This window comes from Hyaena hyaena, unplaced genomic scaffold (assembly GCF_003009895.1).
Source record: "Hyaena hyaena isolate Hyena2069 unplaced genomic scaffold, ASM300989v1 scaffold_174, whole genome shotgun sequence".
NCBI classification, from domain to species: domain Eukaryota; kingdom Metazoa; phylum Chordata; class Mammalia; order Carnivora; family Hyaenidae; genus Hyaena; species Hyaena hyaena.
Window position 1 is genome coordinate 1,868,681 of NW_024080806.1, and position 71,293 is coordinate 1,939,973.

The following is a 71,293-nucleotide window of genomic DNA, read 5'->3' on the forward strand; positions in this document are numbered from 1 at the left end:
CGTATTTAAAAAAAAATTTTTTTAACATTTATTTTTGAGAGCAAGAGCATGAGCAGGGGAGGAGCAGAGAGAGAAAAAGGGTGACGCAGAATCAGAAGCAGCTCCAGGCTCTGAGCTGTCAGCACAGAGCCTGATGTGGGGCTCGAACTCATGAACTGTGAGACCATGACCTGAGACAAGGTGGGTTCCTAACTGACTGAGCCACCCAGGCGCCCCAAGAGAACACATTTGTTTCTAAAGTTAATTTATTTTGAGAGCGAGCGAGCAGGAGTGAGGGATACAGAAAAGGGGGAGAGAGAATCCCAAGCAGGCTTTGCACTGACAGTGTAGACACAGGGCTCAATCTCACAAACCTTGAGATCACGACCTGAGGCGAAATCAAGAGTTGGACACTCAACCCACTGAGCCTCCCAGATGCCCCCTCTTTGATTCAGGGAGTCTCCTTGCAGGCGAACACACCCTAAACGACCCTAAAAGCCTAAGCTTTCCCGTCCCCCCTTGGTCTGCTGCTCTATCCCCTCCCAGTAGGAGATGGTCCCGACCCCAGCAGTGGCCTTCCCCGTGTCCCCAGGGAGCACGCCATAAGCCCAGGGGAGCGCCCCGATTTCCTGAGGGGACCAGATGTCCCAGCTTGGGCCAGAGGGCCTCCTGAGGAAATAGGGCACAGCCCAGGACACGGTATGGCAAATTCCCCAAAGTGAGAGGCCCTCCCCGACCCGCCACGTACTTGGATGTGGCCGCTTGCCAATTTGGGCAGGTTTCCCATGAAGAGACCCTGTCTCAAGGTGGCCTTCTGGGGGCAGCGCTTCCCCGAGCTGTGTCTGTTCTCAGTGTTTCGGTGCAGAAAGATGGCAGCTGCATCAGGGCGGCTTTACAAAGGGCCTTGATTTGCTTGGAAATAGAAGAAATGCAAAAGAGGGGCACCTGGGTGGCTTAGTCGGTTGAGCGTCCGACTTTTGCTTAGGGCATGATCTCGCGGTTTGTGGGTTCGAGCCCCGCGTCGGGCTCTGTGCTGACAGCTCAGAGCCTGGAGCCTGTTTCAGAGTCTGTGACTCCCTCTCTCTCTGACCCTCCCCTGCTCACGCTGTCTCTCTCTCTCTCTCTCCTAGAAATAAAAATATTAAAAAAAAAAAAAAGAAGAAATGCAAAAGAACCCCCTTCGCGGTGGCAAGTGCTTATTCACTGGTGAGAAAGAGATTTATGTGATGTCCTGGGGTCTCTTCCGTCCATCAGTCATTTCCTTCAGCGGCCGGAGTGGCCTGAGGAAGATGGTTCACACCTGGTGTGAGGTAACGCGCCGCCCTCCGCCAGCACCTGGCTCGGCCAGCGTGTAAGCAGATGGTGACACAGAGGACGGCCCCACCGTGTTCCTTACAGTCACGACCTGCAAAGCACGTTTCCAGGGACTCGGCCTTAGAAACCTGGTCCCTGGGGGCGCCTCAGTGGCTCCGTAGGTTAAACATCTGACTTCAGCTCAGGTCATGATCTCACAGTTCATGAGTTCGAGCCCCACATTGGGCTCTGTGCTGACAGTTCAGAGGGAGCCTGCTTCAGATTCTGTGTCTCCCCCCTCCCTTTCTCTGCCCCCCCCCCTTTTTTTTTTTAATATTTCTTTATTTTTGAGAGAGAGGGAATGAGAACAAGCATGGGAGGGGCAGAGAGAGAGGGAGACAGAAAATCCGAAGCAGGCTCTGCATTGGCAGCACAGAGCCCGATGCAGGGCTCGAACTCACGAATCGTGAGATCATGACCTGAGTCAAAGTCGGACGCCTAACCAACTGAGTCACCCAGGCACCTCCCCACCAAAAAAAGAATATATCTTTGAAAGGGAAGGGAAGGATGGAGGGAGGGTGGGAGGAAGGAAGGAAGGAAGGAAGGAAGGAAGGAAGGAAGGAAGGAAGGAAGGAAGGAAGGAAGGAAACCGGTCCCAAGTGGTTCCTTCAGGAAGCATGGAGCAGGGTCCACGTGGGAAACAGCCTGGCTGGGCCCAGAGTCTCGAGACTCCATGTTTCCCTAAAATACGAGGCTTCAAGGACACTTCATCAGCCTGGGGCTAGAAAGTGAAATGAGAGTGTGGTGAAGAGCAGACTGCAGCGACCTCAGAGCGCAGTTTCTCTCAATACCCCCAGCAGCAGCAGCCATGGAACTTACTAGAAATGTACCCCAGGCCCCACCCCAGACCCACCGAGTCAGAGACTCTGGGAGTGGGGCTCAGCGATGTGTTCTGACAAGCCCTCCAGGTGCCTGATCCACACTGAAGGTTTGTGAGCATCTGGAATAGATCAGGAAGCTTTCAGGGCCACCCTGGCCGCCTCCTGGTAAGTCAGGGTGTGCGGGTTTGATACTTCAGCTCCTTCTGACCCTGAGCCCTGGAAATCCCAGCTAGCTGCTTCCCTACCTTACCCCCCTGACAAAAGCAATGCTTAGGAGGTAATAGACTATATCTTAATAAATGCCAAATTAAGCAATATTAGCGCGTGGCAAATGTTGGGTCCTAGGTTCACATTCAACAGGGATCACCGTGTTATGATGAGATTTGCATACTACTCAGCAGCTGTGGTAGCCAGGGTTCTCCAGGGAAACAGAACTAATGGGATATAGAGACATAAATAGGGGTTTATTAGAAGAGTCGGCGCACGTCATTATGGAGGCTGAGAAGTCCCACCATCTCCCATCTGTAGCCGGAAGCCACTGATGTGATTCAGTCCAAGCAGAAACGCCTGAGAAGCAAGGGAACCTGTCGTGTGAGTCCTGGTCTGCGAGGACAGACCGACGTCCTAGCTCAGGCAGAGAGCGCAGACTCTCCCTTCCCCCGCCTCCCGCCGTATGCAGGCCCTCAGTGGAGGGGGGCGATGCCTACCTTGGCCCGGGCCACCTGCCTCAGCCAGCCCCGCAAACCAAACACTCATCTCTCGTGAAAACACCCTCACGCATGTAGCTGGAAATAATAACAGGAAATAAGAGCTAGGAAATAACCTTCCAGCTACCTGGGCATCCCTTGGCCCAGTCAGGTTGACACATAAAATGAACCCCCACACACCTCATAGAATCCCTTTCTCTCCATCCCCCATCAAGTGTCCTGCCCCCAAGTATTATTCCAGGTAATAACTCGGCTATGCTGGGCCAGATTTCTGAGATCTCTAATCCATACCTTGTTGCTTTCTTTATATATTTTTTAATGTTTATTTATTTTGAAAGGGGGGGTGGACAGAGAGAGGGAGACAGATCCCAAGCAGCAGAGCCTGATGTGGGGCTTGAACTCACAAACCGTGAGATCATGACCTGAGCTGAAACCAAGAGTCAGACGTTCAACCAACTGAGCTACCCAGGTGCCCCAACATTGTTGTTTTCTCATCTGACTTTTACCCTGTAACTTGAGGAACATTTAAAAATTTTTTCAAATGTTTTATTTATTTCCGAGAGAGAGAGAGAGAGAGAGAGAGATTGAGCATGAGCGGGAGAGGGTCAGAGAGAAAGAGGAGACACAGAATCCGAAACAGGCTCCAGGCTCTAAGCTGTCAGCACAGAGCCTGACGTGGGGCTCGAACCTACGAACCGTGAGATCATGACCTGAGCCAAAGTCGGATGCTTAACCGACTGAGCCACCCAGGCGCCCCAAGAAACATTTTTTAAAAACGTCTCACTCTCTGCCTGCCGTTGTTGGCCCAGACCGGACTCTCTGGTGACGCACAGTAGTTCCGGAAGTGCAGCTGTGCTGAGAAGGAACCACCCGTGTTACCAGCCCTTCCAAGCCCTGCGGTGCCTTTAGCATCCCAGTGAAAGCTCCCCACCCCCACATCTTCTCATGTTCCGTACAAGTCGGAAGAAATCATCTTTTGTTTGGTTGAGGTGTGAGTAGACGCAGTCACGTTCCTTGACCGCCTGCCCTCGGACTCCATCAGACTTGCCTACGGGACATGGCCACTCATCCCCGACAGCCCCCAGCGGGGCCCTGTGTGTGCAGCAGGCCGGCTGCCTTACTCTGGGTTTTATTCCTCCGTGGCTGGGGCAGAAGCCCGCAGAATGTCCTAACCATCGCAGGCAACCAGTTAAATATTTCTAGAATGCGAAGGAATGTGTGCTTGGAGGCTGCTGGTTTGGGAACTCGTAATATTCGTTTCTGCGAAGGAATGTGTTCAGAATAAGAACCAAAGGCCCCCGTCGTGGGCCCCAGTTTCCATGTGACTAGAAATGTCACTTGGCTTCACTGAGTCTTAGTTATCACGCTGCCCTGTGGGAGGGCCGCACAGACGCGATCAGGGACGAGGCCAGACGGCCTGGGGAAGGGCCCCTAAGTCCTGCAGGTACGTCTCTCAGGTCTGGGAATTGCTAGCTGCTGGGAGAGTGGGGGCAGGGGGAGGCGGATGTGGAGACTGGGGCTTGAGGTCCTGCTGGCCGTCAGAGAACATGGCTCTGGTCAGGGCCATATGCACCCGAAGCCGCACCCTACTGTCAACCTGCTCTGCGTGCAAAGTTCCCATCCCTACACCACGCTGGCTGGTGTCCCCTCGGGTGACTCCACACAGGGCAGCCGATTTCCCTTGCCTGCCCTTCTTGTTCCATTTCCAATTCTCTAGTATATGGAATTGAAGCATATTTTTGCTATTTTCCTTAAATAGAATTTTATACTCTTTGGGTTTAATGTTTATTATTTTGAGACAGAGAGTGTGAGTGGGGGATGGGGGCAGAGAGAGAGGGAGACACAGAAGATGAAGCAGGCTCCAGGCTCTGAGTTGTCAGCCAAGAGCTAGACACGGGGCTCGAACCCACAAACTGCGAGATCATGACCTGAGTGGAAGTCGGATACTTAACTGGCTGAGCCACCCAGGCGTCCCTAGATTAACGGGATTAAGAGCACACATACCTTTTTGTTAAATTTTTTTAATGTTTTTTTATTTTTGAGAGAGACAGAGTATGAGTGGGGGAGGGGCAGAGAGAGAGGGAGACACAGAATCTGAAGCAGGCTCCAGGCTCTGAGCTGTCAGCACAGAGCCCCATGCTGGGCTCGAACCCACAAATTGTGAGATCATGACCTAAGGTGACATCAGATGCTTAACTGAGCCACCCAGGTGCCCCCCTCTTTGTTTTTTTAAAAAGAATCGAGGGACCCCTCCATTTCCCCCCCCCCACAAAAAAACTAACAACTAGACACTTTGAAAGTAGCTTGTGATGGATTTTGTTTTTATGGCTCCATTCATTTCCACTTTTTTTAATTACCCATAATGTGCTCTGCAAGGTATAGATTCCTACAGGCTCAAAGTCAAAATCCACCCCACCCCCACTCCCTGGGTGCCCAGTCTGGCCCTCTAGAAAACTCTCATCCATGTGTTGGAACCCATAAACACAAGAACGGATGACAGTAAACTCTATTCATGTAGAATTCCACGGGATTGAACTTCAGTCTCCGGTTTCTGTGTTCGGGAGAAAAAGCACAACACAAACGAGTCATTTACCCCAGAAATGTACCGCCAGCAACGGCCACTTTATACAGTTTTGTAAACTACACAGCACCGTAGATATAAAAATGAATGCAACTGCATTTATTAACCCAAGACCCAGGAACCGAATCCCTCTTCTCTCCTCTGCCAAGAGCAGAGTTAGCTCTTCATCCTGGGTGAGGCTCACGCCCCAACCGCCACGTTTCTGGACACAGCACTTGCTCCTGTGTCTCCTCCCTGAGAAATGGTCTCTGAAATACTTCAGGGCCAAGATTTGTTTTTACGGACTTTAATCCTCCGTGACCAGCAGAGAACCTAGTAAAAGAACAGTTTCAAAATAAAAAGAAAGGATAAAAGGATGAATGTATGGAGGGAGGGAGGGAAGGAGATGGATGGATGCATGGAGGGAGGAGGGCTGGCTGGCTGAATGGAGAGAGGGGGATGGGCTAGTAGGTGGGATGGATGGAGGGAAGGAGGGCGGGCTGGCGGGCTGGTTGGATGGAAGGACGGACGGACAGACGGAAGGTGGGTTAGTGGGCAGGCCGGCTGGCTGGCTGTCTGGATGGATGGATGGACGGACGGACGGACGGACAGACGGAAGGTGGGCTAGTGGGTAGGCCGGCTGGCTGGCTGGCAGGCTGGCTGGCTGGCTGGCTGGCTGGACGGACGGACGGACGGACGGAAGGTGGGCTAGTGGGCAGGCCGGCTGGCTGGCTGGATGGAGGGATGGATGGACGGACGGATGGAAGGTGGGCTAGTGGGCAGGTCGGCTGGCTGTCTGGATGGAGGGATGGATGGACGGACGGAAGGTGGGCTAGTGGGCAGGCCGGCTGGCTGTCTGGATAGATGGACGGACGGACGGACGGACGGAAGGTGGGCTAGTGGGCAGGCCGGCTGGCTGTCTGGATGGATGGACGGACGGACAGACGGAAGGTGGGCTAGTGGGCAGGCCGGCTGGCTGGCTGCTTGGGGAAAATGAACCAAGGTTTGGGTAAATGTTCCTGCCTTTTGTCCCATCTAGCACTCCGTCTCAGACCCGGCAGAATGAGTCTCGGGATTTGCATCAACAGCAAGAAGCAATGGGAATTTTGTTTATTGATCATGCAGAAAGCAGGGAGCTGAAGTAACTGCACCCCCTGGCTTCGAGTTCAGCTCCAACTTCTCTCTCCGCTCTGACATCCGGTCCAGCAGAACCACACACCTGGAGACCAGATGCTGGAAGAAAACTTTTCTAAAAAGAAGTGTGTGTTTGGGGGGATGTGGGGTGGGGGATACCTATCATGAATCTCTCCCTTTATTTATGGTTTTGAAACATCAGGCCTTCAGGAGGCACCTTGTTTAGATTGGACCCACTTACAACATATTTTCATTCAAACCGCCGGAGATCACAAGACTTTCATGCCAACATAACTGAGGCTTGGCTGTCAATGCCATGTGGTACCAACACTGAGAAGAGAGAAAAATCAAAGTCTCCCAGGTCTGGAAGTATTTTCTGGCCATTACAGGGAAAACAGTAAATGCTCCAGAGCCGCGCAGAGGCCGCACTGCAGGACGGCACCGCCACTCACAGCATGGGCACACAGCCCGCCTCGTGTGCAGAGCCCGCTCTCTGCTGTTTGCATGAGTGATGGAAACCTGCTGCTGAAAAGGAAGGGTGGCTGTCCCCTGGACAGAAGCGTGCGGCAGTTCCAATGACAGCAGCCCAGGAGGGAAAAGGGACATGCTGAGCAAGGCACTCTGTCCCGAACAATTTCGAAGGTTTGCGCAGACACATCCAGAGGACGGACGGGGTACCACGTGCAGCATTTCTGTGCGCGTGAACATTGGCACGGGAAGGAGGAAAGGAGACTCCTCGTCCTTCCATCCTGACAGGTGGGTGGGCAGGAGAGGGAAGGAGTCCCCGTCTTTCCGTGCACCTCCCCTCGCTTCGACCTGTGGGGGGCAGGCAGCACCCGGGAGCCCGAAGATGGGTCTTCCTAGTGAACCAGTTCCTCAAGCTTCCAACTTTCCAAAGAGCAGCATTTGCGGCTGGGAACTCTGCCCAGAGCCACATCTAGAAGGTTCGCAGTCACCTAAGGCGTGAGCCATCCCCCAGCAGGAGAGGCTAACCTCAGATGAGAGGCAGGCAGGCCCTGGGAGCCACTCAGCACAATCAGGGTTTCCAGGGTCTAGCTGACTTAAGAAAGTAGCTACAACCTGTTTCCCCGGCCGAAAATACGGACGGTGAGCAAGTGTCAGCAGCTGTTGTGAAACACAAGCTCTCACGACCAGAGCAGGACCTCGTCGCAGAGCGAAGCTGAAAGGCATTCTCAGACAGAGTCCGTTTGTAACAGTTACACACTCTCCTCCTCTTTTCCTAAAGGACATTTTGGCCCTTGTTCCTCCTCTGAGCCTTACGTTGTTATGAAAAAACAAAACCCACAAAAACACCGAAAACACACAGAGAATACACCCACGTTACCTGTTTGCTGCCCCACCTCCAACCTGAATAGAACTGTTTGCTTGTAACTTTTTTTAAGACACGAAATGTCACAGAGAGGTGATGTCCCCTTCATGCCTGTTCCCAAGTCACATGTCCTTCCTCACCCAGAGGAAACTAGCACGACGCCCGCCTGTGGGCCCCATGTGAGCGTTGACTACACACGGAGGTATCCTTAGATACTTAGAATATTAATGGATCCACACTGTACATAAATAAGGTGCGCAACTTTTTTTCCAGCAGCATCGTAAGTTTTAGATCTATTAGTGAAAACATATAACTCTAATTCACCTTAACTTTAACTGATTATAAGAATATACTCTCCAACTTGCCCCTCTAATGGGGTCTGTCCCTGTTATCAACACTGCTGTATGAGACATCTCAGTATGTCTCCTTGCGATATGCCTGAGTTTCTTTAAGGTCCATTTATAAAAGGGGAAATACGGAGCACATGTGGTATGTGCTTCTCTGGGTACTAGATACCATCTGCTATCCTTCAAAATACACACATCAACAGACACCCCAGTTAGCTGAGTCCCCATATGCCTATACGGCCCATCAACATAAACTATCAGACCTTTCCATTTTTATCAAGAAAATAGTATATATTGATATCCTTTTGTTGAATTAAATATTCACTAATTTGCATTTCCCTGATCATTACTAACCATCCTTTCCCAACAGGGGACATTTGAAGTGTCTCTAAATTTCTTGTCCAGAGTCTTTGCCTGTTTTCTTTCATCTATGGGGCTATGAATCTTTTTCTTAATGACTTCTAGAGCTTTATACATTTTAATTACCAGTTATTTCCTATCTGTGCTGCAAACGTCTCTCCAAATCTGTCAGCTACACGTTGAGTTTAAAATTTTTTTTAATGTTTTATTTTTGAGAGAGAGAGAGAGAGAGGAGAGGCAGCGTGAGCAGGGGAGGGGCAGAGGGAGAGGGAGACACAGAATCCGAAACAGACTCCAGGCTCTGAGCTGGCTGTCAGCACAGAGCCCGACATGGGGCTCGAACCCATGAACTGTGAGATCATGACCTGAGCCGAAGTCAGACGCTCAACCAACTGAGCCCCCCAGGCGCCCCCACATTGGGTTTTAAAACATAAACTGAGAGGGATGTCTGGGTGGCTCAGTCAGTTAAAGTGTCCGACTCTTGGTTCAGCTCAGGTCATGATCTCATGGCTTCACAAGTTCGAGCCCCAAGTTGGGCTCTGCACTGGCAGCATAGAGCCTACTTGGGATTCTTTCTCTCTCTCTCTCTCTCTCTGCCCCCTCCCACTTGTGCTATCTCCATCTCTCTCAAAATAAATAATCTTAAAAATATATGTAAAAAATAAAATGTAAACTGAGCTCTTTCTGATCTATGGCTCCTGAAATAAGTCAGGACCATCCCAGGGTCAGAGGAGATCGTTTACATGGCTGAGAGGCCTACAAGCCAGCACCACCACAGTACGGACACCGACATGTAACTTTTATGTTTGGGGAGCACTTTATACTTTCCCAGGCATCTTTTAATCACCTTATTTTTCACCTTCACAAAAACAAAGGAGGCTCTCGGGGCCTCATTTTCAAACACGTAAGAGTCGGGAGTTGATCATCAATGTCCTAACGGTGGGAGCCTGAGCCTCCTCCATCTGTTGCTGCAGTTAGGGACACCCAGGCTCCGAGGAGCAGAGAAATGTGCCCACGGTCACAGCCCTGCTAAAGGTTCAGGCGGGTTCCATGTCGATTATGTCTCAATAAAGCCGGGGGACGAGGGGGGGTACAAGAGGCCCTAAAACCTCAGTCATCTGATCCCTCGGGCAGTGTGTCCCCACTGAGGGCAGCACTGTCGTCCACACTAGGAGACAAGGAGAGGCAGGAAGGAGGGAATCAGGGAGACGGGCAGGGCCCCATCAGTTGACCTTCCAAAACACAAGATGACAGCAGCCCCTCTCGACAGGAGGAAGCCCACTCAGTGCTTCTGCTCCCAACAAAAGGGCAACGTGAACCTAAGGACGGACTCGATTAAGCCACTTTTATTGAGCAGCGGGTTCGGGGTCTGATTCTGCACTCCGTGCCCAGCGTGAGGAAGTGTCATCAGCGTTTGCTGACGGAGACGAGCTTCGGTCCCGGAGATGGACGGGCAGATCCCATGCTTGGTGTGTCATTGTCACGGTTGGGACGTGCAAAAACCACTGGCCCCAACTCGGATCTCAGACTCTAACGGAATGGGAATGGCTCGTTCGCAGCAGTCCGTGATGCATCACCGAGGCAACGGCTCAAACAGCAGAGACAGAAAATACCTGTGGCAGCCCTGAAACTCTCCCAGATCTCCGGCCCCACCGAGAACTGCGAAGAGACCCCTCTGGCAGCGCAGCACAGCAATCCAGGTTCCCACTGGTGGGCGCACTTTCCCGGGAGCACCTGGGGACATTCGCGTTTCTGGGGACGCCGGCTCCGGGCATGACCCCCAGTAGCGGCGCCTTCCCCGCTCCCTCAAAAACCAGACATATCTGAGCTACTTATACAAATGTCCAACCAGGTTTGGGTTTTTCAACGGGGATACAGAATCTTAGACAAATGCAGGCTGAACCCGGTACCGACGAGCTCACCTCGAGCCTCACGGTGCGGAATCCGTGGTTTCTATCGCCACAGGGACAGACCCCTTCACTCCCTTGTTGGGTAGTAAGCCTGAGTCCCACACAGTTCAAAGCGCCCTGACAGCTCCCGAAACATAACAGATGTCCCGTAAGTATCTGCAAAAATGCATGAATCGGCGGTTAATACCTGCTGGGTGCTGGCAACCTCTTCTGCCAATCTCAGAGCTTCAAAGGAGTTAGCAAAATTCAGCGGAGAAGGATTCCGTCGGCAACAGCAGGGAGAGGACACATCATCCCTAAAGCTTCCTAACGGTGCTCCACGCTGGAAACGACTGCTCCCGGCACACGCTGCCTGTACAGACCCGCTGACAAGAGCTACGCGCCACAGCCTCTATTTGCTCTACGGGCATTTAATCGTCCACATAAATTTTGTAAGCGGCAGGGCCTGAAAAGTTCCCAAGAAGCACTGCGCTGGTTGTGGGGAATAAACGGCCTGAGCCCTTCCCCCAAAACCGCGTCGACCCCCCAGTGACGGGTACACCTGCCCACAGGTGGGCCCTGGAAAGCCCCAGCCGCAGCTGCAAAAAACAGCATCCGAGCAGGAGGTCACCAAGCAGGTGTCCCAGGCGGCAAGACCAGCATCCGACCCTGACCTCTGCAGCTCAGGCGCCTCCCTCCGGACGGCCGGGGACCCCAGGCCTGCGGAAATCAGCAGCAGCGCCCCGGGCCCCGCCCGCGCGGCCTTCCCCCGCGGCCCCGGCAGAACCCTTCCTGAGGGCGCCGGCGGCCGGGACTGGGCAGGGCCTCTCAGCGCCTTGCAAACGCTGTCCAGGACTCTGCGGAGACGACAAAACGGGCCGCCGGCGGGGCCTCGGGGGCCGGGGCTGTGTCTGCGGCAGTGGGGCGGCCCCGCCGGCTCCCGCCTCCCGCGCCGCTGGCTCAGTTGTAGGAAAGGTAATCGATGAGCCGGGGAGGGATGTTCAACTTGCTGATCTTCTCCAGGCCCCGGACGCCAGTGGCTCTCCTCAAGCTCACCCTGCAGAGCTGCGCCAGGGACAGCGGGGTTTCTGAAAAGAGGGAACACGACGCACGTGAGGTCAGCGCAGGGAAACCGCGGAAGGCCTTCAACCGGGAAACGGCCGCGGCGGAACCGGAACCGGAAGCGGTAAGCACCGTGGCGGAGCCGGAAACAGCAAACACCGCGGGCGCTGCGTGCCTTCCCTGGAGGGCTACGAGGACTGCCCGCCGGGGGCCTAGGAAGGAAGGTCAGGAAACGGAATGCGGGTGCTGTCCGCTGGGGTACCGTTTTGTGGGGTGCTGGGGAGGTTTTCCGCTTGTATACAGGTCTACGTTGGCACGCAGATTTGTCAGCAAGGACGCGTCTACCGCCAGGAGGCGCGTGTCTCAGGCTCGCAGGCACGTGAGGGGCGGGGCGATGCGGGGGCGGGGCGAGGGGCGGGGCGGGCGCGCGGCCGCCAGCTCCTGCGCTCCGGGCTCTCAGGGGCCGGAGGCGCAGCTGACCCACGTCACAAAACCGCGCCGGCAGACGCAGTCCGCACATGCGCGTCGCGGGGCGGAGGGTCAGCACGTCAGGACCAGGGACGAAGCCTGCGGCCTGGAGGCCAGCAAACCAGGGCCAAAGATGGAACGGAGCCAAGGGCCCCGGAGCCGAGGTGCAGGATCACGGGCGGAGTCTGGCCTCGCGACTGCCTTTTGGAACAATTCGATTCTTCACAGCCAAGTAGGCGGACACCTGGGGGGCGCAGTCCGTCAAGCGCAAGACTCCTGATTTCAGGTCATGACCTCAGGGTCGTGAGATCGACCGCCACAGGGCTTCCCGCTGAGCAGCGGCGTCCCCTTGGGATTCTCTCTCTTTCCGCCCTCTCTGCCCCTCCCCTGCTTGCTCACTCTCTCAAAATAAATAAATAAACTTAAATATTTTTAAAAAACACCCCACGTATAATGCAAATATCTGCTTGATAAAAATATAAATCAGCCAAACACAATATTCTCAACTTGTGCAGATCTATGAAATTCTGTAAGAGAGAGAAAAGTCCACAGATGTGGACGGTATTTGCCTCTAAGTTCTTTTCGAGTTCGGCTGGGTGGAGCCGGCAAGAATTTGAATAAATCGTTTTCCGCCCCCAAGCAAGCAGTGTTTGAAAGCCGCTTGCGCGCATAAGGCTGTGTGAACTCATCTAAAATCTACCCCAAGAAGTCCTGCCCTTCGCCACGTGCCTGGTCCCTGGTCTCCTGAAGGGCGGGCCAGGCCGCCCACGGGGATCGGGACGCTGACTGCTTGCACGGGGCCGGCCACACCGTCAGGACCGGCGGACTCGCGCGGTTCCCCGCAAACACACCACCCAGACAACGACGACGACACAGACTGTGGCCTCACTCTCGTAGAACTCCAGGCGCCTGGCGGGCGCGCTGCTGCTCCACGTGTAGTCGGACGGCTTCTTCCCGCGGTTGTCGCGGGCGTAGATGTTGCCTCCGAACTCGACGAGCATCTCGATGAGATCGACGTTCTTCACCTTGGCTGCGTGATGCAGGGCTGTCTCGTGAAGCTTCGCCGCGTTCACGTTGGCCCCTGCGGGTCCGGGGTGCGGAACCGTGTCACCAAGGAGGGTACTCCGGCCAGGAGACAGCCCGACCGGCCCCTTCCCGTGCAGCGCCGCGCACGCAGCCGTCCCGCGGGAGAGCGGACCCAGAGGGGCTCCGCACGGCCTTTGCAAAATCTTTTTGTACACAAGACCGTGGGGCCTTCCGCCTGCCTTCTTTTTCTTAATGTTTATTATTTACTTTCCCAGAGGGGTGCCTGGGTGGCTCAGGCAAAACTAACCTGCAGCTGGGTGACCCAGTGCCCACCCCGGGGGCCGCCCCCCGGGGTGTGTCCCCCGCCCCACAGCGTGAAGAACGTCTATGCTAAGAACCCTTGCCCTGCCCTCGGCTTTCACTTTTCTGCATGTTTGAGGTTTCCAGTAGCTGAAAATGTTTTCTTTGAAAAGAATCCATTTCATCTATGGAGGAGGGGCTGTCACAGGCCAGCGGCAGTCCAGTCCGGAGCTGACGGCCTGGTGGCGGCGGCCACCACATCGGGGAACCCCTGCTTAAGGCCGGCGTGAACCCCACGGCCGCCCTCCCACTCTGACCAGCCTGCCCCATTACACTGCCAGCCTGCAACTGGGGGGGGGGGGGACACGACCTGGCCTCCAGCCCCGGGTGTGGGCCCTGATTGGCTAATCCCTCTCCCCCCACCCCCAGTAATTGGTTCAAATAGCCTGGGCCTGAGCCAATCAGAATTCGGCTGAGTCTGGACGTAGGGACTGGATTAGGTTTGGACCCAGGTCCCAATTTGGGCCCATGGGACACAAGGGGAAGCGTGTGGAAGGCAGCTGGACAAGTGGTTTTTCTCTATTCTGAGAAAGCTACCAGAAGCCTCGTAAGCAAAAATATTTGGATTTCAGCCCGACCCTGAAGGAGCCATTTTAACCCCGTTGGGGCGCTCAGCATAGGCTCAGGCGAACACTGCGGGCAGTCAACCTCCAAATTTCAGAGAAAGCAGGGCTTGAGGATACTGCTGACGCCCCAGGGCAAACTGGCCCTGAACGCGGTCTCCTCCTAATCCCGCAGCGCCCTCCAGTGGGCATTCCACTACTTAACAAAAGAAGAACCATTTCCATTAAGTTAGGACTTCATGCAGAAAGGATGTTGGGGTTCAAACCCCTAATCTGATCCTTCCCCCTACAGCCACGAGGAAGGAAAGAAGGAAGGGCTGAGGTGTGCTGAGCACACAGGTACCAGGTGCTCTGCCGATGGTCGCGGACCAGAAAACTGTTTCAAAAGCTCGGCAGTAATGACAGGCAGGTACCCTGGGCTGATAGGAAAGCTGAGTGACTTGGCCGGAAGGTCTATGGCTGGTGCTCATCCAGACATTCTTTCACTGTATAAAAAATAAAAACGTGGGGCACCTGCCTGGCTCAGTCGGTCGAGGGTCCGACTTTGGCTCAGGTCATGATTTCACAGTTTGTGGGTTTGAGCCACACGTGGGGCGCTGTGCTGACAGCTTGGAGCCTGAAGCCTGCTTCGGATTCTGTCTCCCTCTCTCTCTGCCCCTCCCTGCTCATGCTCTGTCTCTCTCTCAAGAATAAACATTAAAAAAAACTTTTAAATATATAAATTAAAATGACCCCAATAACAAACCTTATACAAAATGAACCTTTTTGGCTGAAAAGACTTAAAAGTGCACATTAAAGTGAACAAGACTCAGAATAGAAAAGTACATATTACCTAAGCTCAAATGACCGTCCTCTGGAAAGAACTCGTGATCTTTCTATTCCTGACCAGTTTTGTTTTTTTATCCTAAGTTGCACCCAGAATGGCTGAGCTAAATGTTCCAACAAAATATTTAAGTTGGGTTCATAATAAAAACTCCTTCCAATACCCACTTTGGCTACATTTGCAAACTCCTGTGGTAGATAGGTCCTGAAGCCAACCTCCCCTTGGCTGGGTTGTTTTTCATTCTGCTTTTTGTTTTTCGCCTTGGGATCCTCCCTACGCTGAGCCTTTTTAGAACACTCGACAAGAATCTGGATTCCACATGCTGCCGCCGGCTCCATTTCTCTCAGATCCCCGTCTCTTTCTGATTTAGATGGTGACTGGGGGGCTCAGTCAGTTAAGCTTCTGACTTCAGCTCAGGTCATGATCTCCCGGTTTGTGTCTCCCCCTCTCTCTGCCCCTCCCGTTGCTCACAGTCTGTCTCTCTCACTCAAGAATAAGCATTAAAAAAAATTTAAATGGCTATCGAATTAGGCAGGTATTGGGGATGGTCCCCGTCGCCATCAAAAATAATGATTAACATTCACTGGGCATCAGGCCCTGCAGAAATGTGATCACAAATCCTTCCAACAACCCTACAAAATAAGTTTTACTTTTCCAGATGAATAGATACAGGAACTGAGGCCCACGGTCTCGGCTGGCAAGTGGGAGAGCCAACTTCCAACCCGGACTATGAGTCCACCGCCCAGCTCTCGGCCAGTGCACAGTGCAGGTAAACAAAACACCTGCACCGGGCAGGGCGGGGAGGAACAGGGCCCACCTGCACTGAATAACACGCATAAACACAACACACCTGCACTAAATAGCACGGTGAGTAAACACAACTCTTCGAGCACGGGTGTGAACAGGACACGCCCACACCGCGCAGCTGCAGGTATAAATCCCGACGTGCCCGAGGCAGACGCCGGCCTACCTGCATTAAGCAGCACCTTGACACAGTCCAGATGCTCCCGGGCACAGGCAACGTGAAGAGGGGTCCCGAAATGGCAGTCGTGGGCTTCCAGGTTGGCCCCAACCTCGATGAGAAGCCTCACGCACTCGGAACTTCCTTAAAACAAGCAGCAAAGGAGGAGAGCCGTCAAGGAGCATACGAATCTGAAATAAGCCTGAGAGAAACGCTAGAACAGGTAAGCCCCACGCCTTGCTGCAGGGGGAGAAAGGGAAGCCAGAACCGCATCCCTACTGAAAGCGGTTCACAATCCCACATGGCCTCGTGGAGGCAGGAGAGGGGGTTCAGGGTTCCCCCAGCCCAGCCTGGCAGCAGGAGGAACAGAGGGCGCAGGCGAGCCTCTTGCGGGAGAGCAGCAGCTCGGAGCAGCTAGACCCGACTCCTCAGGGGGAAGGAAGGTGCTCCCCACCTCCCGGGTCCCCTAAGCGGTGTCAGGAGCACTGAGCCTGGCGGTGTAAGTTGAAGCCCGCCAGCAGCCAGAGTCCAAATCTCCTGGAGGAACTTCCTGCAGCTTCCTGACCTCAGAGGTCCCCCAGCCTTCTCCCTGGCGGGGGCTTTTCCTGCCCCTTTCCCGGCATCTTTAACTGGGTTTGGCTGGAGGTTCCTTCTGTCCCAGACTCCTCCTCTCCCCTCACTCCTGCTTCGTCAGTAACTGCCAAGTTTTCCACCTTAGCCCTGAAATCCGGCCTCTCCCCTACAGCCCTCTGCCGGCCCCTCTTGGGGATGTCAGCACCCCTACAGCGTCCTCTGCCCCGCACCAAACCCTGCTGATTTCCCCCTAAAGCTTTCTAAATGAATCCGCGTGGCTTGGGCTCCGACTCTTCTCCCCACATCAGGAGACCCCACCCCATCGCTCCTCTATGGAAGAGTGGTGGCTATGCCACCACCAAGATTTGCTGTGTTAGCATAAGAATTATCTTGCGCCGAAGGCAATTACCCAGCAGATACAAGGAAAGCTCTCTGCCCCCTCCCCATCTGCCTAAGAGCAGGACAGAAATTTACAAAGGTGTCCCCACCCCACCCCCACCAGGAAAGACAGAAATGAATGACCAGAGAAAATTCCAGACCCTTATCAGCCCAGAGAGAGCATCAGAAAACTCCACAAAACAGGTGGAGCGCGTAACGTCTAAACAGGGGATTCTCCCGGCCCGGCCCTCCAGTCCACAGAGCTGGGGCTCTCAGAGAGGCGGGTGTGGAAGGGCAGTAGGCACAGACCAGCTCCAGGTGCCGGAGGGGGGTTGGGGTGGGGGCGGTGAGGAGGGGAAGCTCAAAAGACATGAGCAAGGCCCAGGTCCCCACCCCTTGGGATGACCCAAGGATTTTGAGCATGTGGACCTACTACGTGATCCTACCTAGGGTCCTGGGTTTCATAGTGTCCTTGGAACCATACCGTGTTCTCTCAACTTGAGTGCAAGTGGCGTGGTCTCGGCAGAGAACGGTGGCTCCGAGTGGAGCCACGAAAGAACACGTGCCCACCCCCCAACACAACGCTGGCCACAAGCTTGCAAACTTTGCTCGGAAGAGCAGGCTCCAAACTCCTTAGTGTGTCATTCAAAGACTTCCTGCTTGCCGGTTTTCCCCTATGCTTCCAGTCTTCTCTGCTAGCCTTCTCCTGGGAGCTTCCGGTCCAGTGAGCCTGGACAATTCGGTTTCTCTGCGCTTGGACGGCCTTCCTCTTGCCCTCCCACCATCTGAAACCTATCCCTTCTTGCGGGGCCGCTGAAATCCCACGTGCTCCCCGAGCTCCCAGGAGGAGGGCCCTGTCCTCAGCATGTGCTGGGTCTCCTCGAACTACACCAGGGGCCCGCAGCGCAGAAGACGGTGAAGACTGGGTGAGCCACCGCAGGGCGGACTGATTTCCTGTGTTACTGTCTGAAGGCCCTGCAGACCCAGCTAAGAAACAGAATCCTCCCCTAGACGCACGGCCCCTGCTGCTGGGTGGACGCGGTCTGAGGACTCCCACGGCCGGGGGCCTGCGCTGCAGCAGCAGGCGGGGAGCGCCCCTTAGCCGGCTGCTGGCTTCCCAGCCAGGATGCCGGCTTTGCTCGCGGGGACTCACCGCTCATGCAGGCCTCGTGCAGCGGGGATGCCGTGTACAGCGGGGGATTGACCTTGGCCCCATAGGAGAGCAGCAGCTTCACACACTCGATGCTGCCGGAGGCACAGGCATCGCAGAGGGGCGTGCTGCCGTCGATGTTGCGGGCGTCCACCTCATGGGGAGGAAGGAACGGGCGTCAGCGTGGGGGGGAGAAGCCCACACGACTGAGTTCTCCTGACGCACGTTCATCTTTGCAAAGACCCTCATTGGTACTCCTTTTCCGGTGTGTGCCAAGGTGCCGTGGCAGGCAAGGGCGTTCAGGACAAAGGGAGCCAGGCTGGCAGCGCCTCTTAGCCCAAGTGCGGGAGGGGCCCGTGCCACCTCCCACTCCCCCCCCAGCCCCACCCCCACCCCCTCCGCCTCCAGGAAGCAAATCCCAATCTTGTGTTTAGAATCCTGCTCTTGGACCCGAGCAGCGGCTCCTCGGCCACAGCCTGCCGGCCATCACAACGTCTCCCATGCTGGAAACTAGAACTGCCTTCTCTTTGCCACCAGTGCCCTCCTGATGGCCCAGCCGTTACCATGGTGACCTAGAGTCAGCTGCTCTGTTGGCCTCCACTACCGCCTCCCCCACCGTGGTTTCTCTACTTTCCATACATTTGCACATCCCAAAGCTCAGCCCAAGCCTCTTAGGGGTTCCCCTCCCTCCCTATGCACTCTGGAGCGGGTCCCAGCCATTCCTTTCCCCGAAGGGCCGCTCACCTGGGCCCCGGCGGCCAGCAGCAGCTGAACACACTGCGCCTGGCCCTGCAGACTGGCCGCGTGCAGGGGTGTGATGGAGTCCACGGTGACCTGGTTGACGCAGGCCCCGCTCTCAATCAGCTGCTGCAGCTGCAGCGTCTCGCCGCGCTGGGCTGCCTCGTGCACGGGGGTGCGCTCCACCCAGAAACCTGGAAAGGAAGGCGGACTGGCGCTGAGACCTGGTGCCACGAGAGAACGCGCTACGGTTGCAAAGACACTGTATGAAACCCAGGACCCTATGTAGGATCACGTAGTTGGTCCAAATGCTCCTCAAAATCCTTGGATCACCTCCAATGCCAGAGCGTGGAGGCCACACTCGTTGGCATGGCCTATAAGGGCGGTGACCTGGGCCTTGATCACGTCTTCACGCCATTCTCCACCAAGGACCCCTCTCCGGGGCCGCCTGTAGCTGGTCGGTGTCCACTGCCCTCCCACACCTGCCTCTCTGCCGGAGATCCCCACCTGTGCAGACCGGAGGGCTGGGACGGGAGACTCGGGTTTAGATGTTACGTGCTCCACTGCACCCATTTGACATCTTCTCTGAGAAAACTTTCTTCCAAGATACTCGCTTGCACACCCTCATTTACAGCTTGACACCATCTCCATCCCATCCTTGGCCCGCAGTGCCTTGACAGTGAGGACCACATTTTACTCTACCGGAGAAGATTCCTCCGGAATTTGTACATATAAAATCACAACATCTGCTAATAGAACTAGTTTTGCCACCTCCTTTCCAATCTGGATGCCTCTTCTCTCCTGCCTCACTGCCCTGGCTCGGACTTCCAGCAAGATGCTGAACAGAAGTGGTAACAGCACATCTTGGCCTCATTCGTTGTTTTTCATGTCAGGGATGAGATTAGCTGTGAGATTTCCACAGGTGGCCTTGATCAGGTGGAGGACATACACACACACACACACACACCCTTTCTAGTGGAGTTTTTGGTTTTTTTTTAATCACCATCAGATGGTGGTGGATTTTTGTTCAATACTTTTTCTGCATCTACTGCAATGCTCATGCCGGCCTTCCTAAATTCTGTGGAAATGGTGTAGTACATTAATTGAGTTTCAGATGTTAAACCAGCTATGTATTTATGGGATAAACCTCCTTGGTCATGATGCCCTAGCGTGCTTGGTTTGCTAGTTTTCTCAGGATTTGTACGTCTACATTCATAAGTCATTTGTCTTATGATTGGTGTTTTTAGCTGGTTTTACTGGCTGCATAGAATGAGTTGGGAAGTTATTCTCTCTCCTAATTTTTGGAAGAGTTTACAAAGCACTGGTGTTGAATCTTTACATGTTGGATCACGTTCATCTGTGAAGATCTCTGGGTCTGGGCTCTCCTTTGCTATAAGCTTTAATTCCTAACTCCATCCCTTCATTTGCTACAAGTCTATTCAGAGTGTCTATTTTTTTCAGTCAGTTTTGGTAGGTTGTGTCTTTATTGGAATTTGTCCTCTTCGTGTACATCATGTAATCTGTTGGCCTACAACTTGTTATGGACTGAATTTTGCCCCCAAAGTTCAGAAAGCCCAAACCCTGTGTACCTCCGAATGTGCCTGTGTTTGGAGTCAGCACTGGGATAAACCTCCTTGGTCATGATGCCCTAGCATGCTTGGTTTGCTAGTTTTCTCAAGATTTGTATGTCGACATTCATAAGTCATTTGTCTTATGATTGGTGTTTACCAGGCATGGGCTTGTCTGTCTTGGGGGTCAGTGAAGAGTGGCTACGACTCCAAAGTCCGTCTAGAAGAAGCAAAACCCCACGGGTAAGATGAGGATTTACAACCTTCCAAAGAGGAGGGCAGGGCAAGGCCCTCGGTCCTGCAGCAAAAAAGGGAAACGCAGCTCAGGAAAGCCAGTGCGCCTTCCATGTCTTGCACTTGGCAGGTAATTGCGTCTTTTACAAATTGAAGGCCTGTGGCATCCTGTGTTGTAACTTCTCCAGCAGCGTTTACTCACTTCGTGTCTGTCACGTAAATCTTGCACTATTTCGAACTTTACTACGTCTGCCCTGGTGATCTGTGACCAATAATCTTTGTTAGTACCGTGATGTTTCAGGGCACCCCAAACTGTGCCCACGTAAGATGGTGAACTTCACCGACAAACACCGTGTTCCATCTTCACCACCCAGCCGTTCCCCAGCCTCCCTACTCCCTAAGACCACCACACTGAAATTAAGACCAGTTAATAACCCTACGATGATCTGTATGTCTTCAAGTGAAGGGAAGACTCCCACATCCCTCACTTTAAATCAGAAGCTAGAAATGATTACGCTTGGTCAGGGAGGCATGTCAGAGGCAAAGACAGGCTGAGCGCTAGGCTTCTTGACCCCAACAGCCAAGATGTGAATGCAACATTTTCTTGAAGAAAATTAGAAGTGCTACGCCAACAAACACGTGAATGATAAGAAAATTAAATGGATTTCCTGCTGATATTGAGTTTAGATGGTCTGGACAGAAGATCAAAGCAGCCACAACATTCCCTTAAGTCAGAGCCTAATCTAGGGCGAGGCCCCACCTCTCTTCAATTCCACAGAGGCTGAAAGGTGAGGAAGCTGTAGAAGAAAAACTGGAGGGTAGCAGAGGTTGGTTTGTGAGGCCCAAGGAAAGGGGCCATCTCTAAAACGTGGAAGTAGGGGCGCCTGGGGGGCTCAGTCGGTTGAGCATCCAGCTTCGGCTCAGGTCATGATCTCATGGTTCATGGGTTCGAGCCCCATGTCGGGCTCTGTGCTGACAGTTCAGAGCCTGGGGCCCGTCTTCGGATTCTGTGTCTCCCTCTCTCTGACCCTCCCCTGCTCGTGCTGTCTCTCTCTCTCTCAAAAATAAATAAAACATTAAAAATATTTACCAAAAAAAATGTGGAAGTACCGGGTGAAACAGGAAGTGCTGAAGTCAGGAAGTGCTGAAGTCAACGCTGTAGCAGGCTACCCAGAAGGTGTAGCTAAGAAAATTGACGAAGATGGCTACACCAAACAGGTGATCGGTGTAGATGAAACAGCCTTCTATTGGATAGAAGATGCCATCTAGGACATTCATAGCTAGGGAGAAGTCAGTCCCACTCTCCTGCCGGTGGGTTTAAGTGGAAGCCAATGCTGCCCGACCATTTGAAAAATCGCAAGGCCTTTAAGAACTAAGATCTACTCTACTGGGCTCTCTAAATGGAATGACAAAGACTAGGTGACAGCACACAGGTTTGCAACACGGTTTACGGACTACTTTAGGCCCACTGTTGAGACTTCCTGCTTGGAAAAAGATTCCTTTCAAAATACTCCTTGACAATGTTGCCTGGTCACCCAAGAGCTCTGATGGAGGTGGACAAGTTTCATGTTTTCATGCCTGCTAACACGACGTCATTCTGCAGCCCATGGATCAAGGACATCTCAACTTTTGAAGTCTTGTTTTAGGAATACATTCTATAAGGCTGTAGCTACCACAGCGATTCCTCTAATGGATACGGGCAAAGGAAATTGAAAAACTTCTGGAAAGGATTCACCATTCCAGATGCCATTAAGAATTTTCATAATTCATGGGAAGGGGCCAAAATATCAACATTCACAGGAGAACAGGAGTTGGGGGCAGTAGGTTCCAGCCCTCATGGATGACCGTGAGGGGCTCATGGCATCCGTGGAGGAAGTCACCGCAGGTGAGGTGGAGAACAGCGAGGGGCCCAGATGAAGTGGAGCCTCTAAAGGTGGGCAAAATGGCTGTAATCTCCTGAAAAAAGTTGAACAGCTGAGGAGTTGCTTCTCACGGAGGAGCAAAGAAAGTGATTTCTTGAGATGGAATCTTCTCATGGTGAAGATACTGTGAAGATTGTTGATATGACAAAGGATTTAGAATACGACATAAACTCCACTGACAAAGCAGTGGCAAGGTGTCAGAAGACGGACTCCAATTTTGAAAGAACTTCTGTGGATAAAATGCTATCACACGGCATCACATGCTCCAGGTAGAGTTTGTGAAAGCAAGAGTCCAGAAACACGGCCAAGCTCATTGTTGTCTTATTTTAAGAAACTGCCACCCCAACCTTCACCACCCTGGTCCGTCAGCAGCCGTCACCATCGAGGGTAGGACCCTCCACCAGCAAAACCATCAGATGACGGTTACCTTTCTTAGCACTAAAGCACTTTTACAATTAAGGTATGTTTTCAGACGACGCTACTGCATACTCAACAGGCCAGTATAAACCTAATTTCTGTAGGAACTGGGAACCCCCCAAAATTCATGTGATTTTCTCCACTGCAGTGTCCACTTACTGCAGTGGTCTGGAACCGAACCCAAAATATCTCCGAGGTGTGCCGGGTAGGTCCCCGGGCACCGGGACGCAGGCCAAGCTGTGCTCCTGATCGTGGACCCGACAGGCAGAAACCTGCCTCCCGGCCCCGCATGGTACGATGTGGCGATGGGAGGTCGGCAGTAAAAGCCTTCCACGTCCCCTGAGAAACCCACGGCAGGATGTGGCTTATCCATCCTGTCCAGCAGTCCAAGTGACCCTACGAACTGATTAGAGATTAATGTATTTGATGTGAAGGGTGTGAGCCTCTTAGTGTAAAGCCAGCAACCCAGGAAACCCCGCCCGGGTTTAAACCTCAGCCTTGCCTCTTTCTGGCCATGCGAACTCTGCCGTACCTCTAAATTATCAATAATAAGGACCGCCTTGCGGCTGCCTCCGGGCCTGTGACTAGCACTGGCACGTAAACTAAGCTGCTCCAGGCTTTATCGTGGTCCCAGAAACCGTCTCTTCCTTCTGTCTCCAGCTGACCGGATGGTAGCGATACCCCCAATGGTAGGAGCTCGTGGCTAAGGGTGACAGAAGAAAACCAGCTCACCTTGCTTAGAGCCTCAAATCCTTAAGGTACCTTTTGTCTTCGTCTTCCAGCCTCTCGAATACAGCTCTTGAGTACAGATCCTGAATACGGGATCACTTTTTCGATTTCGTAAATGGATGCTTGCCTTGGGTCAGTAACAACCTGTACTACTAAGGTTTGCTAAGTTATAAATCTAGGATTCACTTAGGAGGTGACTTGCCCTAAATTCTCTGCAGAGCCTTACAATATGGCCTTAATAAGTACAATCTTTACCTCTGTGGGATGTTCTATTAAAAAATGGAAAAACATATGTGCTTTGAAGTATATATACCACACATCTAGAATTTCAGATCAGAATATTCAAATGGGTTCTAGTCCCCACAGTGGGCCGTTGCTTCTTCTGGGATACTGGTGTTCTGGATTCAATACATTCAGCTTATCCCTTAATGCAGAGAACGAAAATTTCAGGGCCTATTTTTAGAGGAAATAAAACAACGACATCCAAAAATATCCATGAACCCCAGAAGCTGTAAAAATCTATTGGTTGAGCGAGCTCTTCTCTTAAAAATTCCTTTTTTTAAGGAACGATGCCAAAAAAAAAAAAAGGTCAGAAGTGAATCCTGCGCTATTAAGGATTCTACATGTACAAAACCTGTCCAGGCTGCCCTGGTTAGTCATTCTTTGCTTACTTAACTGAACCAAACACCGATCCCTCTGGTGGGGTCAAAGTCTTGTGCCCGCCTGAGGTGGAATGCCAAGTAAGAACAGATGTTTATTAAATGTCTTTGATCGTGTTCAAGGTGCCTGTTTTCCAAGATCCATTCAAATATCAGCCTTGCTATGACTTCAAGTTTCCTTACGCTAAATTTACCCTTAAGAGATCTCATTTTTATCGGCACTACTGTTTTTACTGGTATAAAAGTTCTTTAGGGGCTTCGGGGGGGGGGGGGGTTGTTGTTTGGTTTTGGTTTTGTTTGCTTCCAGCCTTTCCAAGTGATTTCTCGGCTCACTTCGTCTACTGTAGTATTACTTCATAGGGAAGTTTACTTCCCCAGAGAATGTCCCTTTGCCCTCGCATCCATTTTATTTTCCCGTAGTCCGAATGGTAGGGAAGATTCAGTTAAGAAGGGAGATGGCATTTTGTTTTTAAACATGGGGTGACCTGTCACAAGGGCATTATCCTCTGGAGCATACGCCTTTGGTCCCGGCCGGATGGACCCGCAGGATGCTAATGACAGTGCGACACGATCTTCCCAGAGGGCCCCTGGGAGGTGTTCAGCTCCCACACCGGGCTCTGCGGGGCTGCCTGAGGAGCGGTCCCGCAGAGGCACCTCTGGGTGCTCTGAACTGGGGGATGACCATGCCCACCCCTCTCTGCGCCTCCCCCAAGGTGCGCCGGTGGGACTGCGGTTGGGAAGTCCCACGACCGCCGCTTCGCGACGACGAGCAGCTCTGCAACGCTGGCCGGGGACAAGGAGCCAGACGCAGAGGGCGCCGGAGATGGGGGTTACCGACCTTGCTCCCCGTAAGGACACGGCGGCGCTCCAACCTGGGCCCACCGAGACGCCCTACCGGCGTCCTCCGCGGCACCTGCGCGGCCGGGAGCAGCCCGGCGGTGCCCGCGCCCCCGCGCCCGCACGTACCCACGTCGCCCAGGAAGCAGCTGTCCGCCGCGCGGGGCTCCATGCCGCCAGCCCGGCCGCCCGCCCGCCGCGGCCGTCACCGCCGCCGCGCGCCCGCCCGCGCGCACACCCCGGCGCCTCCGGCACCCGCGACCTGGGCGGGGCTCCGCGGGCTGGGCGGGCCTACGGGGCGCGGCGTCCGCCCGAGGCACCACGGGAGTTGTAGTTCCGCCGCGGCCCGGCTCGGGGCACTGCCTGCGCGCAGCGGCGCGGCCGCCTCCGAGGCGCCGAGGCGCGCGTCCCGCCGGAGCCGGCACTCTCCCTGTTTCTGTCACCTGACTCGCCTAGGTTCGGGAGGACCGGGCCAGGCGCCTTGCCGAGCCTCGTGGCGGGAGTAAAGAGCCGGTTTCCTAATAAATCCAGGTGGACAATTGAGTGAGCCTTGTGCTTTGCTTTTGCAAGGGACGTTGCACGGTTTGTCTGGTCGTGAGATTTCTCAGCCAGTCCGACCTGTGCCGAGCCTACCTGTGGAAGTTAGTCTGGGCTGGGAAGTAACAATATCGGAAATTCCCCGATGAGGAAGATGAAGGAGGACTCGTGGAGAGCAGCAGGTCTGATCTCTCGCCTGGACGACTCGAATCTACCTCTGGTCCAGACCGCAGGCGCTGCACTGAAGGGAGGTTGAACCTGGTCCGTCTGACCAGAGCTCCTGCGAGTCACAGCCCCCGCCTTGCAAGTGCCGTCTCAAGCCTGTTGTGGGTTTGCACCCCTTTGCCTCCTGCTTACCACAATTAGTCTTTTGCGTTTTCCTTGCCAGTTTCTTGCGTTCTGTATTAAATGTGCATTTAAAAACTCTATTTGCTGTGCGATGTTTTTTCCTACGACGGTGCCTTGTTTTGTATGTTTCTATTTTCTTTGATTTTTTTCTTCTTTGACAAAGTATCTTCTAGATCTTAGTATAGACTGTATGTTTATGTAAACCATATATATTTATAAACCATATATTTTCATATACTTACCTAGATGTATATATTTGTGGTTTACACAAAAAAATGTACATTTTTTAAAAAACAAATTGGAGGTTTGTGGCAGTCCTGTGTCCAGAATCTATCAGCGCCATTTTTCCAACAGCATTTGCTTACTTTGTGTCTTGGTATCACTTTTTGGTAACTTTTGCAGTATTTCAAATATTTTCAGTACCGTGGTGATCTATGATCAGTAATCCTTGATGTTACTGTTAACCCATAGAAGACCTCAAACTTCCTTGATAAATGCTGTGTGTGTTCTGACTGCTCCACTGATTGGTATTCTCATCAGTCTCGCCCTTTCCTCAGGCCTCTCAATTCCCTGAGACACAGTAATATTGAAATCAGGCTTGTCAATAACCCTACAATGGCCTCTATATGCGAGGTGAGGGGAAGAGTCCCACCTCTGTCACTTTAAATGAAAAGCTAGATGTGAGGAAAGCCTGTCAAAAGCCAAGACAGGCTGAAAGCTAGGCCTCTTGCACCAAACAATTAGCCAAGTTGTGAAGACAAAGGAAAGTTTTTAACTTTTTTTATTTTTGAGAGAGTGAGCATTCATGTGTGCATAAGCAGGGGAGGGGCAGAGAGAGCGGGAGACACAGAATCTGAAGCAGGCCCCAGTCTCCGAGCTGTCAGCACAGAGCCCCACGCGGGCCTCAAACCCACAAACCGCGAGTCATGACCTGAACCAAAGTCTGATGCTTAACCAACTAAGCCACCCAGGTGCCTCAGGAAAAGTTCTTGAGGGAAACTAAAAGTGCTACTCCAGCAAATACAGGAATGATAAGAAAGCAAACAGCCTTATTGTTGATACAAAGTTTGGCCTAGAGGAGAGAGCAAGGCAGCTGCGCGTTCTGGTAAGTCAAAGCCTCATCCAGAGCGAGGCCCTGAGTCCTCAGTTCCACAAAGGCAGAGTGGCGAGGAAGCCACAGAAGAAAAACTAGCAGACCTGGGTTGCCCTTCTCCCAAAGAAAAAAAACTGCAAGGTGAAGCAGCAAGTGCTGATGTAGAAGTTACAGCAAATTATCCAGAAGATCTAGCTAAGAAAACGATAATCCATGGAAATAAAACAGTCGTATATTGGAAGAAAATACCACATCAAATTAGCGTCTTCATTTTCATCATACAAATACCCAGAAGTGGGATTGCTGGATCAAAGGGTAGTTCTACTTTTTTTTTTTTTTTGAGGAAATTCCATACTGTTTCCCATGATGACTGTTATCATGGTGCACAAGCGTTCCCTTTTCTCCACATCCTCACCAACGCTAGTTATTTCTTGTTTTTTGTTTTTTGTTAATTGCTATTCAAACAGGCGTGAAGTGATAGCTCGTGATTTTGACTTGCATTTCCCTGATGATTAATGGTGTTGAGCACGTTTTCATGTACCTATTGGCCATTTGTATGTCATCTTTGTGAAAATGACTTCAGGTCCTCTGCCATTTTTTAGTCAGCTTGTTTGTTCGCTATTGAGTTGTAGGAGTTCTTTATATATTTTAGATATTAACTCATCAGATCTATGATTCACGAATATTTTTCTCCCATCTAATATGTTGCCTTTTTATTTTGCTGATGGTTTCTTTTACTGTGTAGAAGTTTTTACTTTTTTCAAGTTTATTTTGAGAGAGATAGAGACAGCATGAGTGGGAGAGGGGCAGAGACAGAGGGAGACAGAGAATCCGAAGCAGGCTCTGCACCATCAGCGCAGAGCTTGATGCAGGACTGAAACCCACGAAACCATGAGATCATGACCTGAGTCAAAACCATGACTTGGGAGCACTTGGGTGGCTGAGCTGTCCTGACAGCTCAGAGCCTGGATCCTGCTTCAGATTCTGTGTGTGTGTGTGTGTGTGTGTGTGTCTCAAACATTAAGAAAAAATCTTTTAAAAAATGACTTGGACACTTAAGTGACTGAGCCACCCAGGTGCCCCAGAAGCTTTTTTACTTTGATGTAGTTCCAGTTGTTTGTCTTTGCTTTTATTGCTTTTGGTGTCAAATCAAAAAAAAAAAAAAATCATCAAGGTCAAGGAACTTAGCATTTTCTTCTAGCAGTTTTATGGTTTTAGGTCTTAGGCTCAAGTTTTTAATTAATTTTGAGTTGATTTTTGTGTATTTTATAAAAGTGGTCCCATTTCATTCTTTTGCATGTAGTTGTCTAGTTTCCCCAACACCATTTGTTCAAGAGAGTATCCATTCCCCATGGTATAGTCTGGGCTCATTTCTTATGAACTAATTGACCATATGCATGGATGGACTTTTTTCTGGCCGTGCTGTTCTGTTCCCTCAATTTATGCATCTATTTTTTTTTTAATTCCAGTATATAGTGTTATACTAGTTTCAGGTGTGGAATATAGTAATTCTGCAGTTCTATACATTACTCAGTGTTAACCGCAATAAGCATACTTTTAATCCCCTTCTCCTATTTCACCCACCTTCACCCAGTCCTCCCTGGCAACCATCCATTCTTGCTATGTCTCTCTCATTTCCTTTATTCATTTGTTTCTTAAATACCACATATAAGTGAAATCATATGACATTTGCCTTTGCCTTTCTCTGTTTTATTTTGCTTAGCATAACACTCTCTAGCTCCATTCATGTTGTGGCAAATGGCAAGATTTCACTTGTTTTGTGGCTGAATAATATTCTGCTGTGTATATACACCACATATTTATCAATTCATCTATCTATGGATACTTGGGCTACTTCCATAACTTGGCTATTGTAAATAATGCTACTATAAACATATGGATGCGTGTATCCCTTTGAATTAATGTTTTTGTATTTTGGTGGTAAATACCCATTAATGTGATTGCCGGATCATAGAATACATCTATTTTTAACTTTTTGAGAAATCTCCATACTGTTTTCCACAGTGAATGTACCACTTTGCATTCCCACCAACTGTGCACAGGGCTTCCTATTTCTCCAGACCAACATTTGTTATTTATTTTGTTTTTTTTTTTAATTTTAGCCATTCTGACAGGTGTAAGGTGATACCTTTTTTTTTTTTTTTTGGTGTAAGGTGATACCTTATAGTGGTTTTGATTTGCATTTCTCTGGTGATGAATGATGTTAGGCATCTTTTCATGTGTCTGTTGACCATCTGTATGTCTTCTTTGGAAAAATGTATGTTTATGTCTTCTGCCCTTTTTTATTGAGTTGTTTTGGTTTTTTGTTGTTGTTGCTGTTTTGGTGTTGAGTTGTATCAGTTCCTTATGTTTTGCATACTAACCCTTTATCAGATATGTCATCTACAAATACCTTCTCCCATTTGGTAGGTTGCCTTTTATAGCTGTACTGATTATTTCCTTTGCTGTGCAGAAGCTTTTTGTTTTGATGTGGTTCCATTAGTTTATATGTGCTTTTATTTTCCTTGCCTCAGGAGGCATGTATAAAAAAATATTCCTTCAGCCAACGTCACAGGCATTACTGCCTGTGCTCTATTCTATGGTTTTTATGGTTTCAGGCATCACATTTAGGTATTCTATCCATTTTGAATTTATTTTTGTATATGGTATAAGTGATTCAGTTTCATTCTTCTGCATGTCACTGTCCAATTTTCCCAGCATCAGTTGCTGAAAATTATCTTTTTTCCATTGGATATTCTTTCCTGCTTTGTTGGAGATGAATTGGTCATATAGTTATATGCCGGAGGCCAGCTCCAGCAGGTCCAGGGGTCCCTGAAGGATGGACGGTGTCGGCGAGAGCGAGTAAGAGAGCCCTGAGATTCTTTCTGATCACCAGGCAGGCATTTCTGTCCTGTCGGTTTTGGTGTCTTTATTTATAGGTCAAATGATAACATCAGAAAAAGGAATTTTTACAACGGATAACTCTTTGTGATAAGATGCTTTGTAAAGTGTACAGAAGCAGGTTTTACAGAAGTGTTCTTGCAGAACTACTCCAATCATAGTGAGGTTGAGTAAATCTTACAACTAAGGAAATAACAGGATGTTCTCAGGGAAAAACAGGATGACATACACATTTGTTTTAAGTTAATAACGCTAGGATTAGGACACAGGTGAAGTTGTATATAGATAGGCTAGGGTCATTCTGTCAGGCTCACAGAGGACGAATGTTTTTGAGCTGGTTCACAAGTTGTTTGTGGAAACTTTTTTGACTTGATGCTGAATGTGTAAACACCATGGAGGCCCTAAATGTGTCGGCCTTTGTTTTTGGGTTATGTTTTAACTACTCTTATCTATCCTCATCCCAGCCGCCAGTGTAAGGGAGGGTGTTTGTGAAAAGTAGTCCTTGGGGAAGGGACTGCCATACATCACCAGTTAGAAAAGGTGTAATTATTAAGTTCTGCCCCTATCTGTTCCTTAACTCTAAATGAGGCTCTTTGTCTCGGAGCCAGGCTCAATTGTAACTCCTGTGTTCTTAACCCCCTTTATTATCTAAGTCTTGGATCTGCAAGGCCCTTAGGAAGAGCCTTTTGACAATCATCCACAATGTTTTCATCTAAAATCTCTTTTGAAAAGTCAGGAATATGTTTTTCCTTATGAGGAATCTGTGTGGGGAATATCGGTCTGATTTGGAATATTGTAAGGCCTGGTCAAGACCAGCAGGCTCATTTCCAACACGAGCCAGTAGTAGCGGAAGGAGATACCAGTTTTCGTTTCTCATGGCAGGAGCTGTGCAAACGCTACCATTACCTCGCTGTGACTGTCGTCCAGTGAGGCCGGTGGGGCTCCCAGCAGCTATGGGATTATTTCTGGAATTTGTATTCATCTGTATTAATCTACTGTCTTGATTCCTACAGCTTTGTAATATAACTTGAAGTCTGGAATTGTGATACCTCTGGCTTTGCTTTTCTTTGCCATTGTATATTCAGAGTCTTTGGTGATTTCATACAAATTTTAGGATTATTTGTTCTAGCTCTGTGAAAAAATGTTGCTGATATTTTGATAGGGATTGTGTTGAATCTGTAGGTTGGTTTGGATAGTAGAGTAAATTTTAACAATATTTGTTATTCCAGTCCATGAGCATGGAATGTCTTTCCATTTCTTTGCATCATCTTTAATTTCTTTCATCAGTGTTTTATAGTTTTCAGAGAATAAGTCTTTCACCTCTTTTAGTTTATTCCAAGGTATTTTATTATTTTAGGTGCATTTATAAGTAGGATTGTTTTCTTAATTTCTCTTTTTGCAGCTTCATTCTATCATGTATAGAAATGTAATAGATCTCTACATTGATTTTGTATCCTGAGACTTTCATGAATTCAGTGACCAGTTCTAGTGGTGTTTTGCTGGAGTCTTTAAAATTTTCTGTATCTAGTTTCATGCCATCTGCAAATAGTGCAAACGTTACTTCTTCCTTACAATTTGTATTCCTTTTTCTTGTCTGATTGCTGTGACTAGGACTACCGGTGTTGTGGCAAATACAAGTGTTGAGTGGGTGTCCCGGTCTTGTCCCTGACCTTCGGGGAAGAGCCTTTGCACCACTGAGTACCATGTTAGCTGTGAGTTTTTCAAATATGGTCTTTATTATACTGAGGTATGTTCTCTCTAAGTTTACTTTGTGGAGGTTTTTATCAGGAATGGATGTTGGGCATTTTCTGAATCTATTGAAATGATCATATGGTTTTTATCCTTTCTCTTGTTGATGTGATGTAGCATGTTAATTTTGTTTTTGTTTTTGTTTTTTTTTAATGTTTACTTCTAGGAGAGAGAGAGAGAGAGAGAGAGAGAGAGCAGGGGAGGGTCAGAGAGAGACGGAGTCACAGACTGAAATAGGCTCCAGGCTCTGAGCTGGCAGTCAGCACAGAGCCCGACGCGGGGCTCGAACCCACGAACCGCGAGATCATGACCTAAGCGAAAGTCGGACGCTTAACCGACTAAGCCACCCAGGCGCCCCATGATGTAGCATGTTAATTGATTACTGAGCCACCTTACCTCTGGGAATGAATCCCACATGATTTTGGTGAATGTTTTTTGGTTTTTTTTTTTGGGTGTATTGTTGGATTTGGTTTGCTAGTATTTTGTTGAGGATTTTTACATCCATGTTCATCAGAGATATCAGCCTCTAGGTCTCTGTTTTGGTGGTGTCTTTATTTGGTTTTGGTAACAGGGTAATGCTGGCTTCATAGATTGAATTTGGAAGTTTTCCTCCCTCTTCAATTTTTTGGAATAGTGTGGAAAAAATAGGTAATAACTCTTCTTTTAGATGTTTAGTAGAGGGATGCCTAGGTGGCTCACTCAGTTGAGCATCTAGCTCTCGGTTTTGGCTTAGGTCACGATCTTCTGGTTTCATGGATTCGAGCCCTGCATCAGGCTCCATGCTGGCAGTGCAGAGCCTGTTTGGGATTCTCTCTCTTTCTCTCTGCCCCTCCCCCATTCATGCTGTCTCTCTCTCAAAATAAATGTAAAAAAATAAACCACTTTTTAAAAATTAATTAAATGTTTGATAGAATTCTCCAGTGAAGCCATCTTGTCATGACTTTTGTTTTTTGGGAGATTTTTGATTATTGATTTAATTGCATTGCTGGTAATCAGTCTGTTCAGATTTTCTTCCTGTTTCAGTTTTGGCAGCTACCCTGGGAGTGAGGCAGGCCTGGCGGGCGTTGGATGGGTGGACCTGCCAAAGCATACATTTCACGTGGTGTGAGCAAGTTGGGTAGTGAGTGCAGAGCGCATGGGTTCCCACAGGTGGCTGTGTGTTTATGGTGAGAGGTGTTGGGGGGGGGGTAGGGGGGAAGGAGGGAGCTCCTGCTGGCTCCTTTGTTCCTGGAGAATCCTCCAAGGATCTCTGCCTCTCTGGGACTTGCTCTGAGATTAGTAAGTAACTCCCTCCTAGATGCCCCAGGAATTTTTCAAACTGCTGCTACTAGGCTATATCTCTACAGGGTTTGTTGTGCTGTCTCTTTAAGGGTAGGCACTCAGTCACCTCCTGCCCTCTGGGCTCTCCTTGATCCAGCCTGCTTATTTTTAAAATTCCATGTTTTATAAGTCCCACTGGTTGTAAGAACTCATGAAATTCAGCTCCTCTGTTTATCAAAGCCAAATGTTATGGGGATCATCTTCCCCATGTGGGTTCGCCAGTGTGATGCTTTGTTTTTCTCCCTTCTCTGCACCTGCGGGGACTTCCCTCCCAAGGATGGTCCCTTGGGTCTGTGTAGCTCCCCACCCATCTCTGCCCTTCCCTACCCTCTTTTTGGGGCCTCTTCTCTACATTTAATTGTGGCGTTTGGTTTGCCAGTGTTTGGGTCCTTTTCTGGGTTATACCCACTAATGTGAGTGTCATCTAGTTGTATCTATGAAATAAAGTGAGCTCGGGGCCCTCCCACTCTGCCATCTCCCCAGCCATCCCTCTCTGTGTTTTCATGCTAATTTCATGGTGTTTTAAGTACCATGGATTCTGTAATATCTTTGAAATCAGAAAGCATGCTATCTCCAGCCCTGTTCTTGTTTCTCAAGGCTGCCTTGGCTCCTCAAGCGCCCTTTTATGGTTTCATACCAGTTTTAGGCTTGTTCTATTTCTGTGAAATAATGCCACTGGGAGTTTGATAGGAATTGCACTGAAGCTACGGACTGTTTTGGGTAGCATGGACATTGTAATGATCTCCTTCATCCATGAGTATGAAATGCCTTTCCATTTATTTGTGTCTTCCTCAGTTTATTTCATAAATGTCATTATTTTCAGTGTTTAGGCCTTGCACCTCCTTAGTTCACGTGATTCCTTGGCATTCTTTTTGATGGGGTTGTGAATGAGATTGTTTAATTCTTCTTCTGATAGTTTGTTATTTGTGTATAGAAATGCAACAGATTGTTGTCGAGTGATTTTGTATACAACTTTACTGAATCTAGCAGTTTTTTTGTGGAACACTTTATGGTTTTAGTATGATGTCATCTGAAAATGCCTTCTATTTTTCTTGCCTATTCTGGCTAGGACTTCCAATATGACTTTAAATAAAAGTGGCAAGAGATGGGTACCTTATCTTGTTTCTAATCTTAAAAATATTTTGGCTTTTCACTGTTGAGTATATGTTAGCTGTAGGTGTGTCACATATGGCCTTCATTATGTGGAGGTATGTTCCCTTTATACTCACTTCATTACAAGTGTCTGATTATCCTTCAAATCTATTGTAAGACTCTCTATGATATTAATAAAAGTTCTATTCATTTAGCAAATATTTACTGATCACCTCTTTTTAAGTCCGTAATTTTTAAGCTAACCACCACATATTTAACATAAATGTCATTTTCTAGGATCATAACTTTTTCCTTTGAAATAAGACAGCTTTTGGAAAATGGTATATTAGGGGCTCTCCCACATCATGATTTGAGAAGTCTTAAAGAGTTAGGTTCCTTGCCAGGTAACTTCCTATGAAGTGGCAATTAAGTGAGTGAATAAAACAGCGTGATAATGTGGGATGTAAGAGAACTTTCCAGAAACAGATTCACTTACATGAGGGAACCTGGTGTTCAATAGAGGAAGTATCCTTGGGAAAGAGGGACTCATTTAATAAATAGTATTGAGTCAAATGTCTATGTGAAGAAATGTAAAATTTGCTTCCTACCTCACACCGCACATAAAAATTCCAGATTAAAGACCCACTTGTAAAACACAAAAATGTGACTACAACACAGAATAAAACTATTCTGACACCATGACAGGTAAGAATTTCTTTAGACACAAAAAGTATAAAGCCTAAATATTGCTCAATTCACAGTAAAATAAGAAGGTTTGTATGACAAAAGACCCCATAAACAGAGAAGATAAACCACAGTTAGAAAGAAGATAGAAGATAGTTGTAATTCATGTAGTCAAACAAGATTGATCTGTGGTATAATATAATGAAGTTCTACAGATCCATGAGGAAAAGATAAACCAATAGAAAAAATAGTAAGCTTAGTATATGGATGGGCAATTCACAGAGAAAGAAAACAAATCATTTGATATGCCAGTGAGATGCCGCTTTATACCCATTCAACCGGGTTTAAAAGTTTAAAGTCTGGGGCACCTGGGTGGCTCAGTCGGTTAAGCGTCCAACTTCTACTCAGGTCATGATCTCACGGTTTGTGGGTTCGAGCCCCACGTCAGGCTCTGTTGACAGCTAGCTCAGAGCCTGGAGCCTGTTTCGGATTCTGTGTCTCCCTCTTTCTCTGACCCTCCCCTGCTCAGGTTGTCTGTCTGTCTGTCTGTCTCTCTCTCTCTCTCTCTCTCAGAAATGTTAAAAAAATTTTAAGTTTAAAGTCTGACAATAAGGAGGGCTGGTGATGTGAGGAAATACGAACTCTTGCACGTAGCGAGAAGGGCAAAATGGTATCCACACTTCAACGAAGCTTAGGAAATTTGAAGATGCACACTTTTAAGGCTCTTTTGGGAAAATCAAGGTTTCAGCCTCTGTCCCGGAATAATTATTAGTAACCCTTCCTTTCATCTGCCAAATGTCCTGGGTCACAGGGTAAATTATATGGTCATTCTCTGTACACCCTATGGTGACAGACTTCTGCCTCTCTCCCAAGCATGCTGTAGGAGATGTGCACAAATCTTCACTGTGGCACTGTTTTCCATAGAAAATCTAGAAGCCATCTAATTGTAAGAGAATGAGACAACTGTTATTTAATTAATGAAATGAACAGCATTTACATGCATCAACCTGAGTACATATTTTTAAAGTTTTTTTTTTAAAGGTTTAAAAACATTTTATTTTTAATCTCTACAGTGTGACGCTGAACTCACAACCTTGAGATCAAGAGTCCCACACTCTACCAACTGAGCCAGCCAGGCACCCCAAAGCCGTTTTTAAAGTCTGCGTAAAAAAAAGGGCAGAGCAAGAGAATATTCTCCATGTGATGCCATTGTGTAAAAACATACTTTCAGGTATGCCCCAAAGAACAGGAATACACAGAGGAATGATAACCCTTCTATTTCAAGATAATGTTTCCCTAGAGGAGAAATACTTTGTACAATTTTCTTTCTAAGAATGGAGGGGTATCTTAAATACAACATGAAATTAGCATCTTTTTAATCTTCATGGTAAGTACATAAGTACTTACTTACATAAGTACTTACTTACATAAGTACATGGTAAGTACATATCTATTAATATTTCTATTTTTGTATGTTTGAAATACTTCACAACTAAAAATAAACATCTTTGTTCCTGAATTCTCAGGAGAAATACGTAAGGAACACTGAGTGAAATGTTCTTAAATGTCATAAAAATAGAAAGTATAAAATGAAGTATTGACAGAAATCGAAGCCAAATATATTTCTCCAGTTAATAGAAGCTAAATTGCCAAGAGTCCAAAACAAAATAAAAAGAAATAAAATTGAGAAAATAATTCTAGAAAATATACTATATAAATGGTTAATTTGTATTAGCTGTAGCAAACAATTTAAAAAACCTCACAAATGGTAAACCTAAGACTGTGTGTTAAGAGTGTACTAGATCAAACATGGATTGAATATTTACTACATGCTGATTGCTTTACACATGCTGCTGTTAATGCTCATAAAACCCTGCCTGGCAGGATTCTTACATGTTGACTTTGCCAAGATCACACGTAGTAGATGTCAGAGCTGTGATTATAGCTCAGGTTAGTCTGGGTCCAAAGCCTCCATGGAGTTAAAGAAGCTTCACTGACAAGGTTACAAAATTAGTCAACCATAATGTACACAAACTATTCTCACTTTAGAATCACAAGTGTGTAAAACAAACACAAGAATTAACACATTATTCTAACGAAGGGTAATTTAATCCCAATTTTAAATGTTAAATGAGATTAGTTAATATTAAGTAAAAAGAGAAACCTATTACGAAGCCATCACTTTACAGTTCTGCTAGCAAATGCGTAAAGTAGAAAACTTTAAGCTTCATGATTATGGTGGGGCTTGAACCCAGGACCCCAAGATCAAGAGTCACATGCTCTACGACTGAGCCAACTTGATGCCGTAAATTAGGAAAACTTTTAAAAATCAACTTGGCATTACATACCAAGAGAGTCTTTAGCAACTTCACACCCTATGTCTGATATCTGGGAATCTACTAGAATAGCAGGGGCACCTGGGTGGCTCAGTTGGTTAGGCACCTGACTCTTGACTTTGGCTCAGGTCATGATCTCATGGTTTGTGAGTCTGAGCCCCATGTCTGGTTCTGCGTCAGCACAGACCCTGCTTGGGGTTCTCTCTCCCTCTCTCTCTGCCCCTTCCCTGCTTCTGTGCACATGTTCTCTCTCTCTCTCTCTCTCTTTCCCATGCTCTCTCTCTCTCAAAATAAACTTTAAAAATAGCAAATATAGAATAAGTAAGATATTCACTGCGTGATTATTATAGTAAAAAGTTGTGACATTTCCACACAAAGTAACGGGCAAATGGTTAATACAAGGGATCTTTAAAAATGTTTGGAGCCAATATAAAATAACTTGAAAAATAAAGTTAGGTTAAAAATCAAAATGAACAAATATGAAGATAATACGATTACATCTGTATTTTTAAATAATATCAAATTGTAGGGAGGGATCTCAAATAAACCAGCCAATTAATATTAATGGATGGAGTTAGTTTTTGAGGGGGTGATGTGTTCTTTCTACCTTTCTCTGCTTTTCATATTTTATGAAACATTTTCGTATGTTTCATAAAACATACTATCTTCCTAACTTTTAAAACTGTACAACAGATTTTAGGCTTTATAACTTGGTAGGGTAAGTCTACCTTTTCCTTTTTAAGATGTTAGCATGCTTGTTCACTCGTTCTTCCAAATGGGAAGAATTAAGGGTGTCAGGTAAATATTTCGGAATATGTTGCCACCCAGGAAATGGAGCAGCCATTTGAGCGAAGTTTACACCATGTTGGCCTGAGGCGTCCGAGCTCCCAGCGTGATTCCTCCTCCCTTTCTGCATAACAAAAGCAACAGGAGCAGAATAAAATGGATGTCAACATGGCCGTCGCGTAAAGCTTCACAAGACTCTTGCTTTAGGATGCCCAGTGCAAGAAAGACTGCAGCCTTCTGAACTTACCCCGATACTCAAGAATGTGATACCTTTTCATTTATGCACTTTGACTTTTATTTCTCCAGGTAGGATACCTTGGATTTATTTGAATAAATTCCCGCTGAGTCATGGTTAAATTCCTAAGAATGGATTTCTATTTTCTTATAACTCCTCATTTAACGGACACTTTGTGAGCCCCTGTTCTGTACCGGTCCCTGTTCTTGGAGTCTGTAGCACAGATTTACACAGTACTTCCCACGGGCACTCTGGGCTGGGGAGACCATTACCAAGTATATCAGGGGACAAAGGCTCCCCAAAACACCATCACCCCAACGAGACCGTTTAGTTGCCGTCCCCCTGGCAGGAGGCGCAGGCTGGCAGTCTGACTGGCACGTGGCTCCGCTCCAGGAGTCTCCAGAACCCAGTTCCTTCTGTCCTGCTCTTCCCGTCTTAGCTTGAAATCTTATCTTCATCTTTTCCAGGTGGCAACTCAACATCTGATAAGTCTCTACCATTAAAAAGGGAGAAAATGCTCATGAAAGACAGCTTAATCCTTCATTTATTCAACAGATTCCTTTCTGAAAGTCTGCTCAGAGCCAAATGCTGTTCTCAAGGCTACAGTGCAAAACAGACAAGATCCGGATGGTGAGTGTGTGTGTGTGTATTATAGCGAGAGCAAGAAATGGCAAGAGGTGGATTTCATTCCAAGTGCAATGGGGAGGCATTGGGGGGTCTCGAGTAGAAGAGTCTGACTTATATTTTTTAATGATCAGCTGGAGCGCCTGGACGGCTCAGTCAGTTGAGCCTTGTACTCTTGACTTCGGCTCAGGCCACCATCTTGCAGTTTCTGGGATCCAACCCCGTATCAGGCTCTGTGCTGGCAGTGCAGAGCCTGCTTGGGATTCTCTCTTCCCTCTCTGTCCCTTTCTGACTCCTGCTCACTCTGTCTCTAAAGTAACTGAAGAGGCACCTGGGTGGCTCAGCCAGATAAGCCTCTGACTTCAGCTGGGGTCATGATCTCACAGTTCATGAGTTCAAACTCATTGGGCTTTCCGCTGTCAGCACAGAGCCCACTTCAGATTCTCTGTCTCCCTCTCTCTGCTCCTCCCCTGCTTGCTTTCCCTCAAAACTAAATAAACCTGAAATAAACTTAATAAAAAAAGATCAGAAAGTATTTTTATTGTATTTTCTCTGTGTAAATAGAAATACCACATCATATCTACCACAAAGGCATCAAATGCAAGACTGTACTATCTTTGCAATCTGAAAAGTGTTCAGAATTTCTCCACTTACACCAGCATCGCCTTTTTTTTTTTTAATGTTTTTTATTTATTTCTAAGAGAGAGAGAGAGAGACAGCGTGAGCAGGGGAGGGTCAGAGAGAGAGGGAGTCACAGAATGAAACAGGCTCCAGGCTCTGAGCTGGCAGTCAGCACAGAGCCCGACGCGGGGCCTGAACCCACGAACCGCGAGATCATGACCCAAGCGAAAGTCGGATGCTTAACCGACTAAGCCACCCAGGCGCCCCCAGCATCGCCTTTTTATAGGCATGGAAAGCAAGGCTCAGAGATGTTTTGTAACCCTGAAACCTCTGTTTGTACTAATGGGGAATCCCATCTCTGGTCACCCTTCTTTCATCCACCAGCCAGGTTTTCTTTTTCTGTGTTGGACAGTGGGAAAATGCAGACTCCTAGGCCCCACCTCCTAAAGCAAACGGTTACAGGTAGCCCTGATTTTTCTATACAGATAGCTTTCAGATTCTTCTAGGCCATATAATACTCCTTTTACTTTCAGAAAAGGATAGCTTGGATGAGGACTGAACTTATGGGGAGTCTGATTCTACTTGCTTAGTTAAACCAATTTTTCTAAACTTGCTTCATAAAGAGAATAACCTGAGATCTTTGTTAATAATTTATACTCCCAGAGTGCCTGGGTGGCTCAGTCAGTTAAGCATCTGACTCTTGGTTTCAGCTCAGATCGTGATTTAACAGTTCGTAAGTTCGAACCCCACATCTGGCTCTGCGCTGACAGTGCGGAGCCTGCTTGGAATTCTCTCTCTCTCCTGCTCTCTCTCAAAATAGATAGTTTTAAAAAAATTTATATTCCCAAGTTCCTCCTGGGGTTTCTGGAGTGCAAGGAAGAGACCTAGGAGGCCACCCCTGTAATTATTAACTACTGCCAAGGGAGATCCCTTCCATAGGCAAATTTGGCGAACATTGGTGCACCCTGTCCCCCAAAGGCTTGGAGGAAGCACGCTCAGTGAAAAATCTATATCCAGAGATGATCTTTCTGAATATGCGAGTATTGAAAGGTGTCCGAAGGTGTATGCAAGGTTTCTGCATGTTTGTTCCCCCCTCCTCATCCAATCTGCTGCTGCTCTTAACTTTTCTGAGATGCTGGAATGTTGCTTTTGGTATTGGTGCAGCTTTTAGTTATAACCAGTGGGAGACAGAGTGTTAATGGGCTGGCTGCACTGGTTGGTGTGGGAAGTCGTGCTCTGATTAGGTTTAAAGCATTGATGATGCTGTTGCTGGTAGAAAAGGGAGCATTGGTTGTCTGTAGCACGCAGGGGCAAAGCAGTTAGTAAAGCCATCAGCCATGGCTACCTGAAAGAAGGCGGGGCTTTGGGTGGCCCAGTCATTGCTGCCCCAAAGCATACAAGTGAAAATGTTATAATGGAGTGAGTAGTTACTTGTGTTTGGGAGAGTTTCTTTTTTAGAAACATTTTTTAATGTATATTCATTTTTGAGAGAGACAGAGACAGGGTGGTGAAGGGGCAGAGAGAGAGAGAGAGAGACACAGAATCCGAAGCAGGCTCCAGGCTCTGAGCTGTCAGCACAGAGCCCCATGTGGGGCTTGAACTCACGAGCCATGGGATCATGACCTGAGCTGAAGTAGGATGCTTAACTGACTGAACCATCCAGGCGGCCCAAGAATTTCTTTTTCAGTTTCAGATTTCATCTTATGTTTATGGAAGCTCTCATGAGAGGCATACTTAGTTAACAAGATTTATCTTCTTGACTAATTTAAACCTTGAACATTTTGGATGTTCCTCTATCTCTGGTAATTTTTTTTTTTTTTTTTTTTGGTGCTGGGAAGTCTGCATCATATGATATAAACATAGCCACTCTTTTGATTACAAATGATAGCGTTCTTATGATTAGTATTCACAAGTATATAGTTTTGTGTCCTTTTATTCTCTTAAAAAAAAATTTTTTTTTTAATTTATTTCTGAGAGAGAGACAGCATGAGCAGGGGAGGGTCAGAGAGAGAGGGAGACACAGAATCTGAAACAGGCTCCAGGCTCTGAGCTGTCAGCCCAGAGCCCAACACGGGACTCCAACCCACGAACTGTGAGATCGTGACCGGAGCCGAAGTCAGACGCTTAACCGACTGAGCCACCCAGGCGCCCGTGTCCTTTTATTCTCAACTTATCTACATCCATATTTAAAGTGTGTCCCTTATACTTAGCACTCAGTTGGGATTAACAATCTCCACCCTTTAATTAATGGGTTTAGTGCATTTACAGTCTGTTATTAGTGAAAGAGTTGGGTTTGCTATTTGTTTTGTTTTCCTCTTCTTTTTTTCACCTTTTCCTGCCACCTTCTGGATAAAGGCTTAAAAAAAAAAATCCCACCTTGCCTTCTATATTGACTTATTTTCCATATCTCCTAGTTTTATTTTTTGGACGTTGCTCAAAGGTTTACATATTCCACATTAAACTTAAAAGAGTCTCCTTTCAAAATATATTACAGCCCTTCACACATAATGTAAGAAATTCTCAATAATGTACCTCATTTTATCCATCCTTCGTGCTATATTCAAATATTTTCCTCCTACGTGGGATATAAACCATAGTACATTGTTATTTCTCTTAAACAATTTTAATTTAATTTTATTTTATTTTATTTTTTTTTATTTCTAGGAGAGAGAGAGAGAGACAGCATGAGCAGGGGAGGGTCAGAGAGAGAGGGAGTCACAGACTGAAACAGGCTCCAGGCTCTGAGCTGGCAGTCAGCAAAGAGCCCGACGCGGGGCTCGAACCCACGAACCGCGAGATCATGACCTAAGCGAAAGTCGGACGCTTAACCGACTAAGCCACCCAGGCGCCCCTAAACAATTTTAATTTTAAACTTCATGTTCCTAAAGTCTACAATTTTCTTAGCATATGCAGATTTGTGAAACAAATTATCATTCTCAGCCTTAAGAATCTGCTAATATACTTTCTATAGATTTGCCTACTCTCAAAATTTCATAGAAGTGGAATTATATGTGATCTTCTGTAACTGGCATCTTTCACTTAGCATAATGTTTTTTTAAGTTTTTGTTTTAATTCCAGTTAACATACAGGGTTGTATTAGCTTCAGATGTACAATATAGTGATTCAATATTCCCATACATCTCCTGGTGCTCATCCCAACAAGTGCCCTCCTTAATCCCCATCACCTATTTACCCATCCCCCCACCCACCTCCCTTCTGGTAACCATCAGTTCTCTATAGTTAAGAGTCCATTCATTGATTTGACACACTCTCTTTTTTGCCCGTTTGCTCTTTTGTTTCTCAAATTCCATATGAGTGAAATCATATGGTATTTGTCTTTCTCTGACTTAATTCACTTAGCATTGTCTCTCTAGGTCCATGCATGTTGTTGCAAATGGCAAGCATGGACACTTGGGCTGCTTCCATGTTTTGGCTAACGTAAATAGTGCCACTGTAAACATCAGAGTGCATGTATCCCTTTGAATTAGTATTTTTATATTCTTTGGGTAAATATCTAGTAATGTGATTGTTGGAATATAAAGTGGTTCTACTTTTAACTCCATAATGTTTTCCAGAGTGGCTGCACTAGTTTCATTCCCACCAACAGTGTATGAACAAGTTCCCTTTTCTCCACGTCCTCACCAACATCTGCTGTTTCTTGTGTTTTTTATTTTAGCCATTTTGACAGGTATGAGGTGATATTTCATTATAGTTTTGATTTTCATTTCCTTGATGAGAAGTAATGTTGAGCATCTTTTCATGTGTCTGTAGACCATCTGGAGGTTTTCTTTGGAGAAATGTCTGTTGATGTCTTCTGCACATTTTTTAATTGGATTATTTGGCTTTTTGGTGTTGATTTTTTATAATCTCTTTATATATTTTGAATGGTAACCCTTTATTGGATATGCCATTTGCAAATACCTTCTCCCATTCTGTAGCTTACCTTTTAGTTTTGTTGATTATTCCCTTCACTATGCAGAAGTTTTTTATTTTGACGTAGTCCCAATAGTTATTTTTGCTTTTGTTTCCCTTGCTTTGGGAGATCTATCTAGAAGAAGGTTGCTACAGTTGATGTAAAAAAAAAAAAAAAAGTTACTAGTTGTGTTTTCTTCTAGGATTTTTACAGTTTTACATCACACACTTAGGTCTTCAATCCATCTTGAAGTTATTTTTGTGTATGGTACAAGAAAGTGGTCCAATTCGATTATTTTGCGTGGAGCTGTCCAGTTTTCCCAGCACCATTTGTTCAAGAGACTATCTTTCTCCCATTGCATATTCTTTCCTGCTCTGTCAAAGATTGACCATACAGTTATGGGTTTATTTCTGGGTTTCCTATTCTGTTCTCCTCATCTCTATTTTTACACCAGTATCATACAGTTATGATGAGTACCACTTTGTAATATAACTTTAAGTTATATTGTGATGCCTCCAGCTTTAGTTTTCTTTTTCAAGATAGCTTTAGCTTTTTGGGGTCATCTTTGGTTCCCTACAAATTTTAGGATTGCTGTTCTAGTTCTGTGAAAAATGCTGCTGTTATTTTATAGGGATTGCATTGAATGTGTAGATAGCTTTGGGTTATATCAACCTCTTAACCATATTCTTCCACCTTCAATTTCTTTCATCAGTGTTTTATGGTTTTCAGAGAACAAGTCTTTCACCTCTTTGGTTAGGGTTATTCCTAGGTGTCTTATTATTTTTTGTACAATTTTAAATGGGACTGATTCCTCTCTCTCTCTGCTGCTTCATTATTTATAGAATAGTATAGAATCGCAACAGATTTCTGTACATTGATTTTTGTATCCTGAGACTTTACTGAATTCATTGTCAGTTCTGGCAGTTATTCGGTGGAGTCTTGGGTTTTCTAAATATAGTTATTATTTGTTCTGCAAATAATGAGTTTTACTTTTTCCTTACTGATTTGGATGCCCTTTGTTTCTATTTGTTGTCTGATTGCTGTGGCTAGGGCTTAAAATACTGGTGAGTAAAAGAGGTGAGAGTAGACATTCTTATCTTGCTCCTGACATTAGGCAAAGGGCTCTCAGTTTTTCACCATTTAGGATGATGTTAGCTGCGGAATTTTCATATATGGCCTTTATTATATTGAAGTATGTTCCCTCTAAACCTACTTTTTTGAGTTTTTATCATGATGGATGTTGTGTTTTGTCAAATGCTTTTTCTGATCATATAATTTCTATCCTTTCTTGCATTGGTGTTATATGGCACGTTAATTGATTTGCAAATATTGAACTACCCTTGCATTCCTGGAATAAGTTCCACTTGATTGTGGTGTATGATTTAAAAAAAATTTTTTTTAATGTCATTTATTTATTTCTGAGAGAGAGAGAGAGACAGACAGACAGACAGACGGCGTGAACAGGGGAGGGTCAGAGAGAGAGGGAGACACAGAATCTGAAACAGGCTCCAGGCTCTGAGCTGGCTGTCAGCACAGAGCCTGACATGGGGCTTGAACCCACAAGCAGTGAGATCATGACCTGAGCTGAAGTCTGACGCATAACCGACTGAGCCACCGAGGTGCCCCTGATTTTTTAAATGTATTGTTGGGGTGCCTGGGTGGCTCAGTTGGTTGAACATCTGACTCTTGATTTCAGCTGGGTCATGATCTCATGGTTCGTGAGATCGAGCCCTGCATCAGGCTCTGCAGTGATAGAGTGGAGTTTACTTGGTATCTCTCTCTCCCTCTCTCTCTTCCCATCCCTTGCGTTCTCTCTCCCTCCCTCCCTTTTTCCCTCAAAATAAATAAATCAGTTTTAATAAAATAAAGTGTATTATTGGATTCGGTTTGTAGTATTTTGTTGAGAATTTTTACATCTATGTTCATCATGCATATGCCTGTAGTTCTCTTTTTTAGTAGTGTCTTTATCTGATTTTGGTATTGGGTAATGCTGGCTTCATAAAATGAATTTGGAGGTTTTCTTTCATTTTCTAATTTTCAGGAATAGTTTGAGAAGAATATGTAATAACTCTTTTTTTAAATGTTTCATAGAATTCCCCCATGAAGCCATCTGGTCCTGGACATTTGTTTGCCGAGAGTTGATTCGTGATTCAATTTTATTGCTGGTTATTAGTCTGTTCAAATTTTCTATTTCTTCCTGTTTCAGTTTTGGTAGTTAATATGTTCCTAGGAATTTGTTCATTTCTTCCAGATTGCCCAATTTGTTGGCATATAATTGCTTTTTTGAGGATTTTTATCATGATGGATGTTGTGTTTTGTCAAATGTTTTTCTGCACATATTGAAATGATCATATAGTTTCTATCCTTTCTTGTATTAAAGTGATATAGCAATTTGATTTGCAAATATTGAACCACCCTTGCATTCCTGGAATAAATCCCACTTGATTGTGGTATATGATTTTTTAAGTGTATTGTTGGGCACCTGGGTGGCTCCGTTGGTTGGGCTAATTTGTTGTTTGTTATTAACTGTTATTTTTTTTAACTGTTAACATTATTTGTTACATGTTTTATGTATTTGTATATTCCTATATTGGGTGCATAAATATAATTTGTTATATCTTCTTGTTAGATTTTCTCCTTCGTTATTATATGGTGTCTTTTTCGTCTCTATTAGTCTTCATTTTAAAGTCTATTTTGTCTGATATGAGTATTGCTACTCCAGTTTGCTTGCTTGCTTGACTGACTTAATATTCAAAGAGACAGTGTGAGCAGGTGAGATAGGCAAATGGGGAGAGAGAGAGAGAGAGAGAGAAAGAGAGAGAGAGAAAGAGAATACCAAGCAGGCTCCATGCTCAGTGCAGAGCCCACTGCATAACCCCGGGATCATGACCTGAGCCAAAATCAAGAGACAGACACTACACTGACTGAGGCACCCAGGCACCCCTCCCCAGCATTCTTTTGACATCTATTTGCATGATAGATGTTTCTCTGTCCCTTCACTTTCAGTCTTCAAGTGTTTTTAGGTGTAAAGTGAGTCTCTTGTAGGAAGCATACAGATGGGTCTTCCTTTTCTTTTTACACATTCTATTCTATGTCTTTTGATTTGAGCACTTAAGTCTATTTACATTCAAAATAATTATTAATAGATATATATTTATTATCATTTTGTTAGTTGTTTTGTAGTTGTTTCTGAAGACTTTCTCTGGTCCTTGCTTGTCTTTCTCTCATAGTTTGCTGACTTTGTTTGGTGATATATTTAGATTTCCTTCTCCTTATCATTTACATATTAGTGGTTTTGATATATGATTACCATTAGGTTTGTATATAATCCATTCTACATGTAGCAGTCAATATTGAGTTGATGGTCAATTAAGTTTGAACCCATTCTTACTGCTCTCTTACCCAATTTTAGATGCATGTTGTTATATTTTACATCCTTTCATTTTGTGAGTTCTTCCAATGATATTTTACAGAAATATTCATTTTTACTTAGTTTCCCACCTTTATACTATCACTTTTTATCTCCCCTTTCCACTCAAAGAGTCCCCTTTAGTATTTCTTGCAGGGCTGGTTTAGTGTTCATGAACTCCTTTAGTCTTTGTTTGTCTGGGAAACTCTTAATCTCTCCTTTTTAAAACTTTATTTTGAGGGGGGGGAGGGAGCGCGCGAGCATGAGTGAGCTTGGGGGAGGGGCAGAGGGAGAGAGAGAATCCCAAGCAAGTTCCACATTGTCAGTGCAGAGCCTGATGTGGGGCTTGATCCTATGAACCAAGAGATCATAACCTAAGCCCAAATCAAGACTTGGATACTTAGCCAACTTAGTCACCCAAGTGCTCCTCCCTTTCTATTCTTAATTATAGCCTTGCTGGAAACCGTATTCTTGGCTGCAAATTTTTCTTATTCAGCACTTTGAATTTATCATTTCTGACATGGAAAGTTTCTGCTGAAAAATCCCCACTTGCTTTAGGGGATTTCCTTTGTAAGTCGCTGTCTTCCTTTGTCTTGCTGATTAAAAAACGTTTTTTTTTTTTCCATATCACTATATTTTGCCAGTTTAATGACAATATATCTTGGTGTGGGTCTGCTTTTGTTGATTTTGATAGGGGTTCTCTATGCCTCCAGGATCTGGTTATTTGTTTCCTTCCCCAGATTAGGGAAGTTTCCAGCTATTATTTCTTCAAATAAATTTTCTGCTCTCTTTCCTCCTCTTCCTCCTCCTCCTCCCTTCTTCTCCTCCTCCTCCTATAATGTGAATGTTATTATGCTCAATGGACTCACCAAGTTCCCTAAGTCTAATTTCATTTTGCATAATTCTTTTATCTCTTTTATTCAGCTTGAGTACTTTTCCATTACTCGGTCTTCCAAGGCATTAATGCATTCCTCTGCTTCCTCCAGCCTTCTTTTCATTCCATTGTGTTTCTCATTTCATTTGTTGAGCCTTTTCTCTCTGTTGTTATTCCTTATCTCTGTGTTAAGAGTCTCACCTGTGTCTTCCACTCTTTTCTCAAGTCTGGTGAGCATCCTTATGATCATTACTTTAAATTCTCTATCAGGCATGCATGTTACTTAGATCTGTTTTTGCTTAGATCTCTGGTGGTGGCCTTGTCCTGTTCTTTCATTTGGAATAAATTTCTGTCTTCTCATTTTCTAAGTGCCTGTTGCTGTGTGTTAGGAAAGTCAGCTACATCTCCTGTGCTTGAGGGTAATGGCCTTATGAAGAAGATGTTCTCTAGTGCCCTGCTATGTAGTCTCCCTTGTTCCCCAGGGCCTGTCACTTCAGGATGTGTCTCTGCTATGTGCTGTGTGCATTCTGCTGAGTTGTCCCAGCTATTTTATAATTCAGATCAGTCATCCACAGAGGCTGTCTTTGCCCTTCGTGGACAGTGTTTAGTCCCTGGCCTGAATGTGGTGCATCACAACTAGGTGTCCTCTGGTCTGCTTGTGAAATGAGACCTTTTGCCACCACGGCCAGTTGAGGCTCTGCAAAACTTCTACATTGGGAAAGGTGGTGTGGACAGGAGTATGGGCCAGTCTTCTGGAGGAGGAGGCCCACTTCTCTGGGGCTGAGGGAAACCTGATTGGGAGGGGCTATTCCACTGGCATACGGGGGAGGGTGTTGGGTATAAGCAAGTTAGTAGGGAGTACCATCTCTGTGCTACTTCCTGCCATTGGCCCCATGTTTATGCTGAGGGGTTGGGGAGGGAAGTGGTGCCCACCAGTTCCTTTGTTCCTGGAGGGGTCTCTCTGTGAAGGGTGTCTCTCTGGGGTGCACTCCAAGATGAGCAAATAACCTTCCCACTGTGTGCCCCAGGAGCTCTTCAGATCACTGTTTCCACACTGTGTGTCCAGGAACTGTTTGCCTTCTCTAAGAGCAGTGCAACGCCCTCTGGGCTCTATCCCAGTTAGCCTGCTGACCTTTAAAACTCCAGGCTTAAAGCCCCATCGGTTGCAAGAGTTCACAAAATTCGGCCCCTCTCACTTTCCAAGTCATTTTCTATGGGGATTTCTTTACCCTCGTGTTCCCCTGTGTGCTGATCTGCCTCTCCCCCTTCTCCATGACCATGGCTATCTCCCCATCTCAGCAGACACTGTTTCTCTCCCAAACCAGGTCTCTGCACTTCCTGCCTCCTCCTGTGTGGCCTCTTCTCTACCTTTAGTTGTGAAATTTGTTCTGCCAATCTTTAGGTCTATTTCTAGAGTATTTAGGATGAATTGATAATTATCTCATTGTATTTGTGGGATGAGACCAGCTAGTGTTCTCTTACTCCACTGCCATCTTCCAACCTCCCTCCTCACTTAGCATGTTTTTGAAATACATTTATATAAAATGTATCAACAACTTATTTCTTTTTATTACTATATAATATTCCATTGTTTGGAATCTTGCGTATCAACTAATTTATAAAGAAAACGTATTTTGGGCTATTTCTAGTTTTGGTCCATTAATGCTGCTATTGACATTTGTGTATAAGTATTTGTGTGCACATATATTTCTCTGGGGCAGATATATAGGAGTAGAGTTGCTGCTGGGTCATATGATAACTATGCATAATATTTTTAAAGAACTGTCAACTTGTTTTCCAAAATGGATGTATCATTTTACAATCCTACCAAGAATGTGTGAAAGTTCCAATTTCTCCACTCTCTCACCAACTCTTGTTATTGTCTATCTTTTTTATTTTAGCCTGTCTATCCTTAGGTGTGAGATGGCATCTTGTGTTTTTAATTTCCACCTCACTAATGATTATCTCTCATGTGTTCAGTAACTACTCGTATATTCAAATCCTTTACCCATTTCAAAATTGGACTATCTGCATTTTTATTGTTGGCTGGAATTCTTTATTCTGAATATAAGTCCCTTATCAGATATATAATTTGAAAATATTTTCTTCAAGTCTGTGTATTGTCATTTTACTTTATTCATGGTATCATTTAAAATGCAAAAGTTCTTAATTTTGTTGAAGTCCACTTATGAATTATTTTGTCACTTGTACTTTTGTGGTCAAGTCTAAGAAACCATTGCCTAACACAATGTCACAAAAGTTTAGTCCTATAGTTTTCCTAAATGTTTTATTGTATTCTTACATTTAGATCCATAGTCCATTTTGAGTCAATTTCTGTCTGAGGTAGAGGTTCAAATTAATTCTTTTTCTTGTGTTTATCCACTTGTCCCAGTACCACTGATTGAAAAGACTCTTTGTTCTCCTGTTTGGGCATCCTTGTCAAAAATAATTTGACTATAAATGTAAGGCTTATTTCTGGAATCTTAATTCTATTCCATCAATCTATATGTCTATCCTTATGCCAGCGTCATTCTTTCTTGGTTATTGTAATGGTATGGTGGATTTTGAAATTGGGGAAATATGAGTCTCCCAACTTTGTTCTTCTTTTTCAAGATTGTTTTGGATATTCTGGGTCCTTTATATTCACCTTAATTTGAAGACTGGCTTGGCAATTTCTGCAAAAAAAAAAAAAAAATGCAGCTGGAATTTTGAAAACAAACACATTGAATCTGTAGATCATTTTTGAGAGTATTACCTACTTAAATTTCTGATCCATGAACATGGGATGTCTTTTCATTTGTTTACATATTGTCTAATTTCTTTCAAAAATATTTTGTCATTTTCAGAACATGTCTTCCTATTTTGTTAAATTTATTTCTAAGCATTGTTCTTTGTGATGTTATTGTATGTAAAATTTCTTGACTTTGATTTAGATTATTCATTGCTAGCATTTAGAAATACAATTGATTTTTGGGCCACCTGGGTGGCTCAGTCGGTCGAGCGTCCGACTTTGGCTCAGGTCATGATCTCACGGTTCATGGGTTCAAGCCCCGCATTGGGCTCTGTGCTGACAGCTAGCTTAGAGCCTGGAGCCTGTCTTCGAATTCTGTGACTCCCTCTCTCTCTGTCCCTCCCCTGCTCACGCTGTCTCTCTCTCTCAAAAATAAAGAAAACATTAAAAAATTAAAAAAAAAAAGAAATACAATTGATTTTCATATATTGATCTTATATCCTGCATCCTTGTTGAATTCATTTATCAGTTCGAATAGTTATTGTGTAGATGCACACTCCTTAGGAGTTTCTACATATAAGATCATGCTTTTCCTTCCTTTCCTATCTAGGTTCATTCCCCTCCACTTAGTTTTCTTGTGTACTTACCCTGGCTATAACCTGCAGTTCAATGTTGAAGATAATTGGTGAAAACAGACATCTGGTCTTATTCTTGATCTTAATGGTAAAATGTCTCTTACCTGTAAAGTATGATTTTAGAGAGGGTGTTCTGTAGATACCATTTATTAGTTTGGGGGAAGTTCCCTTTTATTCAATTTTTTAAATGTATTTTTTTTATCATGAGAGTATGTTGGATTTTGTCACTTTTTTGTATTTATTGTGATTCTCTTATAGTTTTAGTACTTTAGTCCATTAACAGTACATTACATTGATTTTGGATATGAAAACACTCTTGTATTCCTTGGTGTTACATTTTTGGTCATGGTGTTTAACTCTTTTTTTTATGTGTTGTGGGTTTCAGTTTGATACTATTTTGTTGAAGACTTAAAAAAAATTTTGTTCTAGTATAGTTAACATACAGTCTTATATTTCATGTGTACAAAATACTGATTCAACAATTCCATATACTACTAAGTGCTCATCAAGATAAATGTACTCTTAATCTTTTCACCTATTTCACCCATCCCTCTACCCACCTTCCTCCTAGTAACCATCTGTTTGTTCTCTATAGTTAAGAGTCTGTTTTTTGGACTGTAGCTCACTTTTTTTTTTTTATCCTTTTCTAATTTGTTTTGTCTCTTAAATTCCGCATGCATGAAATCATACTGTGTTCTTATTTTGCTTAGCATTACACTCTCTAGCTCCATCCATGTTATTGTAAATGGCAATATTTTATTCTTATGCCTGAATAGTATTTCATTATGTGTACATACCACATTTTCTTTATCCATTCACCTATCAAAGTACATCTGAGTTGCTTCAATAAATTGGCTAGTGTAAATAATGCTGCAGTAAAGATAGAAGTGCAGATATTCCTTTGATTTAGTGATTTTATATTCTTTGGGTAAGTGCCCAGTAGGGCGATTCATTGCTGGACCATATAGGAGCTCTATTTTTAATTTCTTGAGGAACCTCTATACTGTCTTCCACAATGGCTACCCCATTTAGCATTCCCAACAGTGCATGAGGATTCTTCTTTTTTTTTTTTTATTTATTTATTTATTTTTTTTACAAATAGTTTATTGTCAAATTAGTTTCCACATAACACTCAGTGCTCATCCCCAAAGTGCCCTCCTCCATGCCCACCGCCCCTCCCCCCCACATCCATCAGTCCTCAGTTTTTGTCAGCATTCAAGAGTCTCTCCTGGTTTGCCTCTCTCCCTTTCCCCCACCATTTCCGCCCTTCTTCTCCCCCTTGTCCCTCCGTCAAGTTCCTCCTAATCCTCCTATACGTGCAAACATATGATATTTGTCCTTCTCTGCCTGACTTATTTCGCTCAGCATAACACCCTCAAGGTCCATCCATGTTGCTACACATGGCCAGATTTCATTCTTTCTCATTGCCATGTAGTATTCCATCGTATAGATAAACCACATCTTCTTGATCCATTCATCTGTCGATGGACACTTAGGGTCTTTCCATGTTTTAGCTATTGTGGAGAGTGCTATGAACTTAAAAGAAATTTTCAATATTTTACTTTATGTCCTTATTAAAAATTTTTTTTTCTCTTCATTTTATTTTGAGAGACAGGGATAGAGAGCGAGCGGGGGAGGAGCAGAAGGAGAGAGAGACACACACAGAATCTGAAGCAGGCTCCAGTCTCTGAGTTAGAGGCTCTGAGCTAGCTGTCAGCACAGAGCCTGATGCGGGGCTCGAACCATGGACTGTGAGATCATGACCTGAGCCAAAGTCAGTCGCTCAACCAACTGAGCCACCCAGGTGGCCTGAGATTTTCAGTATTTTAATGCTTTGGACAAATACCAGGACTCCTTCATTGCATATTTTCCTANTGTTTTTCGGGCGTGTAGTTTGGTGAGTTCCTTATAGATGCTGGATATTAACCCTTTATCTGATATGTCATTTGCAACTATCTTTTCCCATTCCGTTGGTTGCCTATTAATTTTCTGGGTTGTTTCCTTGGCTGTGCAGAAGCTGCATGAGGATTCTTCTTTCTCCACATCCTCTCCAACACTTACTGTTTCTTGTGTTTTTATTTTAGTCATTCTGACAGGTTTAAAGTGATACGTTATTGTGGCTTTGATTTGCATTTTCCTATGATGAGTTGTTTTGAGCATCTTTTCATGTCTTTGCTGGCCATCTGTAGGTCTTCTTTGGAGAAATGTCCATGTCTTCTGCCCATTTTTAATTGGATATTTTGGTGTTGAGTTTATAGGTTCTTTATATATTTTGGTTACTACCTCTTTTTTTGGATATACTATTTACAAATATCTTCTCCCATTCAGTAGATTGTCTTTTAGCTTTGTTGATTATTTCCTTTGCATGCAGCTTTATATTGTCATGTATCCCAATAATTTATCGTTGTTTTTGCTTTCTTTGCCTCTGGAGACATATCTAGAAAGATGTTTTTATGGCCAATGTCAGAAAATTATTGTCTGTGCTCTCTTCTAAGATTTATATGGTTTAGAGAAGGCATAAAAAATCACATCACTTTAATACATGTAGAAAAAGCATTTGACAAAGCACATCTACTCAGGAGACACAGAATCCAAAGCAGGCTCCAGGCTCTGAGCTGTCAGCACAGAGCCTGATTCAGGGCTCAAACTCACGGACTATGAGATCATGATCTGAACTGAAGTTGGATGTTTAACCAACCAAGTCACCTAGGAGTCCCCAAATTGTTATCTTTATACATCATATGTCCATTAAAAGTTTTATAAGTATTGATATGTGCAATGATATTTTAAATCAGTGGAAAAAAAGAGTTCCTAAAATACATCTCTACTATTTTTTTATGTATACCTATGTAGTTCTCTTTACTAGTATATATTATTTCTTCTTTTGGATTTGGGTTATAGTCTAGTTTTATTTTTTTAATTCCAGTTTGAAGGACCTGCTTTAATATTTCTTCTAGGACAAATCTGCCAGTGACAAACTTTCTTAGTTTTGATATGGGAAATTTTCTTTCACTTTTGAAGTATGTTCTTGCTAGATACAGAATTCTTGGTTGGCAGTGTGGTTGTTTGTTTTGTTTTTTTGTCACTTTGAATATGTTATACTAGTGCCTTCTGGTTTCTATGGTTTCTAATGAGAACTTAACTGTTAATCTTATTGAAGATACCTGTCCATAATGAATCCCCACCCCCTTTTTTTCTTTGTGGTTTTCAGGATCCTGTTTTTTACACCCAATAGTTTGATGCTGATGTCTATAGGTATGGATGGATCTCTTTTAATTTATCATACTTAGAGTTCATTGAAAGATTAAGTGTTCTCATTTCTTTGAGCAAATGCACAACTCTGCACACATATTGGGTCTTCTAGATCTTCATAGATTTACTGGGTTTTTTTTAAAGTTTATTTATTTATTTTGAGAAAGCAAGAGTGGGGCAGAGGCAGAGAGAGTGAGAGGGAGGGAGGGAGAGAGAGGATCCCAAGCAGACTCCATGTTGTCAGTGAGGAGTCCAACATTAAGCTTGATCCCACAAACCATGAACCATGAGATCATGACCTGAGCTGAAATCAAGAGTCAGACACCTACCTTACTGAGCCATCCAGGTACCCCGATATATTGGAGTTTTAAAAGCTCCCTATAGATATCTCATTCACCAGGTTTTCCACTTAAGTTCTTGGCCACCCATTCATTTGCCCAAACTGGTATCATCTTCTCAGATGGCTTTCTGTTAAACAACTGCCACTGATTGTTTTCAATCAATGCTTTTGGGATTGAGCATTTTTCATGGAGTAAAATCTTTCCAGGTGAAATAAAGACAAATCTTGTGAGTGGGATTTTTCTAGGAGCCTTCAGAAGAGTAAATAGTGACAGTTCTCTGACTATGAGGATTTGGGGGAGCTTCAAACCGGTCTGTCCCCTCTGATGTCTGCTGTCTATTGGTTCTCAAAGCTACTGTGGTTGTGAGGCAGCTGGTTTTACCAAGTACTACATAGCTTGGGCAGGAAGGAAGGAGAATAGAACAAATTAAAAGACCCCAAAGCTTACACTTTTTACTGTGATCCAGCTCTTTCTCTTAAATTTCCTCAGATTATTGTAAGCCTTTGTATAAATTCCAGAGTTCTGACAAAATCATTTTAACAACTTCTACCAATTGCTTTTTATGGAGGAGTGGATTTGAAGGTCTGTACTGTTATTCTCAAAGTACTTCTCCCACCAATTGTCTTTAAAGATATTGTTTAAAAGGAGAAACATATCTTTCCCATATATTCACAATTAAGCATTTCAAGCATCTATTGTTGCTTTGGGAGCCAAGATTCCATCTGGAATTACTGTGCAGACCGATGAACTTTTATAGTACAGGTCTCTTGGCAATAAATTCTCAACTTTTGTCTCAACATGTCTTTATTTCTACTTCATTTTTTGCATGTAGCATGTCTTTTTAAATTTTAATTCTAGTATAATTAACATACAGTGTTATGTTAGTTTCAGGTGTACAATATAGTGATTTAACAATTCTGTACATTACTCCATGCTCATCATAGTAAGTGAACTCTTAATCCTCCACCTATTTCACCTATCCCCTAACTACTTCCTCTCTGGTAACCATCGGTATTTTCTGTACATTTAAGAGTCTGGGTTTTTTTTTTTTCTTTTTTCCTTCTTTCATTTGTTTTGTTTCTTAAATTCCACGAGTGAAATCATATAGTATTTGCCTTTCTCTAGTTTATTTCATTTAATATTATATCTTGTAGATCCATCCATGTTGCTGCAGATGGCAAGATTTCAATTACTTCATGGCTGAGTAATAGTATATATATATATACACCACGTTCTCTTTATCCATTCATCTATCAGTGGATATCAGAAGTGACATCTGGGTCACTTCTATAATTTGGCTGTTCTAAATAATACTGCAATAAACGTTATTGGTGCACATATCTTTTTGAATTAGTGTTTTTGTTTTCTTTGGATAAACACCCAGAAGTAGAATTATTGGATAATATGGTAACTCCATTTTTAATTTTTTGAGGAGCCTCAATTCTGTTTTCCACAGTGGCTTTACCAGTTTGCATTCTTACCAACAGTGCAAGAGAATTCCTTTTCCTCCATATCCTCGCCAACACTTCTTTCTTGTGTTTTGAGTTTAGCCATTCTGACGGGTACAAGGTGATCTCACTGTGGTTTGATTTGCATTTCCCTGGTGATTAGTGATGGTGAACAATTTTTTCTATGTCTGTTGGCCATCTGTATGTCTTCTCTGGAGAGATGTCTGTTCCATGTCTTCTGCATTTTTGGTGTTCATTTTTATAAATTATATATGTGTTTTGGATACTAACCCTTTATTGGATATGCAATTTGCAAACAACTTTTTCCATTCAGTAGATTGTCTCCTAGTTTTTTTGATTACATCATTGACTGTGCAGACGCTTTTTATTTTGAGGTAGCTCCAATAGTTCATTCCTACTTTTATTTTCCTTGCCTCAGGAGACATATCTAGAAACATGCTGCTACTGCCAATGTCAGGGAAATTGCTGTTATGCTCTCTTCTAGAATTTTTATGGTTTATGCCCCTCATTTATGTTTTTAATCCATTTTAAATTTATGTTTGTGTATGGTGTAAGAAAATGTCCCAGTTTGATTCTTTTGCACGTAGTTGTCCAGTTTTCCCAACACCATTTATTGAGGAGACTGTCTTTCCCATCGCTTATTCTTGCCTCTTTTGTCAAAGATTAATTGATTACATATAATCATGGGTTTATTTCTGGGCTCTCTATTCTGTTCCATTGATTTGTGTGTCTACCATACTGTTTTGATTACTACAACTTTGTAATATGGCTTGAAGTCCAGAATTGTGATGCCTCGAATTTTGTTCTTATTTCTCAAGATTGCTTTGGCTATTTGGGGTCTTTTGTGGTTCTATACACATTTTAGGATTATTCTATCTTTGTGAAAAAATGCTGCTGGTATTTTAATAGGGATTGCATTAAATGTGTAGATTGCTCTGGGTAAGATGGAGATTTTAACAATGTTTGTTCTCCCAATCCATGAGCATGGAATGTCTTTTTTTTTTTTTTTTTTTTTCCAAACTAGGCTTCACAACCAGCACAGAACCCAATGTGGGGCTTGAATTAACAACCCTGAGATCAAATCCTGAGTTGAGCTCAAGAGTTTGATACTTAACCGACTGAACTATGCATGTGCCCTGAGCATGGAATGTGTCTATTTGTGTAAAATCTTCAATTTCTTCATCACTGTTTTATAGTTTCCAGACTGTGGATCTTTCACCTCCTTTTATTATATTTGGTGCATAGTAAATGGAAATGTTTTCTTAATTTCTCCTTCTGTGCTTCATTATTAGTGCATAGAAATGCAACAGATTTCTGTACATTGATTTTATACCCTGCAGCCTTACTGAATTCATTGATCAATTCCAGCAGTTTTTTGGTGGAGTCTTTAGAATTTTCTCTATGTAATGTGATCTGCAAGTAGCAAAAGTTTTACCTCTTCCTTACCAATTTGGATGCTTATCCTTTTTCTTGTTTGATTACTAGGGCTAGGACTTCCAGTACTATGTTGAATAGAAGTGGTGAGAGTGGACATCCTTGTCTTATTCCTGATCTTAGGGGAAATGCTCTCAGTTTCTCACCATTTTGAACATATGTTACTTGTGGGTTTTTCATTATATGATTTCATGCTGAGGTATGTTTCTTCTAAACCCACTTTGTTGAGGTTTTATCATAAATGGACGTTGTGCTCTGCCAAGTGCTTTTTCTGCATCTGTTAAGATGATCATATGGGTTTTTAATCCTTTCTCTTGTTGGTTTATCACATTGATTAATTTGATTATACTGAGCCATGCTTGTATCACAGGAATAAATTCCTCTTGATTGTGGTGAATGATTTTTTTAAATGTATTGTTGGATTCAGTTTGCTAATATTTTGTTGATAATTTTTGCCTGTGTTCATCAGAGATACTGGCCTATAGTGTTCTCTCTCTCTCTCTCTCTCTCTCTCTCTCTCTCTCCTTTTTCTTTAAAATAGTGTCTTTATCTGGTTTCTTATATCAAGGTAATACCTCAGGAATGAATTTGAAAGCTTTCCTCCCTCTTCAATTTTTTTGAATAGTTTGATAAGATTAGGTATTAACTGTTCTTCAAATATTTGATAGAATTTATCTGTGTAGCCATCTGATCCTGGGCTTTTGTTCGTTGGGAGCTTTCTGATTACTGATTCAATTTCATTGGTGGTAATTGTTCTGTTCAAATTTTCTATTATTCAGTTTTAGGAAGCTCTGTGTTTCTAGGGATTTATCCATTTTTCTAGGGGTGGGGTGTTTTTTTTGGTATTTATTTTACTAAGATTTTGAATTCCAGTAAAGTGAATGTAGTGTTTTATTAGTTTCAGGTGTACAATATAGTGATTCAACAGTTCTATACATTACTCAGTAGTCATCATGATAAGCATATTCTTTAATACCCATCACCTATTTCACTCATCCCCCCACCCACATTTCTCCTTGGTTGTCCAATTTGTTAGCCTATAGTTTTTCATAATATTCTCTTACAATTCTTTGTGATATCAGTTGTAATTTCTCCTCTCTCACTTCTGACTTTGTTTATTGGAGTCCTCTCTCTCTTTCTTTTTGATGAGCCTGGCTAAAGATTTACTAATTTAGTTGATCTTTTCAAAGCACCAGCTCCCAGTTTCAATTACCTGTTCTATTGTTCTTTTTAGTTTTTGTTTTGTTTATTTCTGCTCTAATGTTTGCTTTTTCCTTTCTTCTACTGGCTTGGGCTTTTGTTATTATCTTTCTAGTTTCATTACGTATAATATTAGGTTGTTTATTGGAAATGTTTCTTGCTTCTTGAGGTAGGCCTATATTCCAACTTCCCTCTTAGAACAGCTTTTGCTGCATCCCAAAAATTTAGATGGTTTTCATTTTTATTTGTCTACATGTTAGACATCTGGAGGATGTTCCATGTGCACTTGAAAAGTATGTATATTCTGTTGTTCCTGGGATGAAATGTTCCGAATACCTCTGTTTGATCTATCTGGTGCAATGTGTCATTCAAAGCCATTGTTTCCTTGTTGATTTTCCATTTGGATGATCTGTCCATTGACGTTGATAGGGAAAATCTGTTTTAAGATGGCTGCCAGGACTAATAAGAAAACACCCGTCCCTGATTAAGGAGGAATGCGGAAGTAACAGGCTATAATTGTTCCCTCTGCTAATGCTTGGGGCTCAGACCTCTGAGAATGATCTCCTTTGAGCCCACTGGTGTAAAATAAACCTCCTGCCTTCCAAGATCTGAGTGCTGCTTGGTTCTTCTGCTGGGTGATCCAGACCAGATTCTGCAACATTTGGTTCCCTGACCAGAAAACCCAACTGTGTTGGCCCATTGTTGCCACCGGTTTGGGAAAATGGCTAGGCAGTGACAGAGCTTGGTTGCCTCAGGCCAGACGCACTCCGCGGTCCTGCCAGACTCGAGGAGACTTGGCAAGTGAGGACCTGGCACCGACGTTGGAAACCGGTAAGGCCTGGGCCCTAAATCTGTCCTGTCCTGCCCACCCATAGTGGTGGAAGGGGGAGCTGATCACTCCCCAGAGGCCTCAGTGGTCTCATCCATAGAAATTCTATGGAAGGGAATGTAACAACCTCTGGTGTGTATGTGAGTGTGAATGTGCACCTTGGTCTGGCTTGCCTGCCAAGTTCGATTCCGTGGCTCCATGGGTGGGTATCCTTAAGGTCCCCAAAAGCCTACAGAGTCTGAGTGGGCCCATCTGCGATTCCACAGTGAATGGCATACAGTCTATGGTGGAATAATTGGGATAGCTTCTGATCATAAATCACAAAACTGAGACCGCTACAGCTAGGCATCACCTAAGGTCCTTCAGGACACTGAAGGCCAGACGGGCATCTGACTGGTCTCCTCATTAGAGGGGCCACTCCTACTCCTTTGTCTGTCTTTGTGACACTGCCTCATGGGAACATTGTGGGGTTGGGACAGAGCAAACCCACAGTTCTTGAAACTGTGATTAAGAACTTTGAGAAAGGGTTTTCAGGAGACTATGGAATTAGGATATGACACCTAGAAAATTAAGGACCCCATGTGTGAGTTGGAATTGCCCACTTTTGGGGTAGGATGGCCATTGGAGGGAACCTTAGATGGCCCAATGGTCCGCCACATCTAGAGACCCAGGTTACCCTGATCAGTTCCTGGATACTGACTGCTGGTTAGAGATTGTCCAAATCCTCCCCCCTTGGGTGCAATTTACCTGCAATGAACAGGGACAGGCTGGGGTACAGAGGTCCTGACCTCCACAAATTCCTGCCGGTGATCTGGAGGAAGAAACAATTTTGCCCCTGCCATATGCTCCCCCGAGGCCATCAGCACCTGACCCCCCCTGGCTCCCGATACTCCACCACCTTTGGCCTCCCCACCACCTCTGGACTCGAAAGATCCTCTCTCCCCCAGACTAGTGGCCAGGTTGCGCCCTCAGCCGGGTGCAGGTGCTCTCCAGATGCTGGTACGAGAGACTGGTGCGTTGGTCAGGACGCCAGAATGAGGGAAACCTGAGAGGCGTGATGAAAATGGAGCCCTCCAGCCTGGCCGCTCGATGATGCATTACCAGCCTTTCTTCACTACTGATCTCCTCAATTGGAAACATAACACACCAACATACTCTGAAAACCCCCCGGCAATGATAGACCTGATGGAGTCTTCCAGACCCACCAACCAACTTGTAGAATGCCAACAGCTGCACTGCACTTTGTTTAACACTAAAGGGAGAGGGGGAATTATGGGAGCTGCTCGGCAATACCTTGAGGAACACGCACCCGCAGGGGTTGTCGATCCTGGCACCTGGGCTAGAACTGCCGCACCTGAAGAACGTCCTCCGTGGGACTTCACTACAGAAGGACAAGCCCACGTCCACCGGTACCAAGAGGCTCTCCTCCCGGGGACCTGAGCAGGGACTAAGAAGCCCCTGAATATGACCGAGAGATCCTCCGTCACCCAGCAGCAAGGGGAATCCCCCGGGGATTATTATGAGAGGTTATGCGAGACTTAACGCATTTACACCCTGTTTGATCCTGAGGCACAAAAAAGCCAACAGATGGTAAACACCTCTTTTGTGGCCCAAACCACCCCACATATCAGAAGAAAGCTCCAAAGTCTTGAGAGTTTTGGTGGAATGAACATCACACAGTTGATCAAGGTTGCTAACAAGGTCTACATGAGCAGGGAGGACACTGCCGGGAGGGAAGCTGAGAAAATGAGGAGAAAGGTCAGCCTCCTTGCCGCTGCTTTAAAGGAAAAGGACTATGAAAGCATGAAGGTTCCACCACCAAAAGGGGGGAAGCCCAGGACGTCCTTAGCAAGGGCTCAACGCACCTACTGCAAGGAGTAGACATTGGAAACCTAAATCTCCCAACCAGGGAAAGTCCCAGAAACTCAGCTGATACGTAAAAGAACCCTGCAGAAAAGACCTCATAGGGCCAGCAGGAATAGATTCAGATTGAGGAGGACCGAGCTCACTTCTTCTTGGCCCCCATGAGCCACAGTCATAATGAAAGTAGGGGGCCAAACTATGACTTTTACGGTCAACACGGGGGCTGAACATTCTGTGGTCACCTCCCCCGTGGCCCCTCTTTAGAAAGAAGACCACTACCATCCTCAGGGCCACAGGGAAATGGGCAATGCAACACCCATTCTGCCAACTCCGTCAATGTGAACTTGGGGGCCACACTGTACGGCATGAGTTCCTCTAGCTACCCGAGTGCCCTCCATCAAAAAGTAAGGAAGCAATACTAAAACTCTTCAAGGTCACCTGGTTTCCAAAAATGGTTGCAGTTCTAACTGCAAAGGACACCAGAAAAGATGACCTTACAGCACGAGGAAATGGCCTGGCAGATGAGGCAGCTGAAGCAGCAGCCATTAGAGAGGCAGATAAGTCCCCTCCATTACTATGACTCTGACACCCCCAGCAGAGACCCCTCCACCAAAATATACTAAAAAAGAAATTAAATGAGCTGAAATCGAGGGAGCCATGCAGACCAAGGAAGAACGGTGGAAACTCCTAGATGGGCGCATCTTCGTCCCAGCGGCCCTCAGAGGGCATCTAGTTGGCAAATACCATCAACTCCCCCATCTAGGAAACACTGCATTAGAGGCCCTCCTCAAAAAGCAGCACTACATCAGCCATCTGCCACCATTATGTCGAGCAGTAAGTGGACAGTGTGTGATTTGCACCAGGAATAATGCCCGATCCATGCTGTGACCCCTGCCAGGTGCCCGAAGGGTAGGAGCTACCCCCTTTGAAGATCTAGAAATAGACTTTACAGATGTCCAACAAGTTGAGGATTTAGATACCTCCTGGTAACAGTCTGTACATACTCTAGATGGGTTGAAGCTTTCTCTACCAGGATAGAATGGAGCCAGAGGTAGCTGAAGTCCTCCTAAAAGATCGTCTGCCGGTTCGGCCTGCCGGCCACAATCCACAGTGATAATGGACCTGATTTTGTAGCGGACACTATACAAACTTTAACCAACTCCCTCAACATCACTCGGAAGCTTCATGCTGCTTAGCGGCCTCAAAGCTCAGGGAAAGTAGAGCAAATGAATAGCACCCTCAAGGGAACCTTAGCCAAGTTCTGTCTCAGAGCTCCCATGGCCAAACCTGTTGCGCCTGGTCCTTAAGGTTTCTCCCCCTTTGAACTAATATATGGGAGGCCCCCTCCATGTCTAGGGAGTCCCCTAGGTAGCCTACACCAAACAGGGGATAAAGGAATAAGAGAGCAACTTCAAGCATTAGGGGCCACCCTAAATAAGACACACCATTACCAAAGAGAGGGCCCCAATCTCTTTAGGATCCCTCCGTACACCTTTTCTCACCAAGGGACTCGATCTGGATCAAAAATTGGAAGAAAGACCCTCTCAAACCACGGTGGACTCGGCCTCATACCGTTATTCTGACCACCCATACTGTCCACAAGTTGACCAATGTCATTCCCTGGGTTCACCACTCCAGAGTCAAGAGGGCCAATCTTGAGGAGCCCCAAAACATGGAAGACTGACCCAAGTCTGACGAACCCACTCAAAGTGACCTTCTGGAGAGTCCTAGATTCTTAGGATCTTCAGCCCTGCTCCAGCCACATCCCGGGAGCTGGCTGGTCTATGCACGGCAGAAGCTTGCAGAATCACCATTCTGATAAGATAGGCTGTCCTTACTCTTTGCCGTCCGGTTGGCAGAGGTTACCAGAGAAAGCTGGGGAAACCGTCACTTTCCTCTTATGAACAGATGTTCTGCTGCTATTGATTGCCTCTAATCTGGGCCCCATTTGGAGCCGGTAAGAGCAGGGCACCTTCAGTAGAACAATCTAAAGATGACGCCCTCTAATACAGACTAGGTCTGTTTAAAGGGGCATCAAAGAGGGGAATGATAGGGAAAATCTGTTGTAAAATGGCCAACAGAACTAATAAGAAAACACCTGTCCCTGATTAATGAGGTATGCGGAAGTAACAGGCTATAAATTGTTCCCTCTGCTAATGCTCGGGGCTCAGACCTCTGAGAATGATCTCTTCTGAGCCCACTGGTGTAAAATAAACCTGCCTTCCAAGATCTCCGAGTGCCACTTGGTTCTCCCACCAGGTGATCCAGACCAGATTCCGTAACAATGGAAGCAGGGTGTTAAAAGTCTCTGCTATTATCGTATTACTATAAATTAGTTCCTTTATGTTTCATATTAGCTGCTTCATGTATTTGGGTGCTCCCATGTTGATATTTAATGTATCAACAATATATCAAGCAACATATCAACAATATAAAAAACACATATAAGTAGGGGCGCCTGGGTGGCTTAGTCGGTTAACCGTCCGACTTTCGCTTAGGTCATGATCTCGCGGTTCATGGGTTCGAGCCCCGCGTCGGGCTCTGTGCTGACTGCCAGCTCAGCCTGGAGCCTGTTTCAGTCTGTGACTCCCTCTCTCTGACCCTCCCCTGCTCACACTGTCTCTCTCTCTCTCCTAGAAATAAAAAAATATATATATATAAGTATTTACAGTTGTTTTATCTTCAGGCTGGATTGTTTCCTTTAAGGTTATGTCATATCCTTCTTTGTCTCTTATTACAACCTCTGTTGTAAAGTCCATTTTGTGCAGTATAAGTATTGCTACCCATCTGTCTTTTACATCCATTTGCTTGATAAATGCTTCTCCATTCTTTTCCTTTCATTCTGCCTGTGTCTTTAGGTCTGAAATGAGTCTCCTATACATAAGGAGCGTATAGATGGGTCCTGCTTTTTATCCATTCCATCCCCTATATCTTTTGATTGGAGCATTTAGTTCATTTATATTTAGGTAATGATTGATAAGTATGTATATGTTGCCATTTGTTTCTTGTTTTGGGTTTGTTTCTGTAGTTCTTCTCTATTCCCTTCTTCTCTTGCTCTCTTCTGTGATGGTTTGCTGGCCTTTAAAAGAGATAAACTTGGATTCCTTTCTCTTTATTCTTCGCTTATCTATTACCAGTTTTTGATTTGCAGTTACCATTAGGTTTATATATATGGCATCTTAGGTATATACCAATCTGTATTAAGTTGAGGGCCATATTATGTTCAACCGATTCTAAAAGCACTAAATTTTTACTTCTCTCCTCCCACGTTTTAGGTATTTGGTGTCCTTTTATGTATCCATTTATTTTGTGAGTCCCTTGACTGATTTTTACAGATATACTTAATTTCACTGTTTTTGTGTTTTCTACTTTTCTTACTTCTGCTTATAGTCTTTTCTTTCCACACACAGAATCCCCTTTAACATTTCTTGTAAGATTGTGTTAGTGGTGATGATTTTCTTTAACTTTTGTTTGGGAAACTACTTTTCTCCCTCTATTCTGAATGATAGCCTTGTTGGATAGATAGTATTGTTGGCTTCAGATTTTGCTCTTTCATCAGTTTGAATATATCATGCTGCTCACTTATGACCTGCAAGGTGTCTGCTGAAAAAATCGTGCCTTACGGGGGGTTCCTTTGTATGTAACGGTTTTCTTTTCTCTTGCAGCTTTTTAAATTCTCTCTTTATCACTACTTTTTGCCATTTTAATTACTGTGTATCTTGGTGTGGACTTTATTGTGTGGATCTTGTGGAGGGCTCCCTGTGCTTTTGGGACCTGGATTTCTATTTCCTTCCCCAGATTGTGGCTATTTCTTCAAATAAATTATCTGCCCCCTTTTATCTTTCTTCCTTTTCTTGTGTCCCTATAACGGTAATATTATCACACTTCATTGTGTCACTGAGTTCCTTTTATCTATTTTCATTTTTATTTTTATTTTTCTCTCTTCTACTTAGCTTGCTTGTTTCCCATTAGTCTGTCCTCCAGGTCACTGATCCATAAATAGTCTACTATTTATTCCCTCTTGTGCATTTTTAATTTCCGTTATTGAGTTCATCTCTTATTAGTTCTTTTTTATTTCTTTGGTATGGATCTCACTGACATTCTCCACTCTTAAGTCAAGTGAGTATTTTTATGAACACTAGTAGAAATTCTCTATGAGGCGTATTACTTATCTCTGTTCAGTTTAGCTCTTGTTGTGATTTTGTCCTGCTCTGATTTGCGACCTACTCCTCTGCCTCCTCATTTTGGTTAACTCTCTTTTTCTACTTGTTAGGAAAGTCAGGTACATCTCTTGCTCTTGAAAGTGGTGTCCTTATGAAAAAGAGGTCCTGTAGTGCCCTGCAGCGCAGTGTCCCCTGTTCACCAGAACCTGATGCTTCAGTGGGGCCTCCTATTACATGTGTTGTGTACACTCTACTGTTGTGGCTGACTTGTGTTTGCCATGAGCTCAGTGATCTGCAAAGGCCCTTTGCATGTTGTTGGCACAATTTGGCCCCTATTTTGTTAGTGAGTCTGGGGCCACCTGGGGCATGAGTTGTGTCAGACTAGGCATTGCCAGAGCTGTGGCAGCACCAAACTGCAGGGTACTCTACTCTACCGGTGCTGTCCCCTGAGAACCATTTTTGCGGCTGGGCCGGGCCTGCAGTAAGACCAAATGTCTGCCCCCAGCCCACTTCTGGGCCACGGTCAGACTGCTGTGTGTGGTTCTCTCTCTCCAAAGCAGGAGTCACTGGAGAGCGGTGCCGGCCTCTGTTGGAGCTGCTTGCACGCTGCCGCACTTGTCGGGCCTGTTGGGATGATTTCTGCTGTGGACAGCTCCACAGGAAACCACAGGGGCAGGCCATGCGCTGTGAGCAAAGTCTGTGCTGCTCTGCTGTGGGAGGAGTCCGCGGAAGAGTGTGCAGTGGGCGAGAGGCGTTAGCAAGCTAGGTTAGAGCGTTGGCTCTGCGCGGATTCTCACGGATGCCCATGTATCTAGGCTGGGGTGGGTGGGTGGAAATGGTGACTGCCAGCTCTTTTTTTCTTGGAGAAGTCTCCCAACGATCCCTGCTCCTCTATAATCTCTTCTATACCCCAAAGGATTTTCTTTTCTTTTTAAAAAGTTTTTATTTAATTTTAGCTAGTTAGTTAAGATATAGTGTAGTGTTTCAGGAGTACAATTTGATAACTCATAACTTAGATGTAATACCCAGTGCTGATCACAACATATGCCCTCCTGAATACTCCTTAATGGCCCGTCCCCCCCTCCCTCCCCTCCAGCCGCCCTCAGTTCTCTACATTTAAGAGTCTCTTAGGTTTGCCTCCCTTTCTCTCCCCTACCCCTCTCGTATATTCTTGGGTTTTTTTTCCCCTTAAATTCCACATATGAGTGAAATCATACAGTATTTATCATTCTCTGACTGAGTTGTTTCTCTTAGCATAATACGTTCTAGCTCCATTCACGTCCTTGCAAATGGCAAGGTTTCATTCTTTTTGATAGCAAATGTTTCATTGTACAATTATACCACATCTTTATCCATTCATCAGTCAGTGTACATTTGGGCTCTTTCCATAATTTGGCTATTGTTGATAACGCTGCTATAAACATTAGGGTGCATGGACCCCTTCAGATCAGTATTTTTTCAATCCTTTGGGTAAATACCTAGTAGTGCAGTTGCTGGATCATGGGGTAGTTCTATTTTTAATTTTTGGAGGAAACTCCATACTGTTTTCCAGAGTGGCTGCACCAGTTTGCATTCCCACCAGCAGTGTAAGAAATTTCCCCAGGGGTTTTTCAAGCTACTCTTTTTTTTTTTTTTTACTTTCTATAATTTATATATATTTTTATAATTTACATCCAAGTTAGCACATGGTGCAACAATGATTTCAGGAGTAGGTTCCTTAAGCCCCTTACCCATTTATCCCATCCCTCCTCCCACAACCCCTCCAGCAACTCTTTGTTCTCCATATTTGAGAATCTCTTATGTTTTGTCCTCCTCCCTGTTTTTATATTATTTTTGCTTCCTTTCCCCTATGTTCATCTGTTTTCTATCTTAAAGTCTTCATATGAGTGAAGTCATATGATATTTGTCTTCATCTGACTAAAATAGCTCAGCATAATACCCTCTAGTTCCATCCATGTAGTTGCAAATGGCAAGATCGTTCTTTTTGATTGCTGAGTAATACTCCATTATATATACATACCACATCTTCTTTATCCATTCATCCGTTGATGGACATTTGGGCTCTTTCCAGACTTTGGATATTGTTTTTTTTTATTATTTTTTATTTTGAGACAGAGAAGGAGCACGCATGCGCGTGAGTGGGGGCAGGAGCAGAAAGAGAGAGAGAGAGAGAGAGAGAGAGAGAGAGAGAGAGAGAGAGAGAGAGAGAATCCAAAGCAGGCTCCAAAGTGCTGACAGCTCAGAGCCCGACGTGGGGCTAGAACTCACAAGCCGTGAGATCATGACCTGAGCCAAAGCTAATGTCTAACCGACTGAGCCACCCAGGCGCCCCCTTTGGCTATTGTTGATAGTGCTGCTATAAACATTGGGGTGCGTGTGTCCCTTTGAAACCGCACACCTGTATCCCTTGGATAAATACCTAATAGTGCAATTGCTGGGTTGTAGGGTCGTTCTATTTTTAATTTTTTGGGGGAAACTCCGTACTGTTTTCCAGAGTGGCTGCACCACTCAAACTGCTCTTTCTATGCTGTATGTTAGCAGAGTTGTTTGTTGTGCTCTCTCTTTAAGGACAGGGACTCAGTTTCCTATCACCCTTTGGTTCTTCCAGAGTCAAGCCTACTGATTTTTTTTAAATTCCAGGTGTTAAACCCTACTGATCGAAATAGCTTATGTAGTTAGGCCCTTTTGCTTTTCAAAGCCAAATTTTAGGTGATTCATCTTCCCAGTAAAGGTCTCTTATGCCTGGGGTGCCTGGTGTAGGGTCTGATCCTCTCCCCTCTCTGTGCTCATGGTGTCTCTCCCTTTGCAGACAGTCAAGTGCATCAGTCTGGCTCCTAATTGTGTGTCTACACTTCCTACTCTCTTTCATATAGCTTCTTCACTACATTTATCTTTGGAGAGTCTGTACTTCCAGTGTTTGGATCATTTTTTGGGTTATTTACACTGATGTGAGTATTACCTAGTTACATCCATGGGAAGAGGTAAGCTTAGGATCCTCCTACTCTGCCATTTTCCGCATATAGCTTTGTAAGTCAATAGTTATTAATTTCACTACTTTAAGGAAGTCCTTCTGTTGTTTTATGACTTCAGTTTTTCTTGAAATGTCTTTTGCTGTTATTTGTTTTTTCTGTCAGATTTCCTCTTTTTCCTTCTTGTTGCTTTTTTAAGATTGTCTCCTTATCATTGATTTCTAACAATTTCATTATAATGTGCCTCGATATGCTTTTGTTTGTAAAAAACAAATCATTCTTAGGATTGTTTTCAAACTTTGTGAGGCTATGAGTTTATATTTTTGCATCAAATTTGGAAATGTTTTAACTGTTATTTCCTTAAGTATGTTCTACTGTCTCCTTTTTTCTGAAATTCTGATTGTACATATTTTGGACTGTTTAATATTTCAAAAATCACTGGAATTTTATTTTTTAGAATTTTTCTTTCTGTACTTAAGTGGAGTGTCCATTACTATGTCTTCATGTTCACTGATCTTTTCTTCTGCCATGTCTAATTTTCATTTAATCCATCTAGTGAATTTTTCATCTTATTTATATTTTAAAATAGTTTTTTTTTTTTTGAGGGGGGAAAAAAAGCATGTGAGATCAGGGGAGGGTCAGGGAGAGAGAGAATCCCAAGCAGGCTCCGTGCTCAGCACAGAGGCCAACATGGGGCTTGATTCCACAACCTCAAGATCATGACCTGAGCTGAAATCAAGTTGGGTGCTAAACTGGATGAGCCACAGAGGTGCCCTGAATTGTTCATTTTAGATATTATTTTTTTCAGTTCTAGAAATACCATCTGATTTCTAATATAGTATCCACTTCTTTCATTGTTTCATTTTTTAAGTTTTTGAACATATTATAGCAGCAATTTAAATGTGCTTATCTGCCAAGTCCAATGTCCGTCTTTTCTGAGTATATTTCTATTTACTGATTTCTTTCTCCTCATAAGTCATATTTTTTCCCTGCTGTGTTCAATGTTCAATGATTATTGAATGCAGAATATTGTGAATTTTACATTATTGAGGGTTTGGATTGTGTTGTCTTCAAAGAGTACTGAATTTTGTTCTAGTTGGCAGTTAGTTTATTGGCAGACCAATCTGATTTCTTCAAGTCTTCTCTCTCAACTTTGCTAGAGCATGTGTGCAGTAGCTTTCCTTTAGGGCTACTTTATCCCTACTGACATATTTTATGGCATTTGTAAGTTTCTACTGCATGTCCCTTGTGTTCAATAAGATCTTTCTGCTCTGGTAGGTCAGAACTCAAATGTTTCCCAAGCCTGTGTGAGCTCTGGAACTTGATAGTCTTTCCCTGGAATTTGTTCTTCTCATGATTTCTGGGTCTCTTTCCCTATCTATGCACAGTTTAGGATTCTGTCAGAGAATCAATGAAATCCCTGGAAAGATTTCTGAAATTCGCTGCATACTTTCTCCTCCTTGTGTGCTATCCTCAAAATTCAAACCATGTTAGCCTCTTGAAACTGAAATCTATTTCCTCAGCTCAAGAAAACCATCATTCTATGTGGGGTTATCCCTTCCTGTCCAAGATGCAATAAATGCATTCATTAGAGTTTTGGACTGTGTTGGTCCAAGTCTGAAAATAGCTGTTTTATATATTTCCACCAGTTTTCCAGAAGTTTATAGTGGGAAAGCTAGACTGGTACCAGTTACTCCATCATGGTCAGAAAGAAAAATGCTGACTTTGTTTTGTCTTTTGTTTGTTTTTTTAGCTTTAATTACTGCTAATGCAAGTCTAAATTTGTTTTGTCCATAATTTGCCAATTCTTTATGCCACTGGATTATTTTGAAGCAATCCAAAATAATATAATATTTAATATTTGTTTTAGGAGGTATGTCTGAAATATAAGGAATTTTAAAATATAAACCCAGAGCCATTATCCTCATCTAAAAAATATTAATTGTTTAATATTAAAACTCTACTTAGTATTTCAGTTTTCTATATTGTCTCTAAAAAATGTTTTTACCATGTATTAAATTGGAAAGTAAGCAAGGTCAGTGCATTGCTGATATACTACTTTATCTCTCTTTTAACTAGATTTCCTCATCATCTTTATTTTCCCCCTTGTAATGTATTTTTTTAGAAACTAGTCATTTTAGCTATAGAATTTTCCACATTGTAGATTTTGCTGCTTATATCTCTGTAGTGTCATTTAACATGTTCTTCTGTTGTCCATAGTTTCTGTACACTGGAAACTGGATCTATAGTTCAGATGTTTAATGAGATTCAGGTCTTTTGGTAAGAATACTCCATAGATTATAAAATTTCTATTGCATTAAATTAGGAAGTTTGTTATGTCTGCATTTTCCTCTTTGATAATTTGATCAATTGGTGTAGGAGTTGTCAGCCTGACCCATCCATTAAAATAACTTAAAAAAAATTCTTCACCACATACCAATCCATGTGCTAAGAAATTATATACATAATCACATTTGATTATTAATCTTATGATGTAGGTACTCTTTTTTTTAATGTTTTATTTATTCTTGAGACAGAGAGAGACAGAGCATGAGAGAGGGAGGGTCAGAGAGAGAGGGAGACACAGAATCTGAAGCAGGCTCCAGGCTCTGAGCTGCCAGCACAGAGCCCGATGTCGTGGGGCTCGAACCCACAAACGTGAGATCATGACCTAAGCCAAAGTTGGAGGCTTAACCGACTGAGCCACCCAGGTGCCCCCTTATGATGTAGGTACTCTTACTATCTCCATTTTATAAATAAGAATACTTAAACAGAGATAGATTAAACTATCTGCTTAGCTGCTGAGTGCCAGAATTAAAACTTGAACTCAGCTAGTCTGTTTCCAGAGCTTTCACGAGGTTCACTAGGCTCACTTCATTTTCATTAAGCCTTTATGGCAAAGGTTGAGGGTTTTTTGTTTTTTTTTTTTTCTGTAAA

At 44.7% G+C, this 71,293-nt stretch overlaps 2 protein-coding genes across 5 annotated transcripts in view; one reads left to right on the top strand and one right to left on the bottom strand.

The window, feature by feature from the left end:
• Nucleotides 1-9,424: 9,424 nt before the first annotated feature.
• ASB13 (ankyrin repeat and SOCS box containing 13) lies at nt 9,425-25,162 on the bottom strand. Of its 4 annotated transcripts, XM_039240391.1 has the most exons (8): nt 25,078-25,162; nt 18,589-18,776; nt 17,848-17,998; nt 15,753-15,887; nt 12,900-13,091; nt 11,537-11,568; nt 10,514-10,657; nt 9,425-10,325 (listed from the first exon to the last, which is right to left on the bottom strand). In XM_039240391.1, the coding sequence occupies exons 1-8, from the start codon at nt 25,118-25,120 to the stop codon at nt 10,122-10,124; spliced, it is 1,089 nt and encodes a 362-aa protein (XP_039096322.1). In that variant the 5' UTR covers nt 25,121-25,162; the 3' UTR covers nt 9,425-10,121. The 4 variants fall into 4 exon arrangements, 3 of the variants coding, with proteins under 3 accessions (XP_039096322.1, XP_039096324.1, XP_039096323.1); XR_005529890.1 differs by lacking the exon at nt 10,514-10,657 and having other exon boundaries at nt 10,243-10,325; nt 10,689-11,568; XM_039240393.1 differs by lacking the exon at nt 9,425-10,325 and having other exon boundaries at nt 10,520-10,657; nt 12,862-13,091.
• A 36,719-nt stretch (nt 25,163-61,881) lies between these two features.
• The window catches only part of TASOR2 (transcription activation suppressor family member 2), a 110,496-nt gene continuing 101,084 nt past the window's right edge, over nt 61,882-71,293 (top strand). The window contains exon 1 of the mRNA XM_039240397.1: nt 61,882-62,058. Coding sequence (XP_039096328.1) covers nt 61,882-62,058 — 177 coding nt within the window. The remainder of the gene's footprint in view (nt 62,059-71,293) is intronic.

Excerpts from the sequence above, each read along its gene's own strand:
- ASB13 (XM_039240391.1), bottom strand. The coding sequence starts at position 25,120 with ATGGAGCCCCGCGCGGCGGACAGCTGCTTCCTGGGCGACGTGG. Across the intron at positions 17,999-18,588 it reads TGCTGGCCGCCGGGGCCCAG|GTGGACGCCCGCAACATCGA; the intron begins GTGAGCGGCCCT and ends CCTCCCCATGAG. Across the intron at positions 13,092-15,752 it reads CAAGGTGCTGCTTAATGCAG|GGGCCAACGTGAACGCGGCG; the intron begins GTAGGCCGGCGT and ends CCGGACCCGCAG.